The sequence below is a fragment of the Epinephelus fuscoguttatus genome, linkage group LG16 (assembly GCF_011397635.1).
Source record: "Epinephelus fuscoguttatus linkage group LG16, E.fuscoguttatus.final_Chr_v1".
NCBI lineage: Eukaryota > Metazoa > Chordata > Actinopteri > Perciformes > Serranidae > Epinephelus > Epinephelus fuscoguttatus.
Genome location: NC_064767.1, coordinates 4332782 through 4395493, shown reverse-complemented (window position 1 = coordinate 4395493; position 62712 = coordinate 4332782). Strand labels below are relative to the sequence as shown.

The following is a 62712-nucleotide window of genomic DNA, read 5'->3' as shown; positions in this document are numbered from 1 at the left end:
ACACAGCCGGTCACCGTTAAAGTTTCATGGAGGCAGGACAAGAAGAAAAGTTAAGACGGCAGAGTCCAAATAGGGTGGGTGGGAGTGGTGGTGGATGTGTCCAACAAACACCAACTAAATCCTAAGAGAGCAAGTTTGTAAGATTTTTAAGCCGATCCCTGTTCTTTTTTCCTAAACCCAACCATGTTCTTGTCTTGACTAAATGTAACCACCTGTGTTAGTTGCTGAAGGAAAGAGACTGTATGCAAACTGTACATTTCCTGTGAAAACAGAAGTGTATTCTGTAAACAGACAATTCATAAAACAGGCTCAACTTGAAACGGTGTCCCAGAACATCAACAACCAATGCATCCAAGGTACCTTGCACGTCGTATCTGAATGTGGAAAATCCATGACCAAATGTCATTACGTGACAAGGTCGGAGTGAGAATGTGTTGATAAAATTGGTAATTGCGTATCTTCCCAAAGTCCCTACCTATGACTCTGTGTGATGTCAGGGTAATCGTGGGTAAGTGTAGCTAAGGCTAGATAGCATGCAAATAGGGGTCTTCAGTTGCTTGTAACCCATATTTTCAGAAAAAAAAAGACGGAGAGTCACTTGTGGAGCAGCATTTCATCCACAATATATCCAGCCACAAGCTTCATTACTTCTTTGCAGCTTGCAGGTGTCCACGGGTAAAATCCAGTTTTGGTTGTTTAGCCAGTGCAGGGCTACGCCCGACCTCCACGGCTGAGAAGGGCTCACCTTTGGTGGGGTGTAGTTCCTGGAGCTTCACGTTGTTGTGTTGTCAGTCGTAGTAACTGAGGTGTTTCGGGCCGAAGGTTTGAGGACATGTTTTTCACAGTGGAAAGAGTTTTAGTACGCCAACCTGCAGCCTTGGTGTTCTTGTCATCTCCTCACCTGACAGAATCAAAGTGATGGGATTTTTTCCAGCCGCTAAGGTAAGCTTTTCTATCTTTCAATCTAGCTTGCTGCTTTGTGACGTGCCTGCGCAGTGTGAGATTACAAAAATTAAATTATAGCTGCTGCGCAGCGATGGGTCGCGTCCGGGCATTTTTAGGCAATTCTGAGCAACAAGCAGAAGAACTGGAAGACATTTAGGAATTTAGCAACACAATTTGCCTTTTGCATCAGCTGAGGCTTGAACTCACAACCTCTGAGACTAAGACTCAATTTCTATCTCACTGAGCTAATTAGTCAGTGACAGTTTATGTGTAGCTTCACAAATTGACTAAGCCAGACGTGCAAGTTTAGCAGCCGTCCATGCATGGAAAAGCAGATTTCAAACCACTGTAAAAAATTCAGTTATTAAGACAAAAATCTGAAAATACACATATTGCATCTAGACAGCATGGAGATGTTGGTAATTTGTTTTTAACAATGATTGATTTGCTCCATAAGTGAAAAACTGATGTTTAAAATTGCCATTTTTACATTGACTCCAATTGTTCACATTAGAGCAAAATTCAAAATGCTGTCAAAAATTCAGTTTTTGAGATAAAACTCTGAAATTTGCCACACATCATCTACCATGACTCTAGAATTTTTTTTCATGAACATTGAAGATTTATGAAGCAAGAATTTGCATGTATATGTTTACAGTACCGTTTACAGTCAAACATTTTGATGCACTGCAGGCTCAATTTTTGATAAATCAAAAATCTGAGAAACGTAGTTTTTGTAGGACAGTCTGAAGATGCTCTGTAGCAAGTTTGGTGCCAACTGAACAAAAATTGTGGGAGGAGATAGGTTTAAGAAGTTTTACAGTTTTTGAAAAAACAGAGTGATGAACTTCATAATTTTTAATAGGTTTAGATGTACAAAAGTTTCTTCAGTATTGGGGCTACAGTTTGATGAAAGTTGTGAAGTTGTAGCACGTATGGTTGATTTGTTAGGAATTTTCAAAGTTTTGAACTTTAGACGCTTGCTGTAGCGCCACCATCAGGACTATTGGCTTGAGTTTACAGCTGAGGATATCTGGCATGAGACTGGACCTTTGTGCAAAGTTTGGTGAGTTTTCACCCATGGGAAGTATGATTTCCTCGGAAGAAGAAAGAAGAAGAATACCTAGGATTACAATAGTGCCCTGGCAGCTTAGCTGCCCGGACCCTAATTAATTAATTCTTCGCTACGTTCCAAAAGTGTTGTACGTCAAGACACTACACACGAGACAACAGAAACATATTTGAGTGTTTATTTTTATTCTACACTTACAAAAATGTCAGGTAATAAAAAGTAGTTGCTTTACACCATAAAAACAATATAGAAAACATTGTGTTTGCCATCAAAAAAATGAATTACAGTATTTTTTTTTTAAAGAATAAAGGCACATGTTGCTCCCTTGAAGACCCTTACTGTATTTACACCAAAATGTATTTCTATGTGGTTTCTTTTTTTTTTCTCTATTTTCTTTTAAATTGGTTTGACACCATCTGTGTGTATGTACATGGGTACAATCACAAGCGCACAAACACACGAGTGGACACACGAACAGAAAGTCACATCTTCACTCAGGCAGCCACTCAAACACTTCTCTTTCTTTTGTAGTAAAAAAATGTATATTGTTACTTTTTACAGTGATAAAAAGAGATTTGTCAAGTTTTCTAAATACAGTAACGTAGGCTAAAAATCAATAAGGTGAGGCCAGAGAAAAATCACTATTAGGCACATTCTTTTTTCTATGTACATTTCACTCAAAGTGTTCACCCCCTCAGTAACAGAGATACACAAATGAAATTAAAGCTAAATCACTTAAAGGTCTGTTTTTTTTTTTTAAAGTTAGGATTTCAATATATTTGGGGCGTTTGTGAAAAACGTATTTAGTGCCTGAATCCCAACCTGAGAGATTTATTTATTTTCACTGTCTGAATCCAAACTGATTCACTGTTTGATAGAATAGACAGATGCTCTCACACAACCACTGATAGCCAATGAATTAGAAATAAAAATGGCACTTTTTAAGTTATAGAATAAGTCAACTCGACAAAGTGGCATCACTGTTAATGGTGAATTTGACAGCCCATTCTCACTCCCAACTCTTCAAATACTTTGTCAGCTGATGTCGGTGTCAGACACAAACACACTGAGGCACCGTTCTTGGTGACATGATACCCACTGGGCAGCGGCAGTTTGTGGTGCCACGAGCAACTACTGTCAACATAACGAGTGAGACAGTCTGCATAGGGCAGGAGGGAGGGGAGCTGGGTAGGTCAATCAAACCTCGGATTTTCACCTGCGTGAGCCTGCTCTTTGTCTCCTGTGGAAAACGAAAAGTCAAGCGAGATTTTCTATTATAGTGTGTAAGTATGTGCAGCATGCTAGCGACTCACGTCACATGATGTATGTCACCTGATATAACATTATGTTAGCGCAATCCAGTCTCACTCTGAAGTTGACGAAAACCGGTACTTAGTCAGTGACTTCTGGCGTCAGACACGGGTAAAAAAAGCCATTCACATCGGCATGATACTCAGCCAGTCATCGTTATTGTTTAACGGCATCCAGCGGCATCGGGGGGAAGAACGTCGGACAACAACAAAAGTTGAGGGGACAGAAGTCTGATCAGGGCGGGCAGGAGGGGTGGCGGATGGATCCAACAACCACTGACTTTCGCCCATGAGGCCCTAGCAATGCCTCTGATAACTGTACTTATTTTAAGTCAAACCATGGCACTTATTTAAAAACCTATCTACGGACTTTTGTTGCCTGACCTTCAGAAAATAATAAATATTAAGGTTTTTTACCCACATTTTAATTTTATTTTCAAAACTACTGTATGCATGTAATGAACAGTAAAATTAATACGCTGCCCCTGATCGTCCATGCAGGAAGTGTACCCAGGGCATCATATTTTGGCATGTGGGTCCACTGACAAAGCGGCAGTATTTGACAAGTTGGGATGAGAGCGTGTTGATTTTGCAGATGCCATACAGAATAAAGGAATCCTCATGGATTCAAAAACGTTTTGCAATATCTGATGAGTCACTGCGGAGAAGTAAGACTATAAATTATGGAAAATAAGGAAATTAAAATGTGCAAGTAGGAACAAATGTCAGGAACAGTTTTCAGTCAGTATTTTTCCAGCACAAAAAAAAGATGTCTCTGAATGTCTGCGATTTTCTCACCGTAAGTACACGCAACACTTATTGCTGCTAGGAAAGTAGATAATGGAGCACCTCTGCTACAGTCTGCTGATTTTAACAACACTGATTTTTTTTTTTTTGTTTGTTTTGTTTTGTTCACATCCTCAGTTTTTAAAAATAAAAGCTGTTCTGACAATAATGGTGATAACAAAGAACTGCAACCAACTCTGATTCTGTTTTCTTTGAGAGCTCAAGGTCTGACATGACAAAAGAATCTTTCCTCCCGTGGGTCTCCATTCTTTGATCCAAAAAAAGATGGTGGCCAGAAAAGTTTTCCATAAACATGTCTTATAAAACCAGTTAAAAAAAAATCATCTTTATAATGGATTGCAGAAATGTCTTCAGCAGAAATAGGTGCTGACACAAGACTAGTTTTCTAAAAGTTGTCCCCTTGTCCCAAACTTTTCAAATGTATAAATGAAGAGAGGCATAAATAGAGGCTACGATTTTCTTTTTTCTGCCACTTGGAGGCAACAAAGTAAAGAGTTTCCTATCATCAATTCAGAGATTCAGCCGTGGCTAATCTTTATTGATTTCTGAATGTTGCGCCCAGTGTTGCTTCACACAAAGATGCCAGGATAACAGGATGTTAACACCACTTGCGTGTGTGTCTTGGCATTTCATCACGCACATCTTTTGCTCTTAAGTGTTTCTGTTCAGCTGGAAAACTCATCACTGCTCCACATTGTTCTCTTTTTTTCTTGTTTCTTGTCATCCCATGTTTCTCCTTGCCTCGCTCCTTTTTTTTTTTTTGTTCCTCTCCAAGGTTGTTTCCCAGGCCGGGCTAACGGGAAGTGAGCACAATGTGTTGGCTCGGGGGAGAGATAACACAGACAGGAAGGGGCGGGAGCAACCCCCCAGATGGACAGGAAGTTAACTTTGGTGTTTGGTTTAGCTGATTAGAGGACGGAGAGAGAGGCGGTGTGGTGGAGATACGGCGAGGCCAAACGAGAGACAGACTGAGAGTGATGTGGAGGAACTGGCTGCTCTAAGTATACATGTGAAGCCAACAGGAAAGCATTGCGAGGGCTTCCAGCTATTGTATCCAGCGTTTATCAAATGGCATTCCACAAGGGCCGGAGTCTTAAAGAAACAAGTACAAGTCCAAACAAAACAGAATAAAAAGGAGAACAAATAAACTGTAACTGGTAAAATGGAATGAAAAATTAGATTTATAAAAACAAAACAAAGGGACTGTCCTGAGGACACGTGGCTGCGTCTGTACGTATTTAAATATCACCTATTTTAACAGGAGTGGGCACCACCTATTCTTTATTAGTTGTCACTACTGACCTTTATGACCTTTTATAAATGACCTTCTAATGGCACAAGCCATGATTTATTTCCAGAGCCTCCATTTAGACCATAAGCCAAAATATCTGAATGTATTGTTTAAATGCTACTGTGTTGGTGATAAATAGTTCTTTTCTCGACAGCTGTCTCCCAGATAGTCAGGGGTCAGACAGTACATGTGAGCAGTTGTTCCTGATAACTTAAAAAGCGAATAAACAGCATGTCCTCAATATTATCAAAGCAGCTGGGTCCTGCACCCAGGGTGTCAAAAAACTTCGTCAGTGACCCTTGGTGTCAGATACAGATGCACAATGCATTGTTTAGTGTTGGAATGAGACACAGAGTTTTTAACCCAACCATGCACATCATTATTAGATGATAAGAGCAAGAGACATAGTATGAAGAGCAAGAAAGTCTGTTAAGGGCACATGGGTCCAACAAGCACAGGACTTTGACCCAGGAGATCAATGTTTGTCACATAAGATTTTAGTCAGTTGTTACGTTGTATGTCCAGTGTGTTGGATTTAGGATATGTTGCATCGCCATGTTTCTACAGTAGCCCAGAATTCACAAACCAACCACTGGCTCCAGATAAGGACATTCATTTTTTTTTTTTTTTTACATCAGAGCAAACCTCACTGCTGGATGCCTCTAAATCCCCCTGAATCTTACACAGTAGATCTTTAACCAAGTAGTTTTGTTGCCTAAACCTGACCACAAACACCTCCTGCGTCAAGATACAAGATGCAAAGCAAAATGGATCTTTGTCTTCAGTGGGTGCTTAAGAACTGGCAACCCAAATGGATAAAAAGAAAGTATTTATGCAAGGGAAAACCCACAGCACAACTGTGGCGGCAACTAACTGGAAACTATTTTGCTCATCCATTAAGCATTTTGGTCACTTCTCATGCAACAGTTTTGCTGCTTATTTTTCTTTATTTCCTCTCATTGTAAACTTCGGGTTTTGCATTTTTGGTCAAATAAAATAAGCCAGCATCTTCATCTCTGTGGGCTCACCTTGAAACTGTCATGGGGTTTTTCACATTTTTGGGCATTTTATAGGTAAAACAACTGATCAGATATTCAAGAAAATAACCAGCAGATTGAATAATCATTACTTGCTGCCATAATCCACAAAAAATTGGTTATCCAAAAAAAAAAAAAGCTCAGTGAGGATGAGTTTGGCTCCAAGGAGTGTGTTTTTGTGGACCGCTGTTTGCTTCTTGGTGGATTGTCCTCTTTATACCATGACCATGTGTTGTGTATCTTGGAACAAACTAATCCTGGAACTAATAACTAAAAAGAGAAAGTCAATAAGCCTTTCTAAGTTTGTCTTATTGTAAGATCAAACAAACTACAGTAAAGGAATACTTTCAGATCAGTCCAAAGATTGAAGCTTTGTTTATGAATGAGCAAAATGCTCTTTTTTCCTGTGAATATGCTAAAAATCATCTAAAGATCGTAAAAATGTTGGATCAGAGAGTTTGTGACCCGACAGTAGCCAGAAAGGATGAGAGGTTAAAGTTATTCAGGCCACCTCTGAGCCATCACAGCGGCCCTACTGGCTGCTTTTGCCACTTGCTGCTTCCTGAGTTGCCTGAATGACTTTTGTTCTAGTAGGCCGCAGAGAATTGGGCTTTCATCTCAACAATAACTGTGATGATAGGTTCTGTCAAATAAGACCTGGGAACACATTGTAATTCTGTCTGAGCCACAGCGGAGCCATTTCCTTCCAGTCCGTGTGTCATCTTCTCTCTCCTCAGAGCTGATGATAACTGGGAAAATGGACAAAATGACTCTCTTAGAAAATGACTCCTCGGACATATTGGATGGTTTCAGAAAACAAAAAGAGGGAAAACAGGCTTTTTTTTAAGATGTCTTCCTTTAAAGAATTGCAACTTTTTGTGCAGGTTATCTGAACCTTTTTTAACAGCTGGTCAAACTGATTTCATGTCAGAAATTGCTGCAATATTGCAGTGAAGGAAACATTTCACAGAATAACTTACGGGATATCACAGACTAGTAAACAGCGTGAGTTTTCCAGAGTTCCTTAGAAGCGACTTTGTTTCAGATAAAGCAAACACAACCGGCATCTGGCTGTGATCAAACACTTCAAACCTCTTTGACTTAAAACTCTTGGGGGCTGCTCAAAGTTTTTCACCTCAAACAATAACCCTCCCCCAAGCGAACATATTTACAAATCAAATAATGAACCTCAGATCAAAAATAAAATCACCCTCCTCTTGCCGTGTTTATGGCCCTTTTGTTAATTATCTAAGAAAAAAAAAAAAAAAACCATCAAGGTTGGAAAAGATTACAGGCATCAGTATGAAAGAGATGACAAAAGTGTCAAAAATCTAAAATCAACAAGTTGTTTTAACGTGCACCATTTTGCATCCCCAGTAGCACAGAAATAAACTTCCATTGATATTAAAATTCCAATGTTAGTCACTATATCTTAATAAGCTCATATGCAGATGATAAGCTGATGTTTAATTTTTTACATTTGAATAAGATCATGCATACTTTTTAAGGCCCAATCCTAATACCCCCCTTGCCCACTACCCCTTTGCCCTCAAAATGAAGCAACGAGGGGTAGGGGTAGAAATCTTTCCCTAGGAACTGGGACACCACTCACTACGTCACCACGTCGGTTACGTTCACACATACGTAACTATTTTAAACAGGAAGCTGCAAATCATCTACATTTCCACCCGGCATCTACAATGGAGTCTCCATTTGAGTTCATCCTACCGATCACGTTTGCTGTATTCATCATGCTTCGTTTGATGAACGACAGACGACAGGGGACTTCTGCTAGCTAGCTAACGAGCTAACATTATGAGGCAGCATAGTTATACTAGCTGGCGTGTTATCGTAATGTGAAAAGTCCAACAGTTTTGCAGAACAGGACAGATGACAGACACCAGATAGTGCGAACTAGCTAGCTAACGAGCAACCTGACGATGGTAACGTTAGCTATGTATGAACTTTTTTCCCCGTCTCTTGCTCGGTGGTAGCCATGGCGATGTCTGCCCCTCACTGGCAAGACTGAATCTGAAAGCATCTGAAATCCCTCGCTCCGAAGGGCTAGTTTCATACCCACTACCCCTCGTTATGCCCCCTACCCCTACACGCAAAAAGGAATTGGGACACCATTACCCCTCGCAGGAATGCGCAAATGTAGGGGTAGGGCTAAGGGGGGGGGTATTGGGACGGGCCCTAAGTATAGTTTTTGTGGTATATGCAGCCTTTGTGCCAACCTGGTCTCAGTCCCAGTTTGTTAAATACCGACGCTTGGTCGGTGGCTCTTGGCATCAGATTCGGATCACTTTACTGGCAGTATGAGGCACATCGGGCAGCTGCATTTTTGACCCTACAATCAACTGTAGTATAAGAAGCTAGAAAGTCTGCATGGAGCGGTTGGATTAAACAAACTCCGGACTTTCACCTGGAAACCGCTGTTTGTGTACCGTGTGAAACCAACAGTCAACTGAGTTATTTTGATAACAGCGTAGTGTGGCAAATAATTATCCAGAGTTAGTTTATTTCTTTTCATTAAGAAATATGCATCATTGGCAGGTATATGTAGATGAATACATGTGCATACAAAACTCTGCAGTACAGTCACTGGTGGTAAAAAGGGGGATGCAAAATGGTGCTGCATGAACTAAATGCAAAAGGACATAAAGAATCTGAATTACTGAGTAACATCGCTGGCCAGCAGTGACCTGATTAACCCATCAATTATCCAAGTTTAACTCTGATTGGCTACGACTCGCAGTGAAGCTTCATCTGATTGGACTTCCAGATCTTCTCAGGTGGAATAAAAGGGGTTCTGATGTCAAACTTCACAACACTGTGACAGAACAAAAAGCATCCTTGTGGTGTGGATCTCACGCTGTCATCAACAATCTTGCAAATCTGTGAAGTAGTTAGTTCTCACTTTCTCCTATGGCGTCATGTCCTGGTGTTACTTTAAAAATCTTTCCAACATCTCCTCAGTGGAGGAGAAGGAGGAGGAGGAGGAGGAGGCAGAGGGCACCACGTCATGAGAAAAAAAGAGCTCTCCAAAATCTCGTTTCTATAGTTGATGGAGCTTGTTGGAGTTTGATGCTCTCACAAAGAAACAAAATGGCATCAAAGCCTGGTTCTGTGTGTGTGTGTGTGTGTGTGTGTGTGTGTGTGTGTGAACATGTTTATTTCCTGCATGCTTTTGGCTATGTGTGAGTGTGTGAGGTTATTCCTATGGCTGTTTTTTATGTGTGTCTGTGTATGTATTTTGGCATCACATATGCTTATCAGCAGACGGTCTCCATCAGTATTGATGGTAGTAGTCAGGTGCGTCCACACCGTACAGCTCGGCCAGGGTCCTGAACCTTGGCCCCCAGTCGTTCAGGAAGTCGTAATCCAAGTTCGAGCCGGTGGAGGAACTTTCCAGAGAGCTGAGGCTGCCGGCTAAAGACTCGGGTCCCTCGTAGCCGTAGATGTGGAGAGTGTCGTATGGGAAGCCATCTCTGTCGTGGTCCGCCTCGTCTTTCTTCACCTCGATCATCACGGCCATGTCGCCCTTACATGCGGTGGGTTGTGCGTGGTGTTGGGATTTCTGCACCATGGCGTAGAGAGAGGGGTGGGGGTGGTGGTCAGGGTGACGGAGCAGGGAGCCATCGTTGCAAGCAGAAGTGAGGATTGAGACGTCGTAGCTGAAAGAGAGAGGAATACTGTGTGTTAACTGACTGATAACTGTTGATGATAACTCCTCATGTAAAAACAGGATCATGGGAGTTGCAGTCATAAGACATTTCCACCCTAAACTTTCAGGATAGTACCTTTAGAACCAAAAGATCCATTCAGTGTTTCTACCACAGAGATTACTCCTAAATGTAGGCGGTGTGGTTATTACTCACAGCTCCGTCCAGCTTTTGCTGTATTTCCTCATTAACAATGATACAGCAGCTCATCTATTGTCCACAGAGCGGGGTTTGCAAGCCAGTATTTCCAGCCCATTCTTATTCTGAAGTCGTCAAATACTGCTGCCTTGTCATTGATTTTGGCATCAGACACAGAAGCCACAGATGCTGCTGGTCAGCCGGATGGCACCTTTCATGGCGCCATAATATGCAGCTAGACAGTGTGAGTTTGAAATGCAGCCAGTGACACTGTAATATAAGGAGCTGAGCGGGTCAAACAAACCCTGGACTTTCACCCAAGAGCCTGGTGTTCACTTCCTGTATAAACGTAGACCCAAACTATGATGAAATGTCAACAGCAGACTCAGGAGGATACCTAACGCTTAATTCTTAGACTTGAAAGTCCACTGACAAAGCGGTGATATATGATGAGAACCTGTTGACATTTCAGAACAAAAAACGAACTGTCCGGAGAGAGTATCTCCCTCCGTGAGATATCTAAAAATAGCAGCTTTGAGCGTTGAGTCCTTGTCAGGCAAGAGCAGGGGTGTAGTGCTGCCAGAGTGCACTGGTACTACTCTCTGCCAAGTGTTTCTCCAAGTGAGGGAAAAGATTTTGCAGTTTCTGTAATCCAGTTGAAAGTCATAAATGTTTTTAAATGCTTAAAGATCCAATCATCACTATAGCATGTGACAGTTAAAACAAACATTCCATAGTTCGTCTGTGTGCTACGTTCCCCAACAGAGGGGGGACGAAAAATGGTGATGGTAAGGATCGGTTCTGCTGGTATCATCCACAACTTCCCCGGATGGAAACATATAAGTAACTGTTTTAATGTGTACTGAACTGAACTGTATCAACTGTGTCATGTTTGTTGTCTCATATTTGTCCTAGATATGACAAAATGAGGACAATAATAGTGATAAAGTGCTATTAGAGGGAATAAAAACACAACCTAAAATTATAAGATATAATATTCAGTGCACAACTAGGAAGTGCAATTTCATCTTTTTAAAAATGAAAGTCATTCGGAAAGAATGAGAACAGAAATGTCAGCAATAATTTTAGTTTACGTTCTTATCCAATCTTCACATTCACTGCTTTACCCAGCCATCAAATCCTTTGACAGCAAACAGTTTGATGCACTTATTATGGATATTTTATAGGGATTTTGTATGGTTTAAGTAAATGTTTATGGTTTTGATACTATTAAAATATAGATAAGATTAGATGGCAATTAAACTTTAATGATTTCTTTTGGGTAAAATGGGTCACCAAATTGACAGATGCGGCAAAGAAAATGAATATTGCAAATGGGGCGAGTTAACAGAGTGTGTAGTTTTCTAGGAAATAAAGTGCAAAATAATAAAAGTAAAATGTCAATACAGAGAAACAATAACAAAGACGGCATAAAATGAGAATAGAAATAAGTTGTGTTACTGTTAAATAGGGTTTTAATTCTGTGCTTCAAATTATGTTTTTTTTTCTTTCAATTTTTCATCTACATACCCGTTAGTGTCCATCTCTCCTCCTCCCTCCTCATCGTATGTGACAAGCTGCTCATGAATCTCGCCGCTGTTCTTCATACTGGCCAGTGAATCCTTCTGGTAGCGTTTCCTCATCACAAACAGGATCACTATGACTGAAAGAGCAGAGGAAAGTTTATTTTAGGACAGATTCATTCTGTGAATCCTCTTTGATGGCACATTCAGCTGTGTCTGTAACACAAGTTAAGATAATGTCGAAATGATTTGGCCATTTTCGACAAAAGGTGCAGCTGTCAACAAAACGGAACAAGAGATGAGCTTAGGACAAATATTTGAGAGCTGTATGTCTGTTTTTAAAGAAATTCATAGTTATTGGTAAAAATTGAGGACAGAACACAAGCACAGATCGTCCTGTCATATTTCTTGGTGAGCCAACAGTTCTTTAAACTTAAAAACATGAGAGAAAATTAGGCCAAGAAAACTGAAACATGAAGAAAAAAAAAAAAACAAAGAACGGGGGCAAGAAACAAGTGAGGAAAGTGGAACACTAACGAGGGATTGAGACTAGAAAACAGAGCAAAAATGAGGGGAGTAAATGAGGAGCGGATGGTTTAAGGTGTCTGAGACGTTCGCCTCGAGCGTGAAAACCTCAGATGAATCTACTCAGCCAGAGACAAACACAAGAGAAGAAAAGAGAGGGGAGCATCAGAAACAGGAAGCCATATTCAGTAAATACAAGAGGGGAAGTGGAAATGAGTGTGAGAAAACAAAGTGAAGGGGGGTGAGAGAGAAAGGAAAGGGAAGGAAAGTTGGACCTGGCAGATGACGAAGAAATAAACAATTGAGAAAAAAATGAGAAAAGGGGGGTGGATATGGGAAACAAAGTAAGAGAAGAATGTAGGATAAGAGCTTTAAGTCACAAGAAAATTCCCCAAACCGTCATTTATGTTCAAGTGACAAAGACCTCTAACAGCTGCAGGAATTGGGACTCTTGTTTGTCCATCAGGAGCAACAGTCTGCTCTCACCCAAAAAACAGCTGTATAGGTCATCTGTGCAAGTAGTTTCCACTTCTAGTGGCTTTAGTAATCATTATGGGAGCAAAGGAAGAAGTCAGGTGGCATAAAATGAGGAGCGACCACGAATGGAGGTGGTCAGGGTGGTAGATGAGTTAAACAAACACAGGACTTTTACCCAAGATAATCCAAATAATCATTTTTCTAACCCTAACCAAGTAGTTTTTGTATTTGCCACTGTTTCACAACATTAAACACATGTTTAAAACTGCAGCCATAAGTAAGTGTGCCCATCGCTGGTACTCAACAGTCATATAGTCATATACTGTATGTCGCTTCGCGAGTCATTGGTAAGCTTTTCTGTCACATTGGGTGTAAAGATGGAAGTAGCCACGAACTCTGCAGAGGGAAAAGGATTTCAAACCCAAAGCATGACCTTTTCCAACACATAATCAAGTTAGTCTGCGCCTAAGCCTGACCAAAAGTTAGCAAGAGCAGGGCCGGATCAGGAAAGGTTTTTCTTATTGTAACACTGATTTGTAATGGCCCTGGAAAGCACTGATAAATGAGGTCATCCTCTTTAGGGGCGGTAGACTAGGAGCATAGACAAAAAATAATGGATACTATGATGTAATCAATTGGTTTGTGGACTTCTGTTTTGAAGCCTCGAGTCTGGCACTTCGGCTGTCGGCATCTGTCTGGAAAACGATTTGAGGATCTCCATCTCACGAGCTGTAACTGTAGCTTTAGTAATAAACTACTCAAATAATTTGGACTAGTCTGCTGTAAAGCCCTGGTTTGGTGAGTGCGTGACTTGAGTGAGTCTGTTTGAGTGTGTTTGGCCCATTAAATGCAGTTTAGAAGCTGTTAAATGTGTTTTTCCTTTAAAGTCTCATCATTTAATAGTGTTCAGAAAGAGCAACAGGCTTGAAGAAAAAAAATGTTATTTGGAGGCAATTTATATTTGTACTATGCAGTCTTAGAGGGGCCAGCTTCTTTTATATATTGATTCAGTTTTATTTTGAAGCAGTTATAACCCTCTACAGTGCTGTCTGGATTTTCCTGAGCCTCATGTTGTGCTGTGGACATTAAGGTTGCAATGGTATTAGATTTTCGTAGAACGACAACTATCTCAGAAAATATTACTGTATTACAGAATTTACATTATTATCAGTCAGAATGAAGCTTAAAGAAATGAGAAAATGCACTGGACAACAGGTAGACTTTTGATATTAGCAGAATCACTGGTAATCCCATGAGAGCAGGGATCATTGTGTGTTCCTGTACGAAACCACAAATGGGTATTTATCAGAAGCTGGTTTGTAGCAATGTGGGCGAGGAGGTCTGTACATTTAAAAACTTTCATGTGACACAAACAGTTCAGAGCCAGAAAGGTTGTTTGAAATAATCTTAATGAGAATGGCAGGTGGCAACTCTTGAACACCAGACTGTGTGATTTTATCTCCTGGTTGTCAACATACTGGCATTAAGGCTTCCTTGGTTTGTCGTAACGCCCAAATCCGAGCGATAATAGGTGCAGCAATCATAATGTGTGTTTCAAGCTCAAAGCTGTGGAACTGGGAAAAGCACCAAAAGGCAAGGTCAAAGAAATACAAGGGATTTAGACAATAGAGACACAAAATACAGACTTATAAGTTATATGACGACAGTGAACCATTCTGCATTGTCTTTGTTGGGTTCCATTTGTCGAAACTTACTCTCAAAGTTCAGAAATGAGATAAGACAGCGTGGAAAAAGACAAAGTTTTTCTTTTTCTTGTGTAACCCCTGAATTTCAGTGGCCATAGAGATGAGGGAATTAGGACAAGGAGACAGGAGAAAGGAAGCAAAGAATACAAGGAAATAAATAAGAAGAAGAGGCTGAAGGAAGGAGGAAGTGAAGGAATCGGGAGAAGTCTTGGCTGAGGAAATCAAGAGAGGAGACAGATGAGGAGAAGGAGGATACATTTGACATTAGATTAGGCCCCGAGCCTCGGTCCCGATATGAACCTCTTTCTCTCTCAGCGGACGGGCAGCATTAGCCATGCCTTTTAGTCGAGGGCGAGCGGGACTAATTTAAGTTTGCCTGGGAAACCAACAGATTAATCTTTTACAACACATGCTCTGCAGTTTAATAAGCTCTGGAGATATCAGACTTAGAGGGGAGAGAAAAGAGGAAAAAAAAGAGAAGAAGAAGCCCTTTCTTTGTAGGAAAACGACTGAGAAAAATTTCTTTTCGTGTGTCAAACCAGACTTCTGGTGAGAAAATGCGTCTGTGAATGGGGAGCACGGTAAATTGCTTTGGGCCCTGGCAGATAATGACAAGTGCATTAAATAGTTAATCTGGCCTGTGTTGGGGGTGTTTGATAAAGAGAAAGAGAGACAGAGAGGGAGGCAGAGGGAGAGACCCAGAGGGAAAGAGAAAGAGGAAGAGAGAGATGAAGGAAAAACGGAGGGGAAAAGGCGCGATAGTGAAGAAGTGTATTAATAGTTAATAGGTTGAGTGTTTGGCGGTGTTTGATAAGCAGACGGCACCTAAAGAGCTGATAAACTCTCCTCATTACCACTCCTATTCTTCTGCTGCTTTTCCCACAATTCTCCTCTTCGGCGTCTCTCTTCTTTAACCTCTTTCTGTCTCGCTCTGTCACTCAGTCGCTCTCATTCCACCTCAGCTCCCCGTCTGACTCGCCTCTCGTCTGTGTGCCCGTTTCACCCCTCTCCACCTCCCATATCTAAGGCGAGATATAAGGTTTTCTTTTTTTATCCATCTGTCACTCCGCCTCCGTCCCTCTTTATCTTCAAGTTCTTCTTCTCTTTGCCTTTCTTCCTCAGCACTTCTCATCCCAGATCCCTCTTGTTTGGCCAACTATCTCTGACGTGCCTCTCATCCAACATGACAAGTGTCTCTTTTTCCCCAGAAAAAAAAGGAGCAGGGGGCGAAGGTATCAAAGAGAATATTGAGCTCACAACCGCAGGCATTATTTCCACATCCGTCGCTGCATTATTCATAAAACCAACAACAAAGGGAGGGGGGAGGGCTCCCCACAAAACACAAACCTTATTTATTGCAAAGCAAGGGCAAGTGAGTCTGCTGTGCACATGCCCCAATCACCCAGTGCCGGCGACGTTTTGCATCCATCATTGATGCCATCTTCATGATTTCCTCTCAGAGGGTAAAACTCAGCGGATTGAAGAGAGTACGTTTGCACCTGTTTGTTAACAGACTGTCAAGACTTCCAAACAACCCACATTTTCTCCTAAATGTCTGTTTACTGCTCTCTTTCACTGACTCAAACCACAAACATTTCATGATTGTCCCTGTATATTAGTGTTTGGTAAACCCTAAACAAACCCAGAGCCACACAGGAAGTGATGCAGTTTATTTTTCCTGCCTGTTTGGAATACATTCATGTTTGATTGTGACTCTGCTCTGTTTACTTCCAACAGATTTCCTACTTTTCAGCCACAAAAAAAACAAAAACATAAAATCAGAGTTCAGGATCATTTAGGATCAGATTAAAATAGGTGTCTGCACAGTAAACAGGAAGCAGTGCTTTGGAAAGACTTAACTCTGAACCAAAGTGAGAAGCAGTGTTTTTACTGTCCTCTCTGGGTTCAGTTTTCACCTCTGACACCCATCACCTTCGCCTTGAGGCTGGGAAATTGAATTAAACCAGTGGAGGTCAGAGACAAAGATTATTTTCAGCTGCTGTCAACAGACTGTTGCCGCCTAACAAAGTACTGACTTCACACAATAGTGCAAAATCTTGCAAACATTTTAATGGGAATGTTTTAGAAGTTGACTGATTTAATAAAACTACGATATCTGAACACTGACACAGCAGTGTTGCTACAGTTTAGTCATGTTAACACAGCAAAATCAGACACAGGATGTGAGGCTGGACCTCTGGTGTCAAAGGTAACAGGTTACAATCTCATGCAACACCATGTTTTCCACATGAATACTTCTTGCTGTGCCGTACGATCAGCAGCTAACGATGCTAACTCCAGAGAGAGCTCTCCAAACAATGGCAACAGTGCTGACAGAGCTAACAGGGTTACCCAGGGAGGAACTGAGGGTGGGCGCTATGCTTCCATGACATTGTTGTCCTGATATCAGCAGTAACAGCCACAGAGCACAGTGCATAGCAGCGGCAATGAAGCAGCCACTGGGATCCACACGTGCACTAATAAGCAAGAGCAGCCAGACTGTCTTACCACAACAAACCACAGAGAAGCTCAGATTACAACACACAGAGGGAGCGTGACATTCAGTGCTCAGGACTCCATCGCTCCACCATAGCAAATAGGGGTTTGCAGTTGTAGTAATGCACTGAATATTTCATACAGAACCCTTAACGCCCAGTTCAGACCAAAGATTTGTGATGAGACAAAATCGATTTAGAGCGTTTCAAAGAAAAATGGCAGCGGTGTGAAGTGGCCGGTCTGAGCTTGACTCAAGCTGGCTGATGGTGTCACCTGTGACTCAGCTGGTCAGATCGCCAGCAGCTGGTTTTAGAATGTAAAGCGTGTCATTTGTAGTGAAGTCCGCAGGTCAAGTCAAAATGGCCGCAGACTGTGTGTTTGCTTGCTGTAGCAGGTGCTCCGTCCCCACTGAGCCCTCTGTTTCCATCCTCACGATGTGCTGGTGTCGCAGCTCAAGTTTCTTAGCTTATGTTTTTTATTTCATTCATGTTGTTTTTACTTTGAAACTCACGTCTCCTCTCGTTTCTGATCACTTCACTTCCTGCCCTTGTGTGTTTTCCCTCCCTTCTGATGACCTCACCTGTGTCTGATTGTCTGTCCCGCCCTGATTAGCCTCACCTGTGTCTCGTTATCCTTCCCCTCACCACAGTATTTAGTGTGTGTCTTGTTTTCTCTCAGTGCCAGTTCATCTTTGCTCCTTGTGTGTCTAGCATTCTAGCCTTTTGTTTCCTTGTGTCCTTTTTTTTGGGGGGGGGGGGATTTAGCCTGTTGATTGACTCTGCCTCATCCCTATTAGATTTGTTTGCCCCCCCGATTTTCCTTCTGTGTACCGAACCTGCCTTTTGACCAGTAAAGACATTAGCCATGTTTCCATCAGCCTGTTTAGATGCGCATCTAGAAGTATCGCATCGGAAAATTATGATGGAAACGCCAAAATTAGAATTAAAATCCCCTGATTCGCACAAACTAAAATATGCTCCCTTTAGCTGGGTTTTGAGTGATTCGAAAAAACGTTGATTCGCAAAACGGGGGATGGAAACAGTTATGTTAGAATTAAGTCTGACGTAGCGCACCTCTCTCCATGGTGATATCCACACTCCGAGTCGGGAAGGCGGTAATGCATTTACAAGCTGGTTGCCAACCGCTAGAAAATGTAGAAGAAGAAGAATGCGAGACTTGTTTTGTTTCCAGAGTTCGTAGATTTCACCAAAGTCCATACATTTAATGGAAACACACAGGATTCATTTTTCTTTTAATGCACATTTCCCAATGATTCGAATCACTTTTGGATGGAAACATAGCTTGTGTTATTTTACCCGAATTGTCTCCAGGGTTGTGCGTCTTATTATGTATTTATGTCACATGTCATTTTGTTTATCTCACCATTTCATTACTACCACAAATGCAGCTGTAGCCAGTATCTTACTATCACTATCCTCATTCATATTTTAAGAACCTACAAATTATATTCAGCCACAAAATAAGTCTGAAAAGCTGGAAAACAGGACAAAAGTACGGAGTTGTTGACTAGAGATGATACACCATCTCATCTAGGTGTGTTAGTGTGAATCAGCAGGTCTTTTGAACGTTGCAGAACAATGCATTGCAAGTAGTTTCCTGTTTCCTCCTCTCATTTTGAGTCTTTGGTCTGAGCTGGACTTAAACTGCATGGTCTGATCATTGCACTCCTGTAACACTGTCAGACTGACAGTTTTCTAAAAGCTGATACAGCACGAAAACTAGAGATATCAACTTTTTTTTTATTTCATGCCCTGATTCCTGGTCAAAGCCTGGTGTCTGAATTACCCACAATGCAACTCGACCAGTACTGACAGGTCTATCAGAGAGTGTGTGTGATGCTAATAGCAGTAAATGTAACCTTGAGCTTCTAGCATGCGGCAGAGATGAGGAGCAGGCTACAGCTATCTGGTAAGCTCACTTCTTTTTACCTCCACACACAGATTTATTTTTTCATTTTAAAACTTGTAGTCTTCAGCCCCAACTGACAGGGACTCAAGTGACATCACCTGAGGCAATTTATTAGCTTTAACATGGCTCCCTCTGGAGCCACGAAAAGGCTTTATACAACTTCTTTGACAGGTGCAGTAATACCCCCAAACACCTGGAAAAAGACTTTGATGTGTACATTAGAGTCCCCCTTCAAGGTGAACAAATGGTCACTGAAAAGAAAAGTTCTTCAGGCACTCTTAGCGAGACAAAAAGGATCATCATCACCCTGATGAAAACCCTGACACATGATCTCTAAAAGAGGAGCTGTGCAGAAAACCTCAGCAAAGACGTTTCCACCAAAACATAGAGACAAAGAAAGGAAAGAGGAAAGGGAGAGAAGGAAATAAAGAAACTTAAACGTACCCAGTATGGTCAGTATGCAGAGCAGAATGGCTATCAGGGCGTGGACGCTCACTCCCATCCTCCGAGCACCAGCTTTGCACTGCGTAGGAATCCGCCTGGCATCACAGCGACACGACTAAAACAGACAGAACAAACAGTCACTCAGTCAGTATTACAGTGCAATCATCCGTGCAATGATTTTAACATTTCTCTGCCCTCAAACAGTTTAGTACATCACAACCCCCACACGTGAAACACACACTGACCTTGATAGTCAGTTTGGTGATGCTGGTCTGGATGGGTCGCCCTCCGTCACTGATGCGCACATCCACGCTGTAATCCTTGGGGTCATCCAGGCTGAACGGCCCCTGTTTCACCATGACGTCTGCTGTGCTGTCTGAAAAAGGAAGCGTATAAATACACACAGTGAGTAGATGACAACCACCCTCACCTTCAACACAAATTTACCTTTCCTTTCTGCAAAATCCATGTCTAATTTGTCTGACTCATCACTGTGTAAAGCAAAACGGATCCGATGTTCACCTGCTCCGTATATAGAGTCTTTCAAGTCTATTTATACAGCACGCATCTGTTCTGCAGATAAAACAAGATATAAGAACAAGGACAGAGTCGTTGCATAAAAGCAGACAGATCATTTGTGATTATCCGTCAGTTTGGTGCATTTAGGATTTCAGTCATTTAGGATTATAGACAATGGCAGCACCTTAAAAATCTGAATGGTGGCCTACATGAGGCCAAACTTTTCATGGATTCCCAAATTATGTATCGGTGCACTGTTCTTTCCTTTGCACATATGTGACAATATAGCCCCTAATCATTTGAGTGTGGTCATTTGTGTCCAGACAAAGAGTCAAAATGCACAATAAGCTAGAAGTCCAAGAGCACCACAAGGGAACAGAACAAAACAAAAAAAGAATAGAAATTAAAGAGAACTGAACATGTTGAGCAGAACAGAGCGACGTCTCCCCTGCAGCCCTGACCAACAATACAGCCATTAGTCAAATCCCCAGCAGGCAGAGGTTTCCTGCTGAGGCGATGAGGAGAGCCTTTCCCCACAATATCCCTCTGCTGGAGGAATTTCATTCAACACAATGGCAGGAAAGACCCTCAAACATACTTCGACTCACTCTGTTAAACTCTCAGACAAAGAAACATACAGTACAGCTCTGGTTTCAGGGCACGTTTAAGTAAAAACAACCTGGGTGTCGCTGACATTTGCACATATTGAACTCTGAATGCAAATGATGTTGTTTTTGTGAGAGGAGTGGATCACTTGGCTCAATCATTTCATCCCTCCTTGATTCGCTGTTTTTTAAAATAAACTCTGATTCCACCCTGCGGAGCTCTCACAGGATCATACTGATACATCATAACACAACCATCAGTATATTTTAAAAACCTTACTACTATGAGAAAAATATACCAAATATGGAAGCAGAGATTCAGCTTCACTGCCACCTGATAAAAAACACACAACTCTGATTTTAGGTTGGTGCAGTTACATAAATTAAATTAAATTAATTAAATTATTAAATTAATTTTCTAGAGTAACGGAGGCAGTGGTCCTGATATAATGTGTTTTTGTATCTCAACATAATGTTTGAGGGTTTTCAGCACACAAATGACATCTTAGTCACCTCCAATTTTCCATCAGATTAACTGGTTCCTGAACTTGTGTTGTTTAGGATTCTTGGAACCTCATACCCCTTTTCCACCAACTTGGAACCAGTTCTGCTCTGGTTTCACCACCTTTAACTGGATAGTGTTTTGAAATGCAGCATTAAAGCTCACCAGTCAGTGGAGCACCAGGCTAAATGGAAAGGGCCCTTATATTTCACTTTTTTTTCCTTAAAAATTAAGCGTTCCAAACAAACTTATTTTGGGTTAAAATTAAATTTGCAAAATAGAAGCTGTTTCATGTTGGAGGAAAAGGGTTAAAAGTGGCATCCTCTCAAAATAAGCATTGTATAGATGCTCAGTGGTTTAGGGATGACTTACAGGCTACAGTATCAACACATTCTCACTCCGACCTCGTCACATATCGACGTTTGGTCATGGACTTTCCACGTCCACATATGACGTCCAGGGTACCCTGGGTGTGTTGGTTGTTGACGTTCTGGGACGCCGTGTCAACTTCAGCCTGTTTGACACTTCTGTTTTCACAGGAAATGTACAGTTTGCATACAGTCTCTTTCAAAATAAATGCACTACATTGGTACAACATCGCAAATTGACTTTTTTTTCATTCAACAACAAACACACATGGTTACATTTTGCCAACACACACGTAGTTGGGTGTAGGAAAAAAGAAAAGGGTTTGGCTTTACATTCAAATGGGAAGCAAACACCTGCCTCCCAGGTAAAAGTCAGTGGTTGTTGGACCCATCCACCGCCTCTCCTGCCCACCCTACTCTGACTTTTTCGCCCTCTTAACTTTCGTTGTTGTCCCGTGTATCATGCTGATGTAAAAGGATGGCTTTTTTCATTGGTGTCTGACACCAGAAGTCAATGCCCAAGCGACGGTTTTCGACGAGTGAGACCGGTTGATAATATAGGTTAACTACTGTAGGTGGCAAGCTAACAGCAGACATGCTAGTCTACTGGAACATACCAGATGTTTTGAGACTGTTTCATAGTTATAAGGATCATCTTTTAGTATCTGCACCCCAAGAACTAGGAGTGATCGTAGATCCTTGAACGCGGTTTTGAGGGACTTTTTTTTAGCTCCTTATCTGAGCAGGTACTCTCCCAGCACAAGAGGAACCATGAGTGATATAGGTGTACAGTTATTGGCAAACACAGCTAATGTAGCACAAAAACAAACAAGCTCTTAAAGAGAAAAAAGGAAGACGACACGAAGATGTGAATCCAGCTTTACTGAGCATATACGCGCCAACACTATTTTGACTTGTCAGAGCGAAAGTGATGGTTCTTTACCCACAGCCAGCTGACTTACAGTACGTCACTTCAGCATTCATATCGACTCACTGCCAGACAGCCTGCTCATTAGTTCGGTTGCCCAGAGCACAAAGAGTTCCCACATCTCACAGATGCAAACCTCAAATCCTGTTCTCAAACTATTTTCGAGATCCTACTGGAGGTAAACCGACCCATTTAATCAAAGTTCAACATGCCTGAAACCCAAATACGGTTTGTACAACCACCTCACTGTGATGAAGTTTCCATCGTCGTCTACAAGACAACATACAGTGAGTGAAGGTGTGTGTGTTTGTGCGTGTGTGTGTGGGAGGACATGGATACAGAAGAAGCCTTAACTAACTGAATAAAAGATGAAAACAGCTTCTGTCCTCCCTTCATCTCGTCCCTCTTCTCGTCTCCTGCTCTGTCTTTGTTTGAATCCGTCTCTTTCCCGTCTCTCTGGATTGTGTCTCCATATTGCGTTTGTTCTCTCCATCTCTCTCTTCCTGCATCTCATTAGTGTCTCTTCATCTCTTTGTTTTCCTTTCCTCCTCCTCCTCTCTCTTGTCTGTCTGGTATTAATGCAGTGATCTTGGTGTAGCCGCCTGGTCCAAACACAGAGTCCTGTCACTTCACTGTGCAGCTACACTGATTGTGAGTGTGTGTGTGTGTGTGTGTGTGTGTTTCAGGATCCCGTAATGAAAGCATGGTTGTTTTTTGCAAGTTTTAAAAAGCTGGTAGTTGATAAATATTTTAAAAGACTTCACTTTGCAGCTCTTGTTGCATGTGTGTGTATGTGCGAGTGTGTGTCAGCAGTGATTGTGTGTTAAGTGGTGTGAGGTGAGGTGCTGTCAGATGATTTTTGGGGGGCACAGTCCTGAGCCACGGGGGAGAACAAAGGTTCACACTGACAAGCAGCACTTATCCAACAACTCTTCGCCTCGTCTCCACCTCCTCTCTGGTCCTTTTTGTCCGTTGAGTTTCTTTCCTGTATTCTTCACTTTCCTCTTCTCGTCTATAACTCGCTATCTTTCTGTCCTCTCAGTTTCTGTTTTCCTCCTCTTGCCTTTTTCTTTTCTTAGCTTTCATTTAAACATTTGCTGTTTCTGATGTCATCTTTCCCTCTCTCACCATGACCTCATCCCCTCAAATCTTCATTCATTCCTCATTTTTAGCCTGTTTTCCCCTTCCCTCATTTTTCTCTCATTTATTCTTCTCCCAGTCTTTCCCTCCCTGTTCTCATCTGCATATCTTTTTTCACATCTTCCTTGACTTTCCTGTTTTCTTTTCTTTCTTCCATCTCACTATATATTCCTCATTCTACTCCACTCTTAAATCGACCCAATCACCAGAAAAAAAATGTTGGCATTGTACGTTTTTGCAAACCACAAACACATTATATTTGTACATTATCATGTAGCAGATTTGTTTAAGCTGGTTTGAAGGCTGCAGAAAAAAACAGTGATGGATCCCCACAAAACACCACATTTGCTGCCTAAAATAGGGTGACCATATTTTGATTTCCAAAAAAGAGGACACTCGGCCGGCCACGACATAGCCTACTTAAATGATACTCGCAGTTTACTCAAAGATGCCTTATCATTTTAATATATTTAAAATTTATATGTATGGATAGAAAAGTCAGTTATATTACAAAATAATATCTCTCAAAGACAGAAATTCAGATAGGCTCCTATAGGAGACACATACACACACACTAGAGTGTGGCAATCCGAGCCCGACGGTACCCAACGGGTCGGGCCGGGTTTGGTCAGAAATGTAGAGCTACATTTTTGACCAAACCCGGCCCGACCTGTTACAGCTATATAACAGAAATATGCTGCCCGTGCCGCACTCTAACACACACACACAAACACACGGAAAACCGGACATTATCATCAGTTTATAAAAACCCCCCAGACGCCCCGGATGGGACGTGAAAAGTGGACATGTCCGGGCAAAAGAGGACGTTTGGTCAGCCTACCTAAAAAGTAGCGAGATAAACAGCAACAAATTGCTTGAAAAAGGCGTTTGGTGTCTAAAAATTAAAAAAAGGTAAAAAAAAAACAACCACTAATATTTGAGAGCTAAAATGCCACTGGAAAAAAAAAGCAACAGATTGCTTAAAAACACTCACATTTGAGGGTTAAAATGCAACTGGAAAAACAGTAGATCACTAAAAAGCACCCATGTTTGCTGGCTAAAAAAACACAGGAAAAACCAGTGATGGGTTGCTATGAAACACCCTTGTTTGTTGTCTAAAAAGCCGCAGGAAAAACAGCTACGGTTCCCCAAAAAAACACCCACATTTGGTGCCTAAAATGCTGCTGGAAAAACAGTGATAGAGCTCTAGAAAAACACCCATGTTTGAGGGCTAAAATGCTGCTGGAAAAACAGTGAGGGGTTGCTATGAAACACCCTTGTTTGTTATCTGAAAAGCCGCAGGAAAAACAGGAGTCCCTAAAAGACCTCCATGTTTGGTGGCCAAGAAGCTGCAGAAAAAATAGCACTGAATCCCCAAAACACACCAATATTTGGTGGCTGAAAAGCCACAGGAAAAACAGCTACGGTTCCCCAAAAAACACCCACATTTGGGGCCTAAAATGTTGCTGGAAAAACAGCGATGGGTTGCTACAAAACACCCATGATTGGTGGCTAAAAAGCTGTAGAAAAAAAGTGATGAGCCCCCAAAAAACACCCACATTTGGTGTCTAAAAAGCCGCACAAAAAAAGCAATAGGTCCCTTAAAAAACTGCATTGTTTGGTGGCTTAAAGGATGTAGAAAAATGGCAATGATTCCCCAAAACACACCAGCATTTAGTGGCAATAAAGCATACAGCTACAGGTCCCTAAAAAACATTTACACTTGGTGCCTACATGACCCTGACTGTGCCTAAAATGCCACAGGAAAAACAGCAATGGGTCCCTAAAAACTCCCACATGCAGTGCCTTGAAAGCTGCAACACCATTTGCTGACTAAAATTGCGCTGGTAACACAGCGATGACTGGTTGCTCTCAAACAGTGGTCTGCAGCTTGACAGCCATCTTGCCAAGCTCACATGCCATCCACCATCCTCTCCACCTCCCAGTGACAGTCAGCTCATCTACTACATCACTGTAGAAATGTTTATATTATGTATATGAAACATATAAATGAACGTATTTGTTCTTTGCAGAAATGTACAACACCAACATTTTCTCTTGGTGACCAGGCTGCTCCACTCATTCATATTTTCTCTCTCCTGTTCTCCTACCTCTGTTTATGGCTCCTTGTTATTCTGTCTCCTTTATATTTGCCTCTTCTCCTCATTTCAACACGGTCCCACTTTACCCGTCTCCCTTAATCCTGATCTTTTCCTCTCCCCTCCTTTCATCTTTTCTTCCACCTCTGCCTCATCCGTCTTTCCTTTTACTCTCCTCCATCTTCCTCCTTCCTTTCCTCCATCGGTTCAACATGTCAGCCCCTCCAGGCACGAGCAGAGAGGAAATGGATGAGGCAAGTTCATGCCTTTTTTCCCTCTGTTTATCTTCCTTTCAGTATGTTTCAAGTTTCACTTAAATTAAATAGTAACACTTCACCTAAATCTTTCATCTGACTACCTAAGGCTTTCATCTATTGAGACTTTTAATATTTGACTAGAACAGTTGGTAACACTTTTCCTGGGGCTTTCATGTTTTATAAGGCTACGTGATGATCAAAAATGATGAAAACTGTTATACTTGTGCCATTTTGTGTCCTAAGCTGAATAACCCAAATAGGCTTTGGAAATCTGACGTAACGGAGCACCAACCTTTGCCTAAATATCAATGTCTGGATCAAAGCAAATGTCTCCGTAGAGTTTCACACCATCATCTGTCTCACAGTCTGTTTATTCAAGCTGACATTTTCCAACTTGTACATTTATATCAACACATTTTAACTCCCAAATGGCACCAGATCTACTGAAGCTGCTTTGAATTTAGAGTACTCTTATAATAATGTGTCTGTTTTAGCCCATACTGAAATAATTATAGTTTTCAGACAGATTGCCATAATACTTGGCAGAGATATGCATGGTGCCCAGAAGATAAACCATTTGGTGATCCTCTGACTTCTTATCTATGGCCCAGAGCAGGTCTAAATCAATTTAATAAAATTATTCAGTGATATCTGACAATATTTCAACATCTGCCGGAAAGATCAGAACATTCATGGTTCCCAGCTGATATATCCTACGTATGGTGAATGTGCTAGGAAAGGTAGTATTGGCATGGTCACTACGTGGTGCTCGCATAAACGGAGCCTGGGTTTGTTGAAGGTGGCAGTGCTGTCTGGGCTGAGAAAGCCATGTGTAAGTAAGGTAAAGGAGGTTGTTGGGTTGGTGCGGGGAGCAGTGAGACCTGGCATTAGGGGAGTGTCTCTGGGACGCCAGAGATCACTGTCTAGCCTCCTGGAGGTGTCGTAGGCAAACCCTGGAGATCTTGCCTCCAGAAGAAGAGCAGAAGAGCCCTGGTTTCCGGTTGTAGGCTGTTTGTAGTCCGCGTGATATTGACCAATCACGTTTGAGCCGGCTGCAGTTGCTGCCAGGTTAAATGGTCCGCGCGGTGAACTAACGAGGTGGAAACATAATTGGCATCACTGCAAACTCTGAATCCATCGCAATGGTTCAGCATATTTACTTATATATAAAGGGAAGTCGGAAACGGAAATTTGCCTCCTCTGCCCAAATCAAACTGGAATGCCAAAAAATCGGGGGTCTGCCCCCAGAGGCTGTATCGCCATCTGCCGGAAGTCAGATGCTGAATACAGCCGATGGGTTCTGAGAATGGGCAGCAGGTGAAACTAAAACTAATTATGAGTACCAAGATCGCTCGTGTGGATGCTCAGTGGCTTCGGCCTGATCTGAAAACTTCAAGCACGGTGACCCGTTTTGTGTTTGCAAACAGCAATGATGTATTTTGTGGGTGGAGCCAAACTGGCAAACTGGTTGTGAACTGATCTACACGTAGTTGGAAAAAAAAGTTTTGTCTCTACTAAATTAGAATCTCGATATTTAGGCTAATCACCGCTGCTCAATAATTAGTAGAGGACTGTGTGTTAGGCTTATGTGAATTGAATTATTTATGTGGTTGGAGATAATTTTTCATCAGAAAACATGGTCTTTGTTTATGTTAACGTACAGCGTATAAAGTGAAAGGGAAAATAAAATAAAATAAAAGGCCGATGCAGTGAAATGGAAAGTCTATGACCAAAAGTATGGAGTAAAAGGATATGTGACAAGGTCAGAGTGAGAATATGTTGGAGTTAGCCTCTTGGTGCTCTTTTCTTTTCTCCATGATTTTCTTGCACAGCACCACAGTGTCTCTGTTTGTGTGGCATGTTCCTTTAACATCCTTAGCCGGGATGAGTTCAGAATACAGAGAGTCATCTGCAAGTCCACCGAGCCACTCGCTCTCATTATTTTCAATATTTGCTGTTGTGCATTCTAGACGGCACTTACGGTCCCAGACAGGCTCTCTAAATCCCCCGTCTGGCTGCGAGAACCAAAGCATGCTTTGAGAAGTTAAAATAATTTCAACTTTCAGCAACAAAGCACTGAGCCTCAAATGGAGTTCCAGTCGTTGCATAGCAACAAGTGCCGAGGCCAGTGCTTCCTGCGAGCACCGTTTAGAGCAACAAGCAAGAAGAGAGAGGTAAATATGCTCAGTGCACACAGAGACTTACTGCCGTAGTCTCTGATGGAGAAGTTGGAGCTCTCGATGGCCAGGCTGAAAGTGAAGGAGGCCGGCTGGTCGTCTTTATCTGTGGCTCTCAAGGTTCCTATCACCTGAGGAAAGACAAAAAGACTTCAATTAATGAAACCTGGACACGAACTTTGTTTATGGAACGAGGGTGACAACTCGTCATAGAATCACTCTATGAGAATTCTTTGCCTATCCAGCTGAACAAGGGGCAACATCATCCTCCCATAAACTACCCATCAGTCTCCTGTATGTTAGTCCTGCAGGGTGGCTACATCAATACTAAGTAAATGTAAGATCTGTGAGTTTTACTACTTTTTTAATACAAACACAACACACATAAATCTAGTGATAGCCTGCTGTAAATAAACACTGTGCTTTTCTCACCGTGTTCGTGGGGTCGTTCTCACATACGAAGATCTCATCCACGGTCAGTTCAGGCTTGTTGTCGTTGATGTCCTGAACTATAATGTTAACTTTAACAAATGACTCCAAACCTACAGAGAACAGACAATGACAGATGATTAACTGCAGTGTAATGATAAATGTCTTTGGTACTTTAGCACTGTCTTATCTTGTCTAATCTGTCTCACAGTGTGCTGACAATAGAAATAGACGGAGAGTTGCCTTCAGGGATTTGTCATGTTTTTCATGTAATCTTAGTTAATGCATATGTGAAGGGAAAATAAATCATCTTGTTAAGACAGAGATCACAGGCCATTGTGCTAACAAGAAAACAAATTGTTTTAGTTATCGAAGACATTTGAAGGATCCAGTGTCTATGATTTAGGGTGATATATTGGCAGAAATGGAATATGCTTTGAAAAGTATGGTTTCTTTGATGTATAATCACCTGAAAATAAGGTTCATTGTGTTTTCAGGAGCTGTTTGTATCCACATAGGGAGCGGTTCCTCATCTACAGAGACTGCCATGTTGCACCACTATGTTTCTACAGTAGCCCAGAACGGACAAACCAAACACTGGCTCTAAGATAAAGACATTCACGTTTTTACGTTTTTGCATCAGCCACAATAGTAAGAAGCCAATACATCCTCACTGGACCCATCCACCACCCATCCCACCCACCTTCCTCTGACTTTTTGCCCCTTAAATCACACTGTTGTCTGGCCGTGTTTCCCACTGACACTGCCAGGCACCGTTAAACAGTAACATTGACTGGCCGCATATAATGTTGACGTTAAAGGATGGCTTTTTTCGTTGATGTCTGATGCCAGAAGTCACTGACAAAGCGTCTGTATTCGATGACTTAAGAATGAGACAAAGCCCAACTGCGATGAGCAGCGGCGGAGCTACCCTGATTCGTAACGTGAAGCTGCTTTATTCGGTGTTAAGTGGTTTGTTTTGGAGAGGAAGAGACCTCTGTGGATAATTCGGCACACAGTAAAAACCTCCTGGATGTCCAAATCAGAGAAGGTGAGCGCACATTAACTTACGAGAAAAAAGCAGTGCGCAAACAATAGCATGTTGTGGACGAAGCCACTCGTCTCTGAGATGCTGAACGGCGTCAAAGATGCTCTGATTTGTAACGTGAAGCTGCTTTATTCTGTGTTTTTACTGGTTTAAATCACCTGGTCTGTTTGTTTCAAAGAGGAAAAGACCTCTGTGGATAATTCAGCTCCGAATTAAAACCTCCTGAACATTGAACATTGCAGAAATTTTAACCGGGAGAAGTTTTAGCTGGTTACAATCTGCAATTTACTGCTAGAAGTCTTGTAATTTCAACAAGCTCCCAAAGGTTTTGTAGCATTTTTGTTCATTGAATTTTTAAAGCTTCACATTGTGTGATGTGGCTCACTTGAAACAGCCTGTTTGTCACATGCCTTTAAAAAATGATTAGACATGATGCTGATCAGGTGTGCGCATCTCTGTCTTTAATGGATCTGATTAAGGTCAAGTGCCTGAAAGGATTTCTATTTGTGAGCTTTTTGTTTGACAGTTTTTCTTTTTGTCACATTAAAGCACACCTATTTTACATCACTGATGTTTTAAATATATTTATCTTTTGATAAACGTGTGGCTCTCTCTCTCTCTCTCTCTCTCTCTCTCTCTCTCTCTCTCGCCTCTTGTGCTGAGATCTTGAAACTATCTTTAGTACAGTACATGTACTGTATATCGAGGACCCTGTCAAGCTCAGGGGACCATTGTGTTCCTTAAACATCGTGACAAGACACTAAAATAGATCTCTGGATTTCATTCATTGCTGGTCTAAAAATATATAGTTTGGTTTGGAAGCTGCGAGTGAACAAAGAGACCCACTAATGTGATTTTCCTGCTTACTCTCTCCTTCCCGTGTGGGTCGACCAGGTGTTGAGACAATATGTTCGATCTATAAAAATCCCTGTTAATGTGTTACATTCCCATCCCTCAATAAATCCAGGGGAGCTGCTCAGTGAACAACAAGAGAACACACTGTCTTTTATTGGCCTTTCTAACTCCCTCCCTGTACGCACATTACTGTTGTTAAAGGAAACACATGGTTTTAATTTTTATCTGAAGTTCTATTGTTTAAAGAAAACAAGATTCATAAAGTTGTGCAATGTGTGTGTGTGTGTGTGTGTGTGTGTGTGTGTGTGTGTGTATGTGTGTGTGAGACGTACCATTTGGCTCCTCCTGTGCCTTAACTTGAAACATGTGTGTGGCCTCCAGCTCTCTGTCCAGCGTCCTCAGGGTGGACAGCTGACCTGTGAGCGGGTTGATACTGATCGGACAGTCCTTGTCTAAGATGGAGTACCTAAACACACACAGGGAGATGAGTTACAGAAATTAAGCAGAGTTAGCAGCATTATTTGTTCTTATTAGAGGTTTGCACAGTGTTGTACCGTATGCTCTTGTTGGCTTTGTCAGGATCTCTGGCAGTGACTGCTCCGATGTTGGTCACAACTCGTTCCTCCACCACAGTGAAAGTGTAAATGGGCTGCGAGAAAACCGGTGCCTCGTCTACATCCAGCACCTTGATGATTACCTGTCGATTTAAAGTCATTTAGATAGTTAGAGAGTTAGATATGTTAATACTTAATGTTTCAACAATGCTGTGGTTGATATGTTTAGGTTGAGGCACAAATACCACTTGGTTATGGTTAGGAAAAGATCATGCTTTGGCTAAAAATACACGGTTTTAGGGGCACAGTCCCTGCTGGTAAAGCAGCAATATCTCAGTTTTGGTGCCATTATCCTTGCAGAAAATACAGCTGTCTGTCTCGGTACAGAAACAACTATTTTTCATGCCAACATCCCGGCAGGAAATGCAGCAATCGTGGTACAAAACAACCACTTTTTGTGCTGCTATCATGCAAGAAATGCAGCAACGTCTCGTAGGGTAGACATATTGGCGGAACCTTTTTGGTTTAAACAGAACAGACGGCCTTCCGCCACAGGAGGGGCTGTTGATGACTTGTGGGAGGAGCTGCTGATGATGCTGCATGTGCGACCCACTGGTGGTGGATAAACAGGAAACAGCTGATAGCAGGAATGAGCAGCTAGTAGCAAGAGGGAAACGATGAGCAACTGGGGAGACAAGGAATTGCGCTCCCTCCTTGTCCTCGCAAACGAAGAGGCCATTAACCGTCAGATGACAGGGACGATGAAGAACGGGCCGACTTATGAGAGAATCACTGAAGGACTGACCAGCCGCGGCTTCCCTCCCACGTCACTGTTTACGTCACACGCTGAGCTACACGTTTTGTTACTTGCTCACGCCCCCCCATTGCCCCGAAAAAGGCACATTCTGTATAAACAAAAGTAGGTAGGCGGCATTTTGCTGCACTCCCTGATTTTGTTTTTATACTGCCAATGCTGAAAGAAGACTGATTGGGCTTTCCTGCAAATTTGCACAATTCCTATCTAAAAAGGGCATATGACAGCAAGAAATATAGCAATGTCTTGCCGCCTTTTGTGCCACTATCCCGGTGTGAAATGCAACAATGTCTCTGTATAAAACAACCCCTTTTATGGCACTATACCTGCTGGAAAAACAACAACATGTCACTACAAAAGACTCATGTTTGGTGCCTAAAAAGCCGCTGGAAACAGCAATGACTCATTAAAAAACCAACTAGTCTCCTATGTCACTTTAAAAAGGTTAACATCATAGGTATGACACATGCACAACACAATGTCAACATTTTCCTCGAGGCTGCACACCTGCACACCTCGGCCTCAACAGCTCTACTCAAGAATCTGCAGTATTCACAGGGAGAAAAGAACCAGCTCTCCAGTTTCCAAATAATTTATCTTTTAAATTGAGTTTATTTCTGTATGATTTGGTTGATTACATCTTTTTAGAATTATGTCATGCATATATGCCTGGCCCAAACAGGTTTATAAGACACCATTATTGAGAAAAAGAGACAGAAGTGACATAAATTGCAATAATGCCGAGCTAATAAACCATCCTGACATTTTTTCCAAGTTTAGAAACAAGTGTTGCTAATGACCATCCTGTCATTATCACTGCACCAAAACACCTCTGGATTTTGAGCAGACATTTAACTATATATAGATATTGTCAAGTCACTGAACAAGAAGATAACACAGAAGAATTCTTAACGTCTCCTAATTTGCATAACTCACACAACCTGTTGTCCTCCTGGATGTTTTTAAAACTGCCAGCTTCAAGAGCCGGAGGAATGATTCCTGTTCCCAACTGTGCAGCTAAAAACCTTTGACTACCCGATACGTTTCACAAAAGGTTCTCTCCCATAATTGTGCTTGATTTGAATATATGTTTTAACAAGATATGTTTTAAACAACAACCTCTCATTGTGTTCACACCGCATAAAAAATGATTCCTTTACATATATTGTAATTCAGCTTCCTCAAAAACAGCATGGAGCTCTGTAGTCCATGGAGAATCTTGCACTCTAAAGACAAACATTCTCATTGACCCTGTTTTCTGATATATTAAGCAAATTATGCCACAGTCTCATCATTTCACATTTTCACCTTGTTGATTCAGGAATCAAACCCGTATCACCCTGAACAGCCAAAGTAAGAGCAATCTTACGAACACATAAAACCACGTGCAGCTCTGTTTTGTATAGTCTGCTATTTAAGATGTAAATTTGGAGTAGACTTTACCAAAAAATAACATATTTTCCTTTCCACTGACGCAGACAGAGCCGTATGTTTCTGACTTGGTAATCAGCTGAATTAATTTTGGTTCAGTTCCTTCTTTCCTGTTTTTACAAAATATTAATCCAAAGTTTAATGACAATCCTGGGGGACGTTTCAGAGACCACAGATAGTCCTGTCTGACACTCACCTGAGCTGAGGTGACGGCGCTGTTCACGTTGTCGGCAGGAAAGCGCAGGTTTCTCAGGTTTTCTTTCACTTGGATGATGAAACTGTAGCTGGGGGTCGTCTCGTAGTCCAGAGCCTGGGGAGCCCAGAGAGAGTCCACAACAAGTCAAGATTAGATCGAGATGTAATGTAGTATTGGTCACACACAACCTATTATGAGCTCTTCCAGTCCTTGCAGTGGCTTTGTCTATATGTCCACACAACTTTGTCCCTTTGGGCACAAATGTGTTAAAATTACATGCCGGTAACATGAAAACAACGCCAGTGCTATTACCAAGGGCTGCAGTTTTGCTGCAAAAAGGTCACAGTTTGGTGAGGTTTTGGGAAGGAAAAATGCTTATGTTCGTTGTTGAAGGAAATAAAATGTCAATTTGCAGTGTTATACCAACGTAGTGCTTTTATTTTGAAAGAGACTGTATGCAAACTGTGCATTTCCTGTGAAAACAGAAGTGTATTTTGAAAACAGACAATGCATGTAACAGGCTGAAGTTGACACGGCGTCCCAGAACGTCAACAACAAACACATCCAAGGTACCTTGCACGTCTATGTCGATGTGGAAAGTCCATGACCAAATGCTGATATGTGAATGGGTCAGAGTGAGAGCATGTAGCCATGACAAGTGTGTAAGAAAAACATTTATTTTTAAAAAATATGAAACTGCTTCATTCAGTGTTTTATCAGTTTAAATCAGCCGGTCCGTTTGATCTGAACCTCTGTGGATAAAAATCTACTCAACACCTGGATCTTAAAGGGATAGTGCACCCAAAAATGAAAATTCAGCCATTATCTACTCACCCATTTGCCGAGGGAGGCTCAGGTGAAGTTTTAGAGTCCTCACATCCCTTGCGGAGATCCCAAAATGTAATTTGAACTGTTTTTAGCCTCATTGTAGCTCTAACTGCCTCTCTGCGCGCTTAAGTCTGCGACATTTTTACAAACAACTTTTTATGTCAGGGCTTCAGGACACTTGGATCACTACGGACGAGCAGTATGGAGATATTTTGTGGTTTCAATTATGTGTTTTTGGACGTTTGAATCTCAGTCGCCGTCAGCCTCCAATTTCTATTTTTGGGTGCTCTGTACGTACACAGTGATTTTGATAAACGGAGACATCTTCCTTCGTTTGTGCCCTTCGTTTACACGCAAACGGAGATTTCTCCTCTGAAAATGAGTCTTTATAAAAACTCCAGCCAGAGTGGAGATTTTGGAAAACTCCGGTTGCGCGTTTGCATGTAAACTGAGATAAACGGAGATAAACAGAGTTATAGGCAGCCGACGTCACAGTATGCGCCGGAACTTGCGCCTGTGTCAAAAGTGCGACCTATGTTGCTATGGTGACAATGGATACATGGGAGGCTTGAGCTTCTCGTTACACTGCCACCTACAGGTTTGGCATGCTCTTGTGTGTATATATACACAGGTAAGTGTAAACGAAGATCTTTTTGAAAACGGAGACAGTGAAATGTCCGTTTATGAAAATAGCCGGCAACGTGTAAACGGCCTCTCAGATCCTTGTGTGTCTAGCGCTCCAGCCTTTTGTTTCCCTGTGTCCTTTTCTTGTTTTGTTTTTTTTTTTAATTTAGCCTGTTGACTGACTCTGCCTCATCCTGAACTTACATTTTGACCAGCAAAGACCAGAACTGTCTCCAGTTTGAGTCCACTCTCACCTGGTTCACCAGTTACAGAACAGTGTGGGAGAAACACTGATTTGTAATGTCATTTCAACACATTTTGTGCTCACCACCACATAATGCATTGTAAAAATTGTGTGTCAATACCTACAAGGCTCTATTCTTTGTCTTGCATTTCATGTTTATGTTGTCTAATGTAGCTAGAAATGTCTCCTACTAGGACTCTTGAATCTAAAAAGATTAAATTAGATTAAGACACTCGAGATATAAGCAGGGCTGAAGACTTCACAATGTTGGACAATTTTGTATGATTTATGAAAGCTGAAAGGCAGTTAAGTACCCTTGATGAAGGTCCAAAGATGTTAGTATATTCAATAAATTGTGAAGCAGAGCAAAAGCAGTGTGTGGGATCTTCTTCTTATTGCAAAAATGTAGTTAACTCACTCAGTGTCACTTTCCCTCATTACTATTTTTGATACTTAACTTCAGTGCCCAAGTACATCCTCACCCATCAACAAAGTTAAAATGTTCCATACTTGTATTCATCCTAAGGTGCGTCCACGTATATTGCTCTTATTTTTAGACTGGCGACACATATAAGTGCATTTGCACTTTATTTTTCATGCGCTCAAATGCATCTCCTATCGTCATCCTCAGTGCATTCACACCTGTGTCTGTTCACCAAGGACATCTCTCTATGCCAGGTGTAAAAAGGCTCTAAACGTCACAACTCAACTGAAACAACCTGGTTCAGCTCGTATACTCTCTGGATTTAGGAAACATGGTGGAGTGCCATATTTCCCCTTCATGTTAAACATGTTACCATGCATGAAAACACCTCCTTCCTTTCACTTTTACGATGTCTGCACAAACTGAGACTTGCACAGTGTCACGAATGCACTTTCATGTCAACAAATATATGGCAGCAAGCACTGCTTACTGTCACATTTCTGCTTATCATTTCTCTCCCTGTATAAGAAACAGCCTACAGTTGAGTTAAATGTTGTTTCTGGCGGACTGTTTTATCTGTGGATGGGACACCACAGGTAGGCAGGGATATTCTGTTAACTGGATTATTCATGGTAACAGGGATACTCAGTCGCAGGGTATCAAAGGCATGTGTAAACAGCTTAACAAGAATAAGACCTTAGCCGCAGTGTGGCCGATAGCTGGCTTATTCTGTAAACACAGCCGGTGAGAACGATGAGAGGGGCTGCAGAGCTGAGGGACAAGCCGAGCACAGAGAAGATTGTGGTGCGATTCGATTCCAGGCCAGCATGGGTACAAGCTATGACAGAGCTCAGTTCATTAAAATACATTTTCAGCCCTCTGATGTCCCAAATACTTTATCTGAAGAGCACAATCCAGTGAAGTATACGTGCGAGCAGAAATAGCTCTCCAAACCAGAAGGAGGCCAAGATGTTTGGGTTTAAATTCTCTGTTATGCATCATTCTCCCGCAAAAAACTCCCATTTTTTTTAATATTGCTTTTTTGATATATATGTATATAATTGGTGTCCATGTGGTGGCACAATGTGTAGAGAGTCATAACCAAAAACCACTAATGTCAAGGGGTACTAGGAAAGATTAGCAACCCAGTCACTACAAAAAAATTTGGGGGGTAATTCCATGATATAAATGTTCTCTACAGATTCATATATGCCGCTCTGTTTTCTCTGATGTAAAATACTTAAGAGGAAAAATGAAGAGGCACTTGAGATGGAAAACATGGCAGCAACTTCACTAAAAGTCTAAAATCCAAATGAATGAGAAAACGTTTAGCCTTGAGACATTGTCTGTTAGTTCGTTATCACGTGAGCCTCCTACCTGTTTGAGCATGAGGTTGCCATCCTTGTTGGGGCTGAGTTCAATGTTAAACACTTTGCTGTTTTCGCTTGGAATGACGAAGATGGGCTCTTTGTTCTGGATCTGATCCCTGTCCTCCAACTCCAGAGTGCCAATCTTCTCATTCAACTTGTGGTCCTCACGAACGTGCAGTTCATACATCTCTGCAGACAAAAAACAGACATCGCTGTGAATATAAAGCCGTCCTCTGGCTGTGCCATTGTTTTCCTAAAGGGAGAGCGGTAGTGGTGCCAAACTGGGTGGAAGTGTTACCCTTGGCATGGGGCGCCGCTCAAAATTGCAACGGTGCAATGTGCTCAAAGTTCAAACTATATCAACCTTGATGTCATTTGCTGCTGACCTTTTAAAGCTAATGAGATAACAGCTGCATATGAGGTAGCCGGAAGGGAGTAGCGACAGAAAGCAGGGGAGGTAGATAGTGATGGAAGAAAACCTCACTCTCTTTCCTGAAGTCTGCAACACAAGATTAAAAGCATGCTACAATCTGGCCAGTAAAAGTAATGCATGGCAAAATATCAGTTTGTGAATAAGCCTGTAGTTTACAAACTTAACCAAATCCAATGTGAAAGTTAGCTTAGACACATGTGACAGAGGCTATTCTTCTAAGCCTCTAGTTTGAGAGGCAATCGCCAGGGCTTCCTCTTGAAATAAACTCAAATGAATTGTTCACAGAACCGTCTTCTTCTTTGAGGTTTAACCAACACAAAATGGTCTACAACTGCTGTTGCCGAGATGATGTATGACATTACCTCTGCGTTTTGCTGAGTTAATTTCTTTATCATGTGAAGGCAGCTAAAGACAGTTAAAGTAAATATGTACAGACTCCACTCTGATCATAAAAACAAGTACAAAGAGAACCGTTCCCTCTAAAATAGTCCTTACTTCGGGTGAAAGAAGCTATGTTGTCGTTGATGTCGGTGATGGTGATGGTGACGGAGGTGGTGGATGTGCTGCCAGAGGCCATTCCTCTCATGTCCTGAGCTTTAACCACCACTATGTACTGACCCTTGGTTTCCCGGTCCAGAGTGTTTGTCTTGCAGCTGATCATACCTGCAGAGAGACGGTGAGAGACACGGACACAAAGAGAGGGTGTCTGAGGTCAGCTTTGAGTCATGTTGAAGTAAAAATAGCTTGTGCATCGACACATCAACCTTCATTAACTTGTTAAGGAAGAAAAAGACAATGTTGCTGCAGGTAAACATCATGTGGGACGTCGGTGCAGCAAGCCTACCTGAGATGCTGTCGATTTCAAAGGCAGAAAGGTCTCCGCTTGGGGTCAGAGAGTACCTGAGCTCTCCATTAGCAGTGGTGGGGTCATCAGCATCGGTCGCCCTCACCTCAACTACTTTAGTTCCTAGATGAAAAAGCAGTCAAGACATCATGCTACAGCGTACTGTATTTTGTAAATGTTCTTGTATTGAACATCAGGGCTGTTTAACTGATTAATACAATGTGATTATGTGCTAAGATTGTGTTATTTAAGTCACCAATGTGCCTTTTTCCACTGAGGGGTGTGCTAATGCTTGTGACAGGTGTTGACACTATGTTTTGTTTTTCCCAGACTTTTCACAGTCCAGTCTATTTTTGATCTAAATCACCACTGGTTGGTAAATGTCATACATACTTGCTGCAACAGAAACTTTGTTCTGCAAGAATTTGGTTAGGGTATGGAGTCATTGTATGTTTCTGCAAACTACAGATACATTACATTTGTTCATTATGATGTAGCAGATGGGCTGACACTTTATGTTTCAACAGTGCTGTAGTTAATGTGGTGTTAGGTTTAGGTACAAAACCCACTTCATTATCTTTAGGGAAAGAGATAATGATTTTGGCTTAAAAGACCAGGCTGGGGGGGTACAAACCCTGCTGGAAATACAGCAAAGGGTTGCTACAAAATTGCCACGTTTGCTGCCTAAAAAGCTGCTGGAAACACAGCAGTGACTCACCAAATCACAAACAGTTTTGCAGCTTCACAGGCATCTTGCCTAGGTGTCTCTCCATCCACCTTGGCTGAGAAAGGGTGGCTTTTTGTGATGCTATACCAGCTGCAAAAACAGCAGTGGTTCGCTAAAAAACACCCCGTTTGATGCCTAAAACACTGCTGGAAAAACAATGATGGGCCAATATAAAACACCAATGTTTGAGGGCTAAAAAGCCTCAGGAATAACAGTGACCGGTTTTAGGATTGGTTTTCATTAAACTCCACCATTTGGTGCCTAAAAAGCCACTGGAAAATGCAATAGGTTGCTACAAAACACCATCATCTTGTGCCTAAAAATCCATTGGAATAATAATAATTTTGGGTCTAAAAAGCTACAGGAAACACAGTAACCGGCTGCCACAAAACATCACCATGTGGTGCCTAAAAATCTGCTGGAAAAAGTGATAGCTTGCTACAAAACACCAGTATTAAGTGCCTAAAACACAGCTGGAAAAAAAGTGACTGGTCACTACAAAACACCAACATTTTGGAGCTAAAAATCCACTGGAATAACAATGACTGGTCACTACAAAACACCATCATCTGGTGCCTAAAAATCCACTGGAATAACAGTGACTGGTCACTACAAAACACCAATGTTTTGGCTCTAAAAAGCTGCAGGAAACACAGCAACCGGTCGCCACAAAACATCACCATTTGGCATCTAAAAATCTGCTGGAAAAAGTGATAGGTTGCTATAAAACACCAATATTTAGTGCCTAAAACACAGCTGGAAAAACAGCAACAGCTCACAACAAAACACCCACATTTTGGGGCTAAAAAGCAACTGGGAAAACAGCAATAACTTGCTATAACACAACTGGTTTTGTTTTTTTGTGGGTCTTAAACAGTGGTCCGCAGTGGTCGCAGCTTGACAGGCATCACCAACCAAATTTGGCCCTTTTCTCTTTATTCCATCACACATTGAAAAACAAAACTGTGAGCAACGTCTCAACCTGCTGAGGATTGTTTTTGATCGTAACCAGACTCACCTATCATGGACCTCTCCATTATGGATCCATTATATGGTCTGGGGAAAACTGGAGTGTTGTCATTGATATCCGTCACCTGGACGACGAAGTCTCCAGAGTCCTCTATCAGCTGGTTGTTCCCATCATACATCCTGGCGGTCAAATGGTACGCGTTCTTCTCCTCTCTGTCCAGAGATCTGGTAACAAACAGGTCTCCTTTGCGATCTACGGTGAAGATGGTGTTTGCTCCTTCACCCTCTATTCTGAAGTTCTTCACCTCCACTTTCTGGCTCGACTTCAGCTGTCAGAGATTAAAAAAAAAAAAAAAAAAAAAAAATTGTTTTTCAGCAGTTTCCCAGCTGGAGTGAAGACTCAAATCAACAACCTTCCAGCAAGTTTTCCACAAATAAACAGAGTATTCCAGCAAAATTGCTCAGATATTCATCAAAGGGCTGGTTACCAACAAGTTAATGCCCCAGATTCTTGGCATGCTGCAGCATTAAAACTGAATGGAAGTGACAAAAATACACATTTGCCATGGCAAGTAGATTACTGAACGTTTAAAGACTAAACCACAGAAGCTGGGCCTGGGAAATAGACCTTTTTGTTCTAGCTGTGAGCTTCCTACCTGTCCGATCTTGTAGGCGATAGGTGCAGGTTTCTCCTCTTCCACATACAGAGAGTTCCAGATCCACTCTCTCTTCTGCCTGAACAGGACGGGATGGTTCTCCTTCTTCACAATCTCGACAGGGCCTCGCTGCTGTGCTGCCATCGCAGGGAGGCCCGAATCTTCAGCAGCAGCAAGAGAGAAGGACAAGGCCATAATGGCCGTAAGCCCCGTACTCCACAGCTGGAGCCAAGCCATCATCTAGGACAGAAAGGGATAGGGACAAGAGGAGGGAGGGATGAGGGGAAAAGAGGGGGTTGAGACGGGGAAAAGAGTGAATAAGGGTGATGTGAGGATGCAGCGACGAATATGGAGGGAGAGGAAATATGCGAGGAGAGAGGGAGCAGAAAAGAAGAGAGAGGAGATCACATTAAAACCACTTATCAGCTGTGGACAGACCCCTTCACTGTGCCAGGGTGAGACGCAGAGTGAAGGCCAAGGACTCGCTGTCCCCTTACAGTTCGCCGCTGAGCTCGAGGTCTAGCTATCATTTAGGACCAGCGCTCTTAAACCTTTTCAGCCTGGGACCCAAATGAAACATTTAGCCTCTCATCATGGGACCTAGGCTGAGGCATATCACTAATGTGGTCGTATGGGGATCTATTAAACATAGGCCTGTGACCCATTTTAGGTCCTGACCCACTGGTAGAGTATGAGAGAGAGACAGAAACAGAACAGACGGACAGAGACGGCGAGAGGAGCTGACATTAAAACCACTTAGGATGTCTGTCTTTATCAGCCATTAGAAAGGCCATTTTCCATAAAGGGACTGTTTGACATTTGGAATTTTTGATCAGTATTTGGTGGAGAAAAAAAAGGAGTTTGTGTATATTGCAGTGAGAGCTTTGTTGCTGATACAAGTTCTTGATTCAAATCTAGGATTAGCACCAGTGCATGAAAAACTGTTTCCACCTGTGGTGTCTCAAATGCCATCACTCAGCAAAAATGTGTTTTTTTAAAATCTGGCTCGGTTTTAATCATGACGTAATGCAACGTCATCTGGCAACAGACTACACTGCATTGGCCAAAATGAAAAATCAAACCCACTTCCCTGGATTTTACTTCATAACGTGAACACTCTTGTTTACCTTGAGATCACTGAAGTGGAGGATAAAACTATTTGTGGTAATCCAGTTGTAAAATCCTTATAATCTCAAATGCTGTGCCGTGTTTTAGCATCAGATAACCTTCAAACCTCATGAATTTATTACTTGAATTTGAAGTTAACTTTGTCTTCTCCCCTTCACCTATTGCAAAAAGTCTGCATGAACACAGACCCTAGTTTTTTTGGGTCTATATTTAGTCTGAACGGCGTGCAGAGACATAAAGAGACAGGACGAAGAGTCTACAGCCACTTTAGCGGCTCTCTGAGGCAAAAAGAAATCCAAACTGCTACAGAGATAAACCAAAGGGAAACACCTCAGAGATCATGACATCAACATTTAATGGAAATCCATCCAACAGTCATGGATACAAAAAACTCCACAAATATCAACCTGCTGGTGGTGGAGCCTTAGAGTCAGGGGGGTCATCAAAGTCATGAGGGTTCATCCTCTGGATGTCATGAACATCTGTACAAAGTTTCATAGCAATCCACACAGTGGTTTTTGAGGTATTCCAGTTTGGAGCAAAGAGGCAAACCCTCCAACCAACACACAACAGATATTTACCCAACTATTTTTTTTTCCTTTGCACTATCTCACTTAAAGGTCCAGTGTTTACGAGGAGGATTTAGTGGTGTCTAGCAGCGAGGATTGCAAAGTGCAACCGCCTGAGACTGGTTAGAATTCCATCAGTGCTCATTGGAGGTTTTTACAGGGAGCCAAATTACCCACAGAGGTCTCTTCCTCCTTAAAACAAATGAACCTGGTGATTTAGGCTGATAAAAACTTCGAATAAAGCAGTTTCACATTTGAATCAGTGTTTCTCTGATGCTGCTCGTCTAACTATGGCGAGAGACATGAATAATGTGAATGTGAAAACATGAATGTCCCTATCTAGAGCCAGCGTTTGGTTTGTCCATGATGGGCCTCTGTAGAAACATGGCACTGCAACATGGTGATCTCTGTAGACGAGGACTTGCTGAGGTATAAACGGTTCACTCTAAGGTAACAAAAACACAATGATTCCTATTTTGAGGTAATTATATGCTAAAGAAAACATCCATCTTCATCATCCATTTTCATCTGCTTATTCGGGGCCAGGTAACAGCGGCAGCAGGCTGTGCAAAGTACTCCAGACGTCCCTGTGCTCAGCAACACTTTCCAGCTCCTCCTGGGGGACCCAGAGGTGTTCCCAGGCCAGATGAGATATATAATCCCTACAGCATGTTCCAGGTCAACCCCGGGGCCTCCTACCAGATAGATGTGTCAGGAAAATGTCTAGAGGAGGCGCTCAGAAGGAATCTGATTGGATGCCCAAACAAACTGAACTGGCCCCCTGTTGACGTGAAGGAGCAGCAGCTTTACTCCGAGCTCCTTCTCTAAGGGCTCATTTATGCTCAGTGTTAGATACAAAGATGGACGGAGCCATCTGTCCATTTGTCTGAATTTGTGCATGTTTTCTTAAAGTTTGCAGATACGGACAAAATGGAGCAGTTCCACCAGAGATCGTGGAGGCAGAGCAGAGCAGTTCAAGTGAGATATGACAAATTTAAATAATGTCAGAACAGAACGAATCTGTAATATGCTAAAAAGAATTCTCTGCTCACATGTTGGGGTGTATGTAGTGGCTGCAAATACCACCGCCGTCTACAACCCTGCCTCTGTTTAAAGGATTATTCTCACCTCATTTGTTGCTGTGAAACTTTTGACTCTGCTCTCTAGCGCCATCTATTGGCTGCATCTCTGCCATCATAAAGGACACATGAGGGCAGCGACGTTCACAATATTTGAAACGGATATATCTATTTTTGTACATCAAGGGAGAATAAATGAGCCTTAAGGAAACTCATTAAGGCCGCTTGTATCTACAATCATGACCAGGGGTGAGGGTTTGGATGTAGATGGACCAGTGAATCAAAAGCTTTGCCTACTGGCTCAGCTTCCTTCCTCTTCCCAAGCCACCTATCCATCTCACGCTCCATTTTACCCTCACAAGTAAACTAAACAAAATTGAATATAATGTGTATATAAAGAAAACATACTTAACATGTTCTTTTCCAAAACATATCCCCATAAATCCTACACACTGGACCCCAACAACAACACGCCAAACATATGTTTCAAACCAGCTTGAGTCCGCCTCATATCAAAGCTGAAATTTGGTGGAATCACCTTTGAAATTTAAACCAAACTGGCAGCTCATCTGATTTATGGCTTTTGACTGAAGTCGGAAGACGTTTCACCATCTTGCATCACTTGTTACTGCCTGCGAGCCATTTTAGCACTATTTAACCAAAATGAAAATGTATATGGCACACAAACACCAGCAGTCTAAACTTTAGATTTTCCTCCCAGTCTTTTCCCCACTATCTCACCCTCTGTGTCTCCCCCATGGTCCCTGCCTCCCCCCACTGGGCTCTATCTAATAAAGCAGAAATGCCAGGGAAATAATCTTCAAAACATTTTAGTCTATATGTGCTCTGCGCTCCAGTAGATATCTCTGCGCAGCCCTGTGCCATCCCAGTAGACAGATTAGTGCATCTTATTGTCTTGCAGCCATTAGCAGCAGGGAGGGAGAAAGAGAGATTATGATGAGGGGATTATACCGGCACAAAGTCCTCTCCCTCTAATGGCCTAATCTCGTATTCTGCTGACCTCCCCTGACCTCTTCACACGGCTCCCCACAAATCAGCTCAAACAAAGACTCAACACTGGTTTCTGGCCTTCAGTTCACAGCCTTTGTTTGGGCTGTTTTTCCTCTTGTGTTTTTCTTTGTTTGGTTTCCTTTCAGGACTAAATTAATTAAGCAGAAGTGTGTCGTCTTTTATTAAAATTTACTGAGAACTTCTGAATGGAAGTGTGAGTGTGCCGTGCCAATAAACATCTACAGAATCAAAACTTAATACCAATCACACAGTATTTAGCCCTCTAATGCCTTAATCTCATTTGCTACTAACCCTCTCTTTCTTCAGCACTTCCTCTTCTTACTTAATAACCTCGAAAACACTTTTTTTGTCATCCATTTTGCATCCCTGTGTTTTTCAAACTTGTATTTACTCACAGTTTAGAATTTTAAATGGTAAAATGGAAGCTAATTACACCTGTACTTGTATAAAGGGCTTTTTACACAGCGAGTCACATTTACCCATTCAGTTGTGAATATACTCACACACAGATGGAGCAGCCACTGGGAGCCAACTGGGGTTCAGTATCTTGCTCAAGGATGCTTCGACATGCGAGCTAGAGGATCTGCGGATCAAACCGCTGATCTTCCAATTAGTGGACGACCCGCTGTACCTCTACGCCACAGCTTGTTTCAAATTGCTGCCATTCATAAGTTTGAACTGAACTCCTATTATGTGGATTTATGTCTTTTTTCTATGATCACGTATAAGATTTCAGAAACCCAAGCCTGAATCTAACTCACTGGCAGTGTTGGGGAGTAACTAGTTACATGAAACGGGGTTATGTAATTAAAGTAAAACATATATGTGATAGAAATTCATTACAGTAAGTGAGAAAATATGTAATTAAATTTAAATTACAGTTACTAATCAAAATGTTGGTGAAAAGGGTTCACAAGCTGTCTGTGTTACTGCAGGGGAGTCCCCAAATTATTTTTGATAAGTTATAATTTAAGCATTTTTTTGTTTGTTTTGTTTTCATTTGTTTTTTGTTTTGTTTGCTGTTTTAAGCCTCCGCGCTGGTGATGGCTGTGGCCGGAGGAACTGTGTTTTCAGGTTATCCGTCCATCCACTGTAAATGCGATTTCTCAAGAGGGCCTCAGGAATTTCTTTAAATGTGGCACAAATGTCCACTTGGACTGATTAGATTTTGGTGGTCTAAGTTCAAGGTCACTTTCACCTTGTCTGTCAAGGCCCAGTATGCAACTGAATTTTATGCAGTATATGTAGTAGTGGGTCCCTGCTCTGTCTCTTTCAGCTAAGGGGACCTTGGCCTGAAAAGACTCTATTTTTCTGCACAACACAGATCGAGATAGTTGTTTGGACAAAGCTGAGTGCAACACTATTGAGGATGGCTTACAAGGAGCTGTCTCGGCAGACCATCATCCAACTGGATACAGCATTGGAGGTATGCCCCAGTTCATTTCTAAGAAAGTTAGTCAGTGATGCATGATGCCAAAAGAAACTCTATTTCTGCAGTATGAAATTACCCAGATCTTCTCTATTGTTGGGCACACAGAGCAGGCAAACCAGGGTAGGTAATAATTGAGAGGGACAGTTAATAGTCTTTAGTCTCCGCTATTATTCCTCAAACTGACACATCATTAACAGTCATTTCTTTCTTTTGACGTGAGGTGTGTTTGTATTTGAGCTCATTCAGCTGTAATGTTCTTTTTTATGTCATGTTTTTGCAGAGCGTTCAGTTAACTTTCACTTCCTGCTGCTTTGACTTTTGTCTGTTTAGAACTTATGTAAAAACACCTGCCCACACTGCAGAAGTTGATCTTAACAAAGTGAATTCTTACTCTTCACCTAGCCTAGCCTTTACACATACAGTACATGACATAGCTCCTGTTCAAGACCAAACGTGTGTGTCTTGACTGCGCCCTGCAGCGTCCCTCTCCTCACCAGCTCTTACCGTGCGTCAGCCCGTATCCTTCCTCTCAACATGCTCTGGACAAACAAAGCAATCACTCTCTGTACTCCACATGTATGTTCTCAGGCAGTGGCTTCTAAAACACATGGACTATTTACATGACTCTCAAGGAAAAGAAAACCAAACCAGCAGAGTCTGTTATGTTGCTATTTTTGACCAATAATCACATTATAAATTAGCTATGTAAGAATTAAGATGCTTGTATGAAAGGTGCTGTATGAATAAAGTTGCTTTTTAGCTTTATAACCGTATTTAATGTGAGCAAGTTTGTAGCAAGAGAAGAACAAAGGACAAAAGGTTTTCAAACTGAGCACCTAAACAATGATGTCATGGGTAAATTCATGTATGTGACCAGTGCTTTTCATTGGTTTGCTGTCTGTGATTCGACATCTGTGTCTAATCCAATGAGACGTGCGAACATTTGAGTCGATAAAGTTCAGCTGCAAGGTTCATGTTGCCACTGGGCTCTGAGAGTTTGAGTTTGTGTCTCTGACATTGTGTTGAAAAATAAATAAAGTTTCTAACCCAGAAGTTTTGGGTTGCTATAGTTGTATTATTTTTATTGGACTAATAATTTCAGCTGTCCCGGGTTATTATAGAAAATAATGTTTGTGTCAGACAAAGAACACTTGATATACAGGTTGACTCAGACCTGGACTTTACCTCGCTATCGCAAAACATCTTACTCACACAAATACATCAACATCCTATGACTGTGTCACACACACACAGTTATTTCTGTGTTGACAAATCCATTGGGGGCCATTTTCCCTACAAGGGCATTTTTTAAAACTGCATTTCCGTCTTCAGAGCGCAGAGTCTTACTCCTCCCCTTTTATCAGCAGCAGGAAGTGTAAACACAATGCCTTCTGGGAAATGCCGTGGGGTGTGTTAATGAAGGGTCATCATTAGTGAGCAGACACACCCTTCCTGGTATTCAACTGCTGCTGCTGACTGCATGTCTGTCACAGTGTTTCGTCTGCTGTCTCACTCCGTTTCTGTTTGTGTCATTTTCTCATTTCTTGTGTTCGTTGCTCTGCGTTCTGCTGCCTCACACGTCTGGTCTCTCTCTTCCTTCCACTTGTTCTTTCTTTCTGTTTTTGGCTCATTCCTTGAGTCATTTCTTTCTTCTTAAACTCCTCCACTTATCTCTGGTTGACGCTCTCAAGGTGAAAACTGCACCTTGTTTTTCACACAGTGTGTTCCTGTTTCCTGTCTGTCATTGCACCTTTTTCCTTTTCTCACCTTTTCTTTTTCACCTCTCTATTTTCCGCATCCCTGTCACTCTCTGTACCTCACCTTAAAAGCAGATTTAGCACCTTATGCCTCATTTTCGCAGCATGGTACAGCTTACCTCAACTCCACTCACCCTTTTTTTGGATTCCATTAGTAAAAGTTGTGGAAAGTAGCTGGTGTTCTTTTTGGCACCACCTCGGTCGATGCTCTGAGCAAGCTGAGCCGATGTTAGACGATGGAATTAAAGGATGATTTCAGTATTTACCAACTTGGACCATGTTTTCTGATATTTTGTATCCAAGTTGGAGCAACAATTTTTGTAATTGGTTCAGTATTGAGCGAGAGTAGCTCCCGAAACCACTGGGGCATTTGATGTCCACCAATGGTCTTTCTTTTTGCCTTTCTCAGATTGTTATTACAAGTGTCCGACAACATTACGCAAAGGATCCTTACAAAGATAGACCATTTTGTTGCAGAGTAATATCCTTTTTGTTTAACCAGAAACAACCCCAAAATCGCCACCACCAAACCCCCCAGACTCTGTTTAGTAATTTTAGCGTGTAAAGAGTCTGAATATTTTCACATCTAACTGAATAAATTAAGGGTTTATTTCATCCAAACCAGTGCTGGTGATTGTTGGAACACTGCAAAAATGAACCAAGGTGGTTTTTGGGAGTTTTATTTTGTTTCTGTCGACTTTGAATGAAGTGTCTTTTACATTGATAAAAGAAGGGCCCGTCCCAATACTCACATTTCCCCTCAAAATTGGCCCTAGTCCTTGTTTTGGCTAACGTGTCCCAAACTTTAGGGAAGTGCTTTTCAGCCCTTAAAATCCCCACTTAATCTGAAGGGCCATGCGATGCACACTTACAAACCCATATCATCTGAGGGGAAGATTGAATTCCCAAGCATGCATAGTGACTTCTATTTGCTGCATTTCTTCTCAGTTGATTTGTTAAACGAAGAAGGATGAAGACAGCCAACGAAATAGGCAATACAGTCACTGGAGCCGGCATTTTGGAAATGATTGCAAGATGCCTACGTCGACGATACGTGTGACGTAGGTGAACACGTCCATTACGTTTATTTGTATGAAGTGGCATCCCAGTTCTTAGGTAAAATTCCCTACCCCTCAACACTACCTCTTCCTCACTGAGGGGAATTTATCTGGCGAGTGCACTTGAAACCAAGGGGTAAGGTTAAAAGAAGAGAATTGGGATTGGCCCATTTAAATGAGGATTGGTGATAGAGATTTGGGGGCCGTTTCTGGTTAAACTCTTTAACAAAATCTCTTTAACAAAAAGTCTATCTCTGTGGGACCTTTTTCATAATGTTGTCAGACACTTGGAATACGACTCTGAACCTGTCAGTGACAAAAACAAACACTTTAAGTGGACGTACGTTGACGATGTGAACATGCCCGAAGTGGTTACAGTGCAGCCTTTAAACCGGACATAAAACCAAACCTGCCTTTTAAAACACAGCAGACCAGTTATTGGTCAGAGAAAACCAACCAACGAACATCACTAGAAGCTTCACTTGTGGATCAAACCTGCCATTTCTCAGTAACCATGCTCCCGTCAATAGCCGCAGCAATTTTTTTATTCACTCGACCCAGATTCAGAAAATTGGCCGTCCGCAAAGCCTGGCCGTACAAGACACCTTTGCTAAAGTGCAGACAACAAATTTCTCAACTTTTTTTGGTCTCAGTTTAACTCCAGTTTACTGTTAGATCTTTCACTGTTACATGTAAATCAGTAGATGGCACACGGACTGATGTATGGAAAGTGACAGGAGTCTCCAGTATGATCAAGAACATGTACATAAAGCTGAAGTCTTTGCTCATACCTGTCATTTTCATTTAAGCTAGTCGTTGTAAATCTTATGATAATCACCTTCTTTAAATTTTCCTCCCAACTGCCAGCATCACGCATGCAAATCTCACTTCAGGATTATATTAAGTTATTTATGGCATCATTTATCAAAGGCATCTTTCAGAGGTCTGAAGAATAAATAACATCCAGGAATATCTGTAATTACATCTGTACATTGTCCGCAGGCAAGGGAGTGTGCGTGAGTGTGACGGAGGAGCAGAAACAGACAGACGCAGAGATACAGTTGTCATTCTCCGGGATGTTTTGTGACTGGCAGACAGGTCTGACCTACTTTCACTCAACCAAAGGCTAAAGCATAGAAACGAACCAACAAGACTTCATAATCCTGGCGGTTGCTGAAGGGTCATTGAAGTTCATGCACAGAAATACAACTCAGCCCTGTCCCTCCATGATGAGGAAGGACGAGGGATGTGTGTGTCTTTTGTCCGTCTGTGATCGCCTGTATGTCATTAATCATATCTTGGACACTGCTGAATGGCACCGACAGATTTAAGACTTGTATAACATCCAGTATTTTTCTTTAGTGTTCCACTACAACTTTTGCAGGGAGTGTGACGTCCAATTTATTGCCTCATTTTCTAAAATTATTTAAATATACTGTATTCAATTAGGGGTGGCACCTTGGCTCAGGTTCACCTCATCATCTGTCACTCCAAAATAATAAGAACTGAGCACTGGAAAGAATCTCGCCTGGCTCTAGACCCACTGCCATCATCTTTTTTTAGGGGTCCAAGCTTCGACTCACTGCTGGAGCCCTTTAGTTTTGTTCTCATTATTCTTTCTTTTTTCATCATTCTCTCCTAAAAGTGTTTGTGCAGCAAAAACCACTAGGCCAAAAGTCACCAAAATAAGCAGGTGGGTTTCAAATTCCACCACACATACAATGACACTCATTGACCCCAATGTGGCTCTTTAACGATCAAGTTTATGTCTTTATAATTGTCTCAAAAACAGCTTGGTTTACCATCAAAATTATTTCGTAATTTTAATCCGCCAGGTCATCTGCATCTTTGCTCCAGTAGTCTTCTGTTCTAAAAATGTCACATTTTGCCACCTTTTGTTTGTTGTCCGAACATTTTGGCAGGATCTACGGACTGATGCGCTGATCTCAAGTTATCAGTGTAACTTCAATATGTTTGGTTTTAAATTATACAAGCCAGTTTTATCAAAAATAGCCACAAATCAAGTCACGTGTCTTCACTTAAAGCCACACTGTGTAGGAATTTCTCCCATCTAATGTTGAAATCATATATTGCATTCAAACAGATACTCTAGCGCCTCACTGTTTCAAAAGTGTATTGCAACTATGGTAGCCGCTGTGTACCAAACAGCTAACATAACATAACATTGATGAAACCATGTCATCCGATCCTACATAGAGTATTCATTCAGGCTGCTACACAGACACACGTGACGCGAGTTGACAAACCCCCTCCTCACCATGCTGGCTGTGTTTACAACGTAGGACTGTTGGGGCGGGTGTAAATCGAAACAAACCAATCACGTCTTGTCCTTTGACAACTGACAAGTGGCTCAACCTCACACACCTCATCCCTCTACTCGCATCACTGCGCCACTGACAGCAGCGCTGGCCTGTGATTGCATTGGTCTGGGCTGCCTGAAAAATGACAGGCATGCCAGCAGGCAATCACAGCGTCCCTTTAAAAACCTTTCTTCTTCAGCAGCTCTCTCCACCTGGGAAAGGCTACCCCAATGTTGACCCTCGTTTTTTGAATTCGCTGGTCACGTTGCCTTTTTGATTCCCTTTTGCGCTTTCTTGGCGACGAGGATTCCGTCTCCCGTGATGCTGCATGTGCATGACCCTGCATTCTCCTCAAGCAAAGTGCCTCTTGCTCCTCTCCTTCGGCTTCTCAGTCACGCAGCGTTGACCTGGCTCTCAACGAAAACGCTGAAGATGGGGCTGTATGTCCCTTGCTGGCGGATGTATTTTCAAGTTGGCGAAACGTTATGGAACCCCTCGACGACTTACCCGCCCAATGTACAAACAAGTCCGAAATTCTCCTTTTACAAGAATAAGTCAGGTTGTTGGTGGATGTAATAATACACCAATTATGACATATGTATGAATGCAGACATCGATTTTTGCCAATAAACAACTGAAAATGCTACACAATGTCCCTTTAAGGTCATGAGCTATATCAAATGTTTTTGAAAGTATATTTATATAATTCAACAGATCATCAGCATGTAGCGATGACTATGATGAAATGTTTTTAAGAAAATCAAGAGTTATACTTCTTGTCAATTAAATAAGAAACAAGGATCCAAATGGTTGCAATCTGCTTGGTCTCTGATCACTGCCATGATATTCAAGTGAAATAGGACTGCAGACCACTGTTTGAGACCAACAGACTGCAAAACTGTTTGTTTTATAGTGATCTGTTGCTGTGTTTCCAGTGAGGACAGTGCTGCGAAAAGCTATGGTTTTTTTTTTTACAGAAATGTTGCTCAATCTTCCAGCAGCTTTTTAGCCACCAAATTTGGGTATTTAAGCCAAAACATGATCGTCTCCTAACTACAACCAACATAGCATAACACATGTTAACCACAGCGTTGTTAGAGCGTGAAGTTTCAATGTCCCTTTTTGGAGGAATGTACAATGCCAACACTTATTCTGTCGATTAGGTTGTTGCTTGATTGCAATAAAGAAACTTTAACTGCTCCAAGTGTCCAAGTGAAAATGATGTTAATGAGATAGATACGTCACTTACTACTAATAGAATACTCTCCTTTAACTTGATAAGATAGAGGCATGAATGCTTTTTGAGTCACTGAGTCTGTCCTACACTGCTCTCCAGAGCAAAATACCTCAACAATGGGCCAGGGTACCATTATGTGTACTTCCTGTGGATATTCACTGCCCTCAGAGAAAGATTAAAGATCTTGGCGAAGTCTATCAGCATGCTGAAACCACAATATTCACATGTACTAGAGGAATATTGAAATCTATGCAGGAAGTTGTGTAATATATTGAGATCCGTTATGCTCCTCAGAGGATGAACCTTTTCTTTGAGATAACTACTAACTGGATTGCCATGGAGTTCGTTAAGGCTGCTCATGGTCCCCAGAGGATGGAGCTTTTCTGTTTAGGGCAATCTTCACTTTAAGGACCAACATATCAACGTTTTTAGAAAGGAAATGACTACCGGCTGGATTTAGGTTTGTTAAGACTATGCATGGCCTTGAGAGGTTGAAAACTGTCGACTTAAATGATCACATGACCTTTTCTCTAGTCCACCCTCACATGGAAATCTGTACTTTGCACACTAGATATCCTACTGCATAATGAAACTGGCTGACTGCTATGATATTTTCTGATACTCCCCAGAGGAAGAATCTGTTCTGTAGAGACATCCAGAGGTCACATTTGACCATTTTTGGCCTGCTGCTTCAGTGGTAATGCAGCATGGACAACAAAATCATGACTATTTCTAATGAGGATATCAGCCTGTATGAGCACTACTGGAGCTCTGGTCAAAAAGTCTCGTTACATGCTGTAAAAATCTGCCTCAAAATGGTGACTTTGGTGGTACTTTAGTCCACTTTTACCACCCTAAAATTAGGAACTTGTTTGTGTACATATGGCACAGGAAGTGATTTCACAGTCTCAAATCTGTGATGTGCGACTGCTGGATACTGAAGTGTGCGTGTGTGTGCATGTGTGAATGTGTGTGTCTGTTGTTGAGATTAAAACAGGTTTAATCACAGAGCAGCTTCTAACAATCTGTCTGCCAGCAAGTCACACCAGGAACCGCCACTACTGACACACACACACACACACTGCACGCACTGTGTCCTCACTGTCATGTCACAGAGTGTATCCATGCTCTGATTGGTGCTCACACGCCTCCTAGTTAATTCTATTTGCTTTTCACAATCAGACAAATCAGATTTTATCACAGCAAGCCTGTTATGAATGATGTGGTCCGGCTTTAAAACTGACAGTAATGACCAACAGTCATCTGAAAATAATTTAGAGCCTGGCGTGTTATCCCACATCGGTTCTGGCTCAGCTGTCAGCCCCCGTCTGTGCTGAAGGCGAAATTTCCAACTACGGCGCCTCCCAGAAGTGAAAATGTTAAAGGAGCCTGAAGATGAGGGGGTGAAGATTTTCCCGTCTCAGCAGCATTTAATGACGAATCTGAACATCATTTAATTCATGTACATTTGATGCTGATTATTTCAACTCAATTTTCAAGCAACACAGCACAACGACAGGTGGTGAAAATCTGTCCAATCAGGTCGGGTTGCAGCATTTGAAAGTCTCACATTCTCCATATTGAAATGAGGTGGAGCTACGGACCAATCACAGAAGCCCTTTCAGTGATTTCAATATAAATTTCAGTACATTCAATTCCATTTTTCTCCTGACTTCACTCATGGCATTCACATGTTTCATCTTGCTGAATATAGTGACATCTGTAATGTCAGATATATTTGTTTTTGGAGGACTGGTATGTCCCTATGGATCCATTTCCTGACAACTGCAACGTGTTCAAATGCAAGGTGAAGTGCAGTATATTATGTAAAAAGCAGAATACAGGTCAGTCACTGAAAATAAAACCGTAACTGGGTCTTTCAGTTGTAATCAGTGACTTCGGCTGAGCTACCGTCGCCACAGCTGGACAGCTTGTCAACCACTCTGACATATATCTGAATGAATGAATGGCTCTAATCATGAGTCTTGTGTGCATGTGTGTGTGTGCGTGTGTGTGTGGGAGGGTGAAGTCTCCCAGATGGCACCCAAAGGATTTTCACTGATAGTTCCCTCTCCAGGAATTAGACCACTGGGTTTAGTTGCATCAACGGCTTTCGACGTAACAACCAAATCAAATCACCTCTGTCACTCTGGGCCATGGATCCACATCCACGGAGGAAAAAACATAATAAAACATTACAGCAGCGGAGCTATTCTCACACACACAGGGTGGACAAAATAACAGATACAGCTCGCCATGTAGTGGAACGCAGGACAACGACAGCTTCAGCTACAGAATCAGAAACGATCGGAAAAACCTCAAAAAATAGCTTTTCAACAAAAATCGGCTTATTGAGATTTAAAGGGATAGTTCGGGTTTTTTTGAAGGGAGGTTGCATAGCTAACTTATCCATAGGGTTAGGGTTAGCAGGCCCCCAGTAGGAGACGCAGGCTGGACTTCCCCATCTCTGCTCCTGCAAATCTACCAAACTCCATTGACAAAAACAGTAATTTTAGCTTGCTGAACACAAGAGCTGCTGGTTACTGCTGCTCTGATCAGTTAGTTTGTTCCTGTTATTGTGTGATTTTGGTGAATCCAAACTAACCCCTTTAAATGCCAGAGTCACACAGTAACACAGACAAAAAAAACTGATGGAGGCAGCGGTAGATCAGCAGCTCCTGTGTTAAGTAATATTAAATAACAGTTTTTGTCAGTGGAGTCTGGCTTTGAAGAGAGCGACGAACAGCTTGATTTTGAGGTTGGAAATCACGGTCTGACCGTAAAGTAAAGTGATGGAAATATGCTAAATAGAGTGTACACTTAAACTGATACAGATTTTTTTGAGTGGCACTTTTTTTACGTGGGTAAAATACGCTTAGTTGCTGATCCCTCCACAGCACTACATCGCTTAGCTCCCATGTCAGATTCCAGCCTGCCTCTCCAAACTGGGGGCACGCCGACCAACATCTACTGTATTTTATTACACTGAGTGTGAATAACAATTCTACTTAACGAAAAACTTCCTATCCCTTTAATGTTTGGCATAAATTCTTGAGGAGTAATATATGAGAACTGTATGTAAAGCGGGGCAGACTTCAGCTGACAAAATGACACCACTCAACTGACAAGATCTTCCCTACTTTGGAAATATTAAACGGTCATCAATACTTTATTATAGCCACGCCAACTTGATATCAAGTTGACAGCTGCAGATAGAAAAAAAAGTGTTTCTTTTTCAGATGTAGAACTCTTCAAAATGAGCAGCTAAAGACCTCCTGGTGGATTTAGTTTGCTTTTAATTTTCCCCCCACTCTGTCCACAGATCATCCTGCATCGTCTTAATGGTCACAGCCGTCTGTCTTCAGGAATGACAGCCCAGCCTCTGGGGGGAAACAGCACTCAATTACAGCATTCAAATCTACACCGAGCTGTCTAGGATCACTGGCATAACATACGTGAACAGTGACGGTGGCCCGACAGCCTGTCCTTAAAGGGCTTATAAGCATCATTTCAAGTTATTTCCGTACCTTCTACCCGACAGTTTGACCAGTATTCATGAGTGTCTCACCCCTGGAGTGACTGGGAAAGTAGCCTGGAGCGTTTTCAAAGGATCTGGGTTACATTTTCTGGCTCTGCTGCTCTACGCTGCTTTTCAATCAGACAGAAATATAATTCACACTCCCATTTGCTGAGCAGGAAAGCTCTGGATGTATCGGTACATTTAGTTTACTCACACACTTGTTCTCTGGGTGTATGGACCCACACATGACGGACCTGAGCAGTCGGTATTTCAATTTCCTCAAATATAAAAAGGAAACTTACCACACAGACAGAAGGTCCAAGCCAAGAATCTGTTGGTGCAAAAGGAAATCCTTCAAGGTGCTCTCCTGCTCACACAGACTGGGGTATACTTTATTAACGTGGCAAGTTGTCGTACAAATTAGTGGCTGGTAGGTGGTTGTATGCTCAACAGGGAGTAAAACCACCTCCTCCTCGCTCGCTGTTCTCTGTCTGCTGGTTTTCCTGATGTTGAAAGAGAGCAGCAGGTGTTGTTGTACAGGCAGGGATTTCTCTCTCGGCTTGATTTTCACCAGGTTTCTGTACAAATCCTTCTCTGTGGAGCGGATAATATGATAAGTCTGTGATGATGTAGTATGGGTTGATTCCTCTTGAATGAGAATGAATCCCGGAGTTCCAAAAGACAAACCTTCAGAGTCTCGACAGATTTTAGGAATAAAAGGCAGAGTTCACTCAGCAGGTAATCGCTGAGATATCACTCTTCCTCTGTAGGTTTTTTTCTCCTCTCAAACAGGTAGAAAGTTTTTTTGTTTCTCTTCCTCAGGTCGTCGAGGTTTTTCCTCACGAGTCCAACAGGTTTTGAGAATCTCTTGCTCTTTTTTCCTCCTGTTGCCTCTGATGTGGTTTTCTCATCCAGCGGCCAAAAGTGTTGAACCACAGCTGTCCAACCGCAGCCCCCCTCGAGCACAGGTCACTGCCCACTTCCTCTTCCTGTTATTGTGGTCAGCCTTCTTCGCTGGTGCTCCCTGCTACCGCTCCTTTTCCTGTCCTGGAGGGGGGGAAACAGAGAGCAATGGAGCAATGGAGAGGTATGGGGAGACAGAGGAAAGAAAGAGGCAGAGAAGCAGAGAGAGAGCGCATATGTCAAAACAGCTCAAAGACGCTCGGAGAGGCAGAGAAAGCAGCCGGCTCATGTTCATGAAGCAGATGGAGTGAGTGTGTGTGAGAGGAGAAGGGGAGGGAGGCTGATGGAGAGTAAGGTGAGAGAGGCGTTACTTCTCAGTCCTTCTCCGAGAGGGAGAGTGAGACAGGGAGTGGGGGGAGAGATTTATTATTCATGTGTGTGAGATAAGGATTAAGTTAAACAGGTTATTGGGGATAATCCTCAGAGATTTCCCCACATGAGGCTAGTAAATATTTCAGAGGGCTGACTTTGGCGGGTGAGTGTGTGTGTGTGAGTGTATCTGACAGAGAGATCTTGTCTAAGCCAGTAAATGAGATGAGTCGGATGCCCCGCCACAGACACACACACACACACACACACACACTTACACACACACACTCCATCCATCTCGCCCCCCTCCACTCTTCAGGGGGGAGTCGGTCGTCAGTAATTTGGCGAATTGGACAGGAAAGCTGGCTGTGTGCTTTTACATGAAACCTCTCCTGTGGCAACAACAGTCCTGTCTTTCTTTTTCACTCCCATCCATCCCTCTCTTTCTCTCATTCTTTCTGTCTTCTCACTCTCTCTGTTCGCTCGCTGTCTTGTTATTTGCAGTTTCAGTTCCACTCTACATTCAATATTTTCATTCAGCAGTGCTGCCAAACATTCTGACACCAAGCTCGTCACATATTGAGGTTTGGTCATGGACTTTCCACGTCCACATACAACGTGCAAGGTACCCTGGGTGTGTCAAGTTCATCTTCTTTCCAAATACACTTACGTTTTCACAGGAAGTTTACCGTTTACATACAGTCTCTTTTAAATTAAAAGCACTACGTCAGCACAACACCACAAATTAACGTTTTTTTTTTCCTATCGCATGTGGCTGGGTTTAGGAAAAAAGAACAGGGTTTGGCTTTATAATCTTTCGTGGCGCGAACACTGCTCTCCCACTTGAAAGTCACCTGCTCTCCTGGGTGAAAGTCAGGCAGGGTGGCGCAGGGTGGCGAACCCCGCGCAGAGCTAGTTTCGAGCAGCGCAACGCGAGGCGCGCTCAGTTTGGTAGTTTGGCAGACCGAGGTGCGCTGAGATGGGTGTGGCGGCGCAGCAGGGGGAGGTGTCGACAGATCCAGCTTGGTGCAGTGCCAGTTTCGTGCCAAAAGGCTTCGCCGAAGGTGCGCTAAAAGCTCACCAACTGAAACCAGGTCTACTGTCAGCGCAGGCGGACTGCAGCCGGTGTAAGCGGAAGTTTGGCTGACCGGCAGACAGTGCGCACACGTCACCAAAACCTCACAGGCAGGTTTCCAGAATATCAGGCACAATAACGATGCAATAAATACCCAAAAAACACTATTCAATGCAACTATCTGCAATCAGCACATAAATGTATCTCTATATCGACTGTCCCGTCACATCTGATGTCAGATCAAAGGGGAGTGGCACCGTTTGGCACCGTTTGGCACGTGTAATGGAAACCCGTAGAGGTCTGCTCACAGTTCTGTATATTCAGACACTGCGAGCTTGGACCTCCCGGACCAAAACATCAGTTTCCTCCTGGGAGAAGTTTGGCCGTCTGACGCTGCTGCTCTCTTCTGCCATGGCGAATTGAGTAAACTCTCATTACGCCTTTGCTTGGTGCATTTAAGGGCGAGGAGAGGGGCTCATTTGATTGGTGTGATGTGTGTAAAACCCACTCCACGCCTTCTCTCCTCCCTCTTTCCGACTTGCACAGGTAGGAGGGACGGAGGTGGGAAAGAGGAGTAGCTGCGCCAGGTGCACGGTGTGTCAAACTTGCAAACTTGCCAAAACTCCACCTGGGATAGGAGAAGGGGAGGGATAGCGCCTCAGAAAGCGAGTGTTTTTTACCGAGACATTGCTGTGTTTCCTGCAAGGATTGTGCGACCAAAGCCGGGTATTTGAAGGCAAACCATGATCTGCTCGTAACCATTACCAAATGGTTGTTGTGCCAAAACCTGATCACATGCTAACCTTAGCAGTGTTGAAACATTAAGTCTCAGAGTATCCACTACATGATAAAGGTCAAGTGTATGATATCTGTGGTTTGCAGTCACGTGCAGTACAGCGCCAACATTTTTTTCTGCCGATCAGGTTGACATGCATGAGACCGAGCATGTGTGCGATGACTTTCACATCCTGCCATTGGTTTCACACTAGCTGCAGTGAGGCGCCAACAACTGCAGCAATGTGCGCCAACAAAAGCAGTGAAGAAGAAAACTGCAAGGAAGTAAACATGGATGTAAACAATGCAGGCATGCACATTTTTGGTTGGTAAAACTGAATGTTAATAGAATGAGATCTCCAGCTTTTGCTGCAGCACAATGTGACATCACCAAGAAACACATTATGCTGGCTAACTGAATACTTGTAAAGATACATTTGTGAAAGATCATTTTTTAACATGAACACTGCATTTCTACACTTTTCCTCGTGATTATTAATAATATGAAGTTTTGAAAGTTGTGAGATGTCTTGTGCTTTTATTAGCTGCAGTGTTTTGACACCTTCATTCTCAAGGATCTGTTAGACAAACCAGCCGTCTTGAAGCCACGCACTGCCGCTGCATCGTCTGAACGCCTGGTACGAGGTCTTCCGGAGTTATAAAAACATCATGCAACATCTCATCTGCCCTCATGTTTAACAGACTCTTTCACATGTCTTCTCTGTTAACTCGGAATCAAAAATTATTCGGATATTTTTTACTACCCACCTTTCTCTTTTTGTTTCCCTGGTGAACAACACTTTTCTAAGTGTCGTCTTGTTTTTGACAGAACTAACATCTAACTTTAAGGAAAATATTTCACTCTCGTCAATCTTACTCCGTCTGAAAGTGTGTGTGTGTGTGTGTGTGTATGTTTGTGTGTAAAACTGTCATTTTAGACAGATAAGTGAGAGACTACTGACTTTGATGACAGTTCCACACCAGAGAGAAAGAAAAAGCCTGAAGGAAAGTGTCTGAAATTTTTACATCTATCACCCAACATCATTCTAATCTACTACTATCCACTTACTTTACCATCAGAAACACTCTGGTTTATGTATTATGTGTAATATGTATTGCAGGTAATTAATGTAAACAGCTTTGAGAGTATTGATCCTTTTAGAAAATGTTGCCTCTAACTCGCCTTTACATTGAGTTAAATTTAATATATGGCAGAGACAGTGATGTATTTACATAGAGAAGAGGAACAAGAGAGGAAATAACAAAGAGGAAGAGTTTGTCCTCATGTCAGCTGTCTGTTGTCTTTCGACGTGTACAAGAGTGATGGTTGTCCCACAAACAAACAAATGGAACGTCACAAATCTGATGGAAACTCTCTTGTTTACACGTCTCCTTTCCTCTCCCCCTCTGTGTCTCTCTGTCATTCTGTCTCTTCAAAAAATCCTCATGCTCTTGGCCTACTTTCCTAAAAAACACTTTGGCACTAAAAATTGCATCTTCGCTCCGCTCATGACATGTAAGGAAACGGGTGATATCCCCCCACTGGTGGTTTGACTGGAAGATGGCCGCTGGGAGTCGAACATCAAGGACTGGAGGACTGAGAGGGAAACAGAGAGAGAAAAAGCGAGAGAGAGGCAAATGTCTAACATGCCAGATCTTTTTTAACGGCACTCTATCTGCCTAAAGAGGCCGCTTTCATCATTAACACCTACAGCGCTTTTAAATTTTTTAGAAGCATATTCAGAGGGTTGACAAAGTAACATGAGCCCCTTTCCGTACACATGTGCTGGCTGGTTTGACTCCGTTTTACTCGCCACATCAGCCCAGTGCAGCGGGGATTTGTGTCTGCATATGACCAAGCTGTCTACTTGAAGGAGTGTCTTTAATTGATGACATAATTGTGCTTGTGGCACTGTCATTGACAACTTTCTTACTGTTGTGGCAGCGTGAGGCAGAACCTGCAGCCCAATCAGGTTGCACAAGTACTCCACTGTGGCACATGCATTTGCACAGTTGCAAGAAGGTTTGCTGTGTCTCCCAGCACAGTCTCAGGAGCATGGAGGAGATACCAGGAGACCGGCTGGACAGGGCCGTAGAAGGCAAGGCAAAGCAAGTTTATTTGTATAGCACATTTCAGCAACGAGTCAATTCAAAGTGCTTTACATAAAACATACATCAAGTAAAAGCAATAAAGGCAACATAAAAAAACATTAAATACAATCAGAAAGAGTTACATTGGAAATAAAAGAGCACAATGAATTAAAAAGAGTTTAGTTCGAAAGAAAAAAAGCTAAAACAGAATAAGTTACAATGCAGTGTGAGATAATCATCAGAAGCCTCGAGTTTGATTTAGTAATAGGCAGCGGCAAACATAAAAGTCTTCAGTTCTTGATTTAAAAGAACTGAGAGTTGCAGCTGCAGTTTTCTGGGAGTTTGTTCCAGATATGTGGAGCATAAAAACTGAATGCTGCTTCTCCATGTTTGGTTTTGACTCTGAGCACAGAAAGCAGACCTGTCCCAGATGACCTGAGAGGTCTGGATGGTTCATAACGTAGCAGCAGATCAGACATATATTTTGGCCCTAAACCATTCAGTGCTTTATAAACCAACAGTATTTTAAAGTCAATTCTTTGACAGACAGGAAGCCAGTGTAAAGATCTGAGAACTGGAATGATATGATCCACTTTCTTGGTCTTAGTGAGGACCCGAGCAGCAGTGTTCTGAAGGGCATCAACCCAGCAGCAGGACCGGTATCTGCTCCTTTGTGTGAGGAGGAACAGGAGGAGCACTGCCAGGGCCCTACAACATGACCTCCAGCAGGCTACCGGTGTGCATGTTTCTGACCACACTGTCAGAAACAGACTCCATGAGGGTGGTATGAGGGCCCCACGTCCTCTAGTGGGACCTGTGCTCACAGCCCAGCACCGTGCAGCTCCATCATTCACCAGAGAACACCAGAACTGGCAGGACAACAATCAGCACCCCGTTCTCTTCACAGATGAGAGCAGGTTCACACTGAGCACAATTGACACGTGTGAGTCTGGAAACGCCATTGTGAACGTTATGCTGCCTGCAACATCATCCAGCATGACCAGTTTGGTGGTGGGTCAGTGATGATCTGGGGAGGCGTATCCTTGGAGGGTCGCACAGACCTCCATCTCATAGCCAACTGTGTCCTGACTGCTGTTAGGTACCAGGATGAAAGCCTCAGAGCTGGTGCAGAGGGTCCTGGGTTCCTCCTGGTGCAGGATAATGTCTGGCCTCATGTGTCCAGAGTGTATGGCAGTTCCTGGATGACGAAGGCACTGATGCCATTGACTGTCCCTCTTGTTTCCCTGACCTAAATCCAAGTGAGCACCTATGGGACATATCGGTGCATCCGATGCCACAAGTGCCGCCACAGACTGTCCAGGAGCTCACTGATGCCCTGATCCAGGCCTGGGAGGAATTCCCCGAGGACACCATTCACCAACTCATCAGAAGCATGCCCAGATGTTGTCAGGGGTGCATACAGGCAGACGGGGGCTGTACAGACTACTTAGTCACATGTTGAGTTGGATCAATCTGTGATTTCAGTTTTTTACTTTAATTTTTGGTGTGATTTTGAATCCAGCCCTCAGTGGGTTGATGATTTTGGTTTTCACTGACCATTGTTACCTCATTTTGTTCTCAACCAATTATACAATTTACATCAGTAAAAATTTTCAACTTGAATGATTCGTTGATCAAGATCAGATGTGTATTTTAAGAGTTCCCTTCATTTGTTTAAGCAGTGTATATACCTGGAGATTCTTTGTCTGAGCCTCACTGAAAAGACTCTGCCAGTGAACTTTGTCTTGGTGTCAGAAGTCTGGATGCTGAAGCATTACCCTACGCCTCCCTTCTTTTCAGCTGAAGCTCCAAAAATGAAAATGCAGCCATTATCTACTCACCCATATGCCGAGGGAGGCTCAGGTGAAGTTTTACTGTGCGTTCACACCGGACGCGAGTGA

At 42.3% G+C, this 62712-nt stretch overlaps 1 protein-coding gene across 1 annotated transcript; it reads right to left on the bottom strand.

Moving 5' to 3' along the window:
- Positions 1-2185: 2185 nt before the first annotated feature.
- On the bottom strand, positions 2186-56831 carry cdh5 (cadherin 5). The gene is made up of 15 exons (XM_049600224.1): positions 55902-56831; positions 40467-40706; positions 39860-40139; positions 38115-38237; positions 37766-37933; positions 36845-37026; positions 33348-33461; positions 30907-31049; positions 30685-30818; positions 28453-28562; positions 28049-28151; positions 19671-19801; positions 19426-19540; positions 11856-11988; positions 2186-10139 (listed from the first exon to the last, which is right to left on the bottom strand). The coding sequence occupies exons 2-15, from the start codon at positions 40704-40706 to the stop codon at positions 9755-9757; spliced, it is 2361 nt and encodes a 786-aa protein (XP_049456181.1). The 5' UTR covers positions 55902-56831; the 3' UTR covers positions 2186-9754.
- Positions 56832-62712: the final 5881 nt, after the last annotated feature.

What these genes read in the sequence shown, in the direction of transcription:
- cdh5 (XM_049600224.1), bottom strand. Translation starts at nt 40,706, where the DNA reads ATGATGGCTTGGCTCCAGCTGTGGAGTACGGGGCTTACGGCCATTATG. An exon ending in CATAGCTTCTTTCACCCGAA is followed by an intron (nt 37,027 to 37,765) that starts GTAAGGACTATT and finishes TTTTGTCTGCAG; the next exon opens with AGATGTATGAACTGCACGTT. An exon ending in AAAGCCAACAAGAGCATACG is followed by an intron (nt 30,819 to 30,906) that starts GTACAACACTGT and finishes GTGTGTGTTTAG; the next exon opens with GTACTCCATCTTAGACAAGG.